The 72,089-nt window shown below is 35.0% G+C and overlaps 1 protein-coding gene across 1 annotated transcript; it reads right to left on the bottom strand.

The window, feature by feature from the left end:
* Positions 1 to 44,400: 44,400 nt before the first annotated feature.
* K441DRAFT_572839 (uncharacterized protein) lies at positions 44,401 to 44,655 on the bottom strand (the record flags this gene model as incomplete). The annotated part of the gene is made up of 2 exons (XM_067644033.1): positions 44,401 to 44,520; positions 44,557 to 44,655. Coding segments are annotated over 2 exons (219 nt in total), but the record flags the coding sequence as incomplete, so codon positions are not given.
* Between the last annotated feature and the right edge of the window lie 27,434 nt (positions 44,656 to 72,089).

Raw genomic sequence — 72,089 nt, 5'->3', positions numbered from 1 at the left:
TACGCAATCTAATTAGAAGCTTAGTTCCGTGGTTTACCTATTCTACAACTTTTAATCCAGAAACATTAGAAACGGTAAAGAAGTCCTTAGGCTTTAATAATACTAACATACACCTTAAGCAGACTTCTATTTCCCGTAGAGAGCTTATTTTTCATCTTAGCTAAATACTAAAGGATATAATTACTAAATACACCTCGCTCCGCTTCCTTCTTAATAAGGCTATTAATCCTCCAACTATTAAAACATATATTAATCCTGCCGTCTTTTAGGGAGGGAGCCGCTTAGCTACTCCGCATAAGATTCTAAAGACTATTATATTCTTTAACACCAGAGCCTAAGTTATAGAGGCGTATAGAAGTATATCTAAGTACCTACAGCAGCTATATCTAGCTTAATATACTAAGAATATCACCCGCTTAATCATGGCCATATTCTATTGAACAACCTCATTATTTAGCAAGAAGTTAATTCTAGATAAGTTTAGGAAACCGGCAGAATCTTCTAAGATTTAAATTATTTTTGCCATAAAGGCTATTAGGCTTAGTGTTAATCTTTTAGATGTCCGTAGAGCGGTTATATATATAATACCGGCGCCTAAACAACATTTCTCTCCTCTTTTATAGCGTGGTGGTCGAGCTAGTCGCAATAGTAGAAGGGCTAAAGTAATCTTTCTATTTAAACACTAGTGCTTTGGCGAACGAGACCTACTCCCACAGCTAAAGCTAAAGGCAGTATACCGTTTAAATGCTCACCAACAGCGACAGTCCTACGCACTATTATCCTACCCTTCTTCTACCTCTTAACTATTACCATCACGTGGATCCCAATCACCGTCAGTTAATTCTATAAACTCGGACGACTTATTAGCTAGTAACACCATCTAGTTAAAGCGGGGAGGTAAAAAGGAAGATAAGTAAAAGCGTATAGAGATAAGAGATGAGTTTTTCCAGCTATATAACAATTACGAGTGTATTAAGGAAACACTATATAAGTATTTCGCCGAGCCTAACGCTTTAATTACTGTAAATACTAATTAAGACTCCTACTATAGTCACTATAATAACTCCCTTTAGTTAAGAACGCCCAAACGTGAAATATATAATAAGAAGGGGGCAAATCTAAATGCTAAAAAGAATTATATCCTTAAGAGACTTTAGACATAGACTTAGACATCAGCAATACCTATAGCTATTAGTAGATCTGCTCTATTTTTAATATATTACACTATTGCCGTTCTATATACTATGCTATATTAAATAGCATATCAATTCCACCTAATTATCACGTGCGAATACCTTAACAACTATATAAACGAATAGGAGCACGCAGATCTACTATCTGAAAGTCTATAGCAAGAGCTGCGTATGGCCGGTCTTAAATATAATTATATACTATACCCTTCTTTATAGGGTATAGATGCGATATTTAGGATTTCTAGTATTAATCCGACGCCGAGCTAGAGTTAAACTTTATTAATTAACTCCCTGTTTAATGCTGCCATATCTACCGCTACTACCAGTTAAGCTATATTAGTTGCTACCGTATCCGCTGTATAACCGCGACTCTCTTTAAGCCTACCCCCGCGCTAGCCTCCTCTGCGTAATACTTAGGTACTATTGTCTGCAAGATATAGCCCATTAAGCTTGCGAAGCCTAAATATATAATATATCTAAAACACACCAGATATAAGGAAGAGAAAGAGGCTTTAGTTATTATCGCGGTTATAAAGGGAAGGTAAGCTGTTGCTATTCTAATAATATTTTTATACCCTATATATATTCCGCTAAGCCCTATTACTAATAAGCTGTTTAATATATATATAGTAGTATATAGGGAGCTTTAGCTTTATAGCCGGATTAATATTACTGCCGTTATAGGCAGTATAGAAGGGCAAAGCCCGATACTAAAAGGTAATACTTAATTAAGCATTATAAATAAAAGAATGGAATAACTTAAGTTATACTAGAGAAGTCGTTAATTAATAGAGGGTAGAGGAGAAATTATATTAAGTTAAGGCAAGGTAAGGTTAAAACCTAAGCTCCTTTTATAATATATAACCCTAAGCCTTATATATGTGATAAGAAAACGAACCAAAATAACCGAGGGGCATTTAACACCACCACATTACCTCCCCCACCTAAAAGGTTGTCCCCCAACGTTTCCTTATATCTCCCTTAGTAGGTAATAAATACCCTAAAAAAGAAGACACCCTAACGCCTAACGCTCCTCTAACTTCTCCAAAGCTACCTACACTCCCTCCTCAATTATCGCCTCCGCTTCTTCCGCATCATCCCCATCCGTAATACCTTCTGCTTTAAGTTCTGTACTTATATCCTCTTATATATTAACAGCATTAGCCTAAAGGCTTAAAGACACTCTTTCCTAAGCAGTAGCCGTTTCCGCTTGGATTGTCTTCTACGCAAAAGATTATAGAACGCTAGAATTAATTACCTACTCTCCTAAAGCAGCACCCCTTTCCGAAATTAGTAAAGGCGTTAGGCGGTATAATGTTGCTGGTTTATTGATGTCTTCTAAGGTACTAATAACCGTTAATAATTATTTAGGGGCAGCATCCCGGAGGCCATCTCCCTTAGGCTTACTTAGATCCTTTAGTTTACAGTCAATCTCTATAGGCACTACTTTATTATTGAAGATATTAGGACCAAGGTTCAGAGCGGTAGTCCCAGCGCCTTAAGGTGTAATAGCCCCATCCTCGCCTTTAGTATAGCCTTTAGAACTATACTTAGTTAATAGGGAAGCGCTAGAAGTTATACCCTCGTTTTCTAGATCTAAACTTAGGTCTTTAGGGTATTCTAAGTTATCTACGGGACGCCTATAGCCTTGTTCTTTTACTAAAAAGTAAGACCTCGCCCTAAATACCTCTCATTCAAATTCCTTAAGCTCTTTAAAACTATCACAAACAGCCTCAGCAACACGCGCCCTATATCTTTCCCAAAATGCTTCATATTCATTATTTAAGGTAGGATCTAGGATTACCCGCTGTTCTGCCCTTACTTAAGAATTATTCTATAAAAGTCTTCCAACCAAAGCATTTAAAAGGGCACTCTTTGCCTACAGTTATATATAGGCCGGGAATTTATATAGAGGAATACTAGTAATAGGTTCGCCAGTAGGAGTTAATGCCAGGGGAAGACTAGTTAGATTCATCCATATAACCTCCTACTAGCTCTTAAGCCTAGGGATTTCTAATTTCCTAGTGTTTAGCAGGATTGCAATTAAGTCTAAAGTAACAATTAAGCGGCTTAATGTTGCTTAAGATGCTCCTTATATAACAGTAACTTTTATAAACCGTACTTCTTCAGTTTTCAACGCAATGGGTATCCAGTTAAGCTCGAATTTCTTAGCATTAGCCTTAATCCAGGCCGTCTCCATATTCTTAAAACGCCCCCTACTATTAAGTTCTCCGCGCTCTTAAAGCAAATCTACCCATTCTAGTATATACTAATGCATTCCGGGTAGAAGTTCTGTATAAAACTAACTCCCCTCCTTAATCAAGGAAACACAAGAATGAAGCCAGCTGTTTCCAGAATTTGGCCCTCCTTCGCGTACCCAAAGAAGATCAATTTCCAAGTTCCGTTTTTTAGGAAGATGGCTATTAAGAAACTGGAGCGTGTAGCTTAAATATGCAATAAAACAAGTAGCATTATTAGTGCGTAAAGCCACGGTGTGTCTATAGTGCTTTAGATCTATACGAACCACCTATTATAGTAAGGAATAACACATAGTCCGGAGGATACCATCTTTTTCTTCCCTAGCAGTCTTTCGCAAATAGTGCGCGTATATATTAAACTCTTCCTTAAAAATGCCTAAAATTCCGACGTCTTCCTACCATTTAAATAAATCGGCATAGTGGATTCCGAGCAGGTCCTATTTAAGTTCCCCTTTTAAGCCCAATATAAGCTTTCTTAATCCTATGTAGTTAACTAGATAATCGCTAGGCTATATAGCAGAATATGCGTAAATTTCAAGGTTATTGTTTGCATACTTTAGGCGACTATTCTTTTTAAACTAGAAATAGGAGCTTTTAGCCGTCTGGAGAATGTCAATAGTATTATAGTTCTTAGAGACTAAGCAGATTTGTAAATATAAATTAGTAGAAGAAACGCTGGCATCTAATCCTAATAATCCTACCATTTTCTAAAGATGTATCTGGTATAACGCGCGGACTTCTGTTCCATTTCCCTGCCAGGCCGTAATAAATTAGTATAAGATAGAAAAGATACCATCTTCTAGCTCTTTCTTAGAATTAAGGGCCTTAATTAATTCAGCTAGCGTTTTAGAATAATACGAGCATTTCATTTTCCGCTTTAGCTGTGCTTTCCTAATAATTACCTCTCCTTTAGTAATTATTGCTGCTTTTCCCTTCTGCCTATTAGCTCTACTAGAAGCTAGAGGTTCCGCAGGTCCTATCTTTAGCTTCTTTCTTAGGGATTTCTTAGAAGCTTTTCCAGCCCTGCATTTCTATAGGGAGCCAGCAACGAAGTCATCCTCTAAAGACGTAGATTTATTAGATTCGGAGTCTTCTCCTTACGCTTTAGGTACCTTACCTTTAAACAGAAATGAGCTACGCAGTATTCTTATGTTTAAGCCTTTAACCTCCTTAAAAGGTAATAGTAGAGGCACCAGAGTAACTGGCTCTAGTGCAGATTCCTCTTCAGTTTTAACAGTTAAGGCTAGTACTAAAAGCTTATGGCCCTAGCTTAGATAATAAATAAGCTTCTATTTCTTAATTAACTCCTTATTAACTACCGATCTAAATTTATAGGCGGTAAGAAAGTCTAAGGGTGTTGGGTATAGGGTCCTTAAGATCCTAGCCTTTAAGAGTTCCAGGCGGCTTAGTATTGCATTATTAATTATTTCTAACGTATCTTTCCTGGAGATCTAACTTCTTTTTACCTAATTAATAAAGATACGGATGCTTTTCAGTGCGTAATACGTATAGAAGAGCTTGTAGGGACCTTCTAAAAGTTCCTCTCCCTACTCCTTCTTAATTGTATTTCGCACCGCCTTAATCTTATTAATTTTATGGGTAATCTTAGAGAGCTTTCTGATGTCCGTAAAGGCGTTTTCCTAATCTTTATTTCCCAAATTTCCCTTAAGCTTATTATCCTTCTCAATCTCAACCATTGCATTTTTTACAGCCTTAACTATATTATGCTCCTGGTTTATAATAGCCTATATTAAACTATAATAGATGTTTACGCGCTAATTAACTAGGTGGCTTTAGGCGGCCCTAAAGATGACCTCTATTGTTTGCGCCTTTCCTTAGTATGCAAGGGCCATTAACTAGATAGTAGGAGGTAGAGGCGCGGGAGGCAGAGGCATAGGAGGCAGAGGCAGCAGCTTTCCTTTTAAGCGGAGTTCTATAGTTCCAGACATTTTTATAGTAATATTTTGTGTGCGCAACAGGCGTATAGGTAGTATTTTAAGATAAGAGTTATAATAGTGTCTTCTTAACGTAAGAGAAAAGTAAACAGGCGCGTATAACTAAATAAGATAAGATAATAAGAAATTAAAATAAAGGCCTTATAATATTTTCTAGAAAAAGGTGAATTAAAAAGGACTATTACGTAAATTATTAATATATCGAGGAACTTTAACCAGCGGTCGAAGTTGTCTAATTAGTTAGATTTTCCTTACTAAGACTTTTCTATGATAATAACATTAGTTAGTACTAAAAATTAACTTTAACCTCCAATATGCTTAACTAAGGTTTCTTAAAGTAAGTAGCTCTTCTCTCAACTTAAAAGGAAATAAAAATGCTAAATTAAAAATTGTAGAGCGTAAAAATATAAAATACTTATAAGAGATAGTTACTAGTAACGAGGATAAAAGGAAGAAGACTATATATAAAGTTATTCTCTATAAGAGCAGTTATTAAGACTAAGGATTTAGAACCAGCTTTAAAGAAGTAAACTCTTTTCCTAATTGCTTATGGCAGTAAGGTAGGAGTGCGGTAGAAGACTCTTAGTCTTTAAGAGTGCTAGCCATTATAGTCCCGAGTGTTCCTTAGATAAGCCTTACTTATAGTTACTTTATGCGTTCGTTATAGAGATAAAGAAAAGACAGAGAAAGAGTTGCTGCTTATAGTAATAGGTATCCTAAATAATGGCTTACCTATAGAAGGATCTTTGTAGAAGACCGTCTCTTAGTAAAGCTATAATCCTTAAAACGTAATAAGATTATAATATAATTAGAAGGGAGAAACATATACAAAGGATAGGTAGAATTAACTATAACTATAATATAATCTTAGTTAATTACCGTTTATAAAGGCTTTCTCTCTTACTTTTTTCCTTCTACTTTCTTTCCTTAGAAGGGTTTAATTAAGCTTAGCTTATACAATCCTTATACTAATAGAGCAGTACGGCGCTATACCGGTATAGTAGGAAACTAGCTATTTGTCTTTTAGGAAGCTTAAAGGAACTCTTTTAATAAGTAGTGGCGATTAAGTTGCTTAAATAAGAGGGCAGGAGGACTTTTATAGACGAGAACTCGGCTAATTCTTCCTAGAGATTACCTTTTCTCTGCCTACGCTACGGCCTCCTCCTTAGGTGCCTTCTCTTCTGCGGGAACCTCTTCTATATTACGTTGCTTTCATTTATATGGCCTTCTGGTCTAACTTCCTTAAGATCTTATATAAGGAACCGTTTTAACCTATTCCCATATAGATTGCCTCTCATTTTAGTACCATTAAGTTTATAGAACCCTTTTTCTGATGCCATTTTAATCCGGAAGGGACCCTGCTATTTTGGCTATAGCTTTTACTACCGCGATATATCTTTTGCCTTTTTTGCATCCTATACTAGCACAAGCCCCCCAGACTCAAGCTTGCCCTTACAGGTATTCTCTATTGGCTAGACGATAGCGGCGCATCCTCTCTTAAGCTTCTTTATTATTCATCTCTTATTACTTAAACTATTTCATTCTTAGAATAATTAACTCTTCTATTATTTTTACCTTATTCTACAGAAGTGTCTACTATATAGGAAGGCAGAGCTATCCATTAAGGCCTGTTCCTAAAGGGTAGCCATTTAAGTTAGATATAAGGCTTCCTCCATAGAGGTAGTGGAAGAAGCGGCAGAAGCTATAGTAGAAGCTAAGGAAGAGGAGTAGATTTAAGAATCTCGTTAAAAATATTATCAAAGTTGAACTAAGTATCTAATATTTTAATAAGCTTATAGGCAAAGCTATAGGTTAATTAGATCTAGCTACTTTTTAAAAAGGAAGGTAATATATAGATACTAATCTAATTATAGTAGTAAATAATAGAGAGCTAGTATAAAAGGGCAAAGCCTAACACTAAAAAATAATACTTAATTAAGCATTATAAGGGGAATGGGACTAGATAAGTTACGCCAGAAAGGTAGAAGAATAACTAGAGGGTAAGTTGGATTTTTTTTAAGATAAGGTTAAAGCCTAGGTTGCTTCTGTAATATATATAACCCTAAGCCCCCTATATATAATAAGAAATAAACNAAAATAACNAAGNAGCNTTCCANACNACNANATTACTACCNCNACCTAAAANATTNTCCCCTAACGTTTCTTTACAGACCCTATTTAGTAGGTAAGAAACGCTTAAGGATAAAAAAAAACAACCTAACACCTAGTATACCTTTAACTCCTCTAAAGCTACCTATACCCCTTCCCTATTTATCGCCTCTGTTCCATATCATCTACGCCTTCCACCTTAAGCTCTACATTTACATCATTCTACGTATCAATAATACCAACCTAGAGTTTTAAAGACACCTTTTTACAGATAGCATTTATTTCCGCTTATATTATCTTCTACGCAGGAGGTTAAAAAACACTAGAATTAATCGTCTGTTCTTCTAAAGTAGTACCCTTTTTTGAAATTAATAAAGGCGTTAGGTAGTATAATACTACTAGCTTATTAATATTCTCTAAAACATTAACAAATACCGGCGAATATTCAGAAGCAGCATTTCGGAAGCCATCTTCTTTAAGCTTGCTTATATCCTTTAGCTCCCAGTTAATTTCTATAGGCGCTACCTTATTATTAAATATATCAGGACCAAGGTTTAGCACAGCAATCCTAGCGCCCTAAGGTATAACAGCCCCAGCCTCGCCTTTAAAATAGCCTTCAGAACTATAATCGGTTAGCGGGAAAGCGCGAGAAGTTATACCAGCCGGGTCATATTCATATTCTAGATCTAAAACCAAGTCTTTAGGATATTCTAGGTCATCTACAGGACGCTTACGCCCTTATTCTTTTACCAAAAAGTAAGACTTTACCCTAAATACCTCCCGCTTAAATTCCTCTAGCTCTCCAAAGCTCTTACAAACAGCCTCAGCAACACGCGTCCTATATCTTTCCCAAAATACTTTATATTTATTATTTAATAAAGGATCCAAGATTAACTGTTGCTCTCTTCTTACTCAAGGGTCGTCCCATAAAAGTCTCCCAACTAAAGCATTTAAAACAGCGCTCTTTACCTACAGCTATATATAGGCCAGAAACTTATATAGAGGAGCGTTAGAAATAGGTTCGCCAGTAGGGTTTAAAACCAAGGGAAAAGCGTCTAAATTCATCTATATAACGGCCTGCTGGCTCTCAAGCCCAGGAATCTCCAATCTCTTAGTATTTAGTAGGATTGCGATTAAGTCTAGTATAATAATTAAGCAACTTAATATTGCTTAAGAGGCTCCTTATATAATAGTAGCTTTTATAAACCGCACTTTATTAGTCCTTAACGTAATAGGCATCTAGTTAAGCTTAAACTTCTTAGCATTAGCTTTAGTCCAAGCAGTTTCCATATTCTTAATACGCCCTCTACTATTAAGTTCACCACGTTCTTAAAGCAAGCCTACCTATTCCGGTATATACTAATACATACTAGGTAGAAACTCTACGCAAGACTAACTCCCCTTATTAATTAAGGAGACACAAGAACAAAGCCAGCTTTCTCCAGAATTTAGCCCTCCTTTACGCACTCGCAGAAGGTCAATTTCCAAGTTCCGCTTTTCAGGGAGATGGCTACTAAGGAACCAAAGCGTATAGCTTAGATATGCAATAAAACGAGTAGCGCTATCAGCGCGTAAAGCCACTGTATGCCAGTAGTGCTCCAGATCTATCCGAACTGCCTACTATAGCAAAGAATAGCACATAGTCCAAAGGATACCGCTATTTTCCTCTCTAGCGGTCTTACGCAAATAATGCGCATATATATTAAACTCCTCTTTAAAAATATCTAGAATTTTAGCATCTTTCCACCATTTAAATAAATCGGCCTAGTGAATTTCAAACAAGTCCTATTCTATTTCCCCTTTTAAGCCTAATATAAGCTTCCTTAACCCTATACAATCTACTTAATAATTACTAGGTCGTATAGTAGAATAAGCGTAAATCCTAAAACCATCATTTGTATACTTAGGATAACTATCCCTTTTAAACCAAAAATAAGAGCTTTTGGCTGTCCGGAGAATATTAATAGCATTATAGTTCTTAGAGACTAAGTAAATTCGCAAATATAAATTTATAAAGGAAGCACTAGCATCTAGTCCTAGCAATCCTACCATTTTCTAAAGATATATCCGGCATAGCGCGCGGACTTCTATCTCATTTCCTTGCCAGGCTATAATAAACTATTATAAGACGGAAGAGACACCGCCTTCTAGTTCTTTCTTTAAATTAAGAGCCTTTATTAATTTAACTAGCGTTTTAAAATAGTATAAGCTTTTTATTTTTTATTTTGGCCATAGTTTCCTAATAATTACCTCTCCATCAGCTTCAGCAATTATAGCTACTTTTCCCTTTCGTCTATTAGCTTTACCAGAAGCTAAAGGTTCCATAGGTCCTATTTTTAGCTTCTTTCTAAGAGATTTCTTAGAAGCTTTTTTAGCCTTACGTTTCTGCAAGGAGCTAGCAACAAAGACATCCTCCAAAGACGTAGATTTATCAGATTTAGAGTTCTCTCCATTAGCTTTAGGAACCTTACCTCCAAATAGAAACATACTACACAGCATCTTTACGTTTAAGCCTTTAACCTCTTTAAAAGGTACCAATAGAGGTCCCAGAGTAACTGGCTCTAGTATAAATCCCTCTCCTCTAGCTTTAACGGTTAAGGCTAGCACTAAAAGCTTATAGCCCTAGCTTAAATAACAGGCGAGCCTCTATTTCCTAACTAGCTCCTTATTAACTTCTAGTCCGAATTTATAAATATTAAGGAAATCCGAGGGTGTCAGGCATAGAGTCCTTAAGATCCCAGCCTTTAAGAGTTCTAGGCGGTTTAGCATTATATTATTAACTATCTTTAACACATTCTCTCTAGCGATCTCGCTCTTTTTAACTTAATTAATAAGGATATAAATGCTTTTTAGTGCGTAATATATATAAAAGAGCTTACAGAAACCTTCTAAAAGTTCCTCTCCCTACTCCTTCTTAACTATATCCCGTACTATCTTAATCTTATTAATCTTATAAGTAATCTTAAAAAGCTTCCTAATATCTATAAAGGTATTTTCCCACTCTTTACTTTCCAAGTTTCCTTTAAGCTCTCCATCCTTTTTAATCTTAATTATAGCATTTCTTGCAGCCTTAACCATATTATGCTCCTAGTTTAAAATAACCTATATTAAACTATAATAGATATTTACGCGCTAATTAACCGGGTGGCTTTAGGCAGCTTTAAGAATAACCTCTATTATCTACGCCTTTCCTTAGTATATAAGGGCCATCAACCAGATAGTAGAAGGCGGAGGCGTAGGAGGCAGAGGCGGCGGCCTTCCTTTTAAGCGGAGTTCCATAGTTCTAGGCATTTTTACAGTGAAATTCCGCGTATACAACAGGCAATTTAAGAGAAGGGTAACAATAGTGCTTCTTAATGTAAAGAAAGGCAAACGGGCGCGTACAATTAAACGAGATAGGGTAATAGGATAATAGGATAACAGGATAATAGGAAGTCAAAATAAAGATCTTATAGTATTTACTAAAAAGGTAAATTAAAATAGTCGTCACATAAAATCTTAAGATATTAAGGAACTTCGACCGCCGGTTAAAGTTGTCTAATTAGTTAGATTTTCCTTACTAAGACATTTATATAATAATAACTTTAATATTAACAATTTTTTAAAAGAATAAACAAGACTTAGATAATGCCTAACTTTAACTTCTAGTATACTTAACTAAGACTTCTTAAAGTAAAATAGCTCTTCTCTTAACTTAAAAGGAAACAAAAATATTAATTCAAAAATTATAGAACGTAAAAATATAAAATACTTATAAGAGATAGTTATTGGTAATAAAGGTAGAAGGAAGAAGACTATATATATAGTTATTCCTTATAAGAGTAGTTATTAAGATAGAGGATTTAAAACCAGCTTTAAAGAGCTAAACTCTTTTCCTAATTCCTCGTGCTAGTGGGATAAGGTAGGAGTGCAGTAAAAGACTCTAATCCTTATAGTTGCTTTACGTATTTATTATAGAGGTAGAGAGAAAAAAGCAAATAAGTTGCTACTTATAGTGATAGGTGTCCTAAGTAATAGCCTATTTATAAAAGAATCTTTATAGAAGACTGCCTTTTTAGTAGGGTTGTGTGATCCTTAAGACGCGGTAAAATCGTAGTGTAGTTAGAAAAAAGAGACGCTACCATAGCCTCCTCTTTAGGTGCTTCTTCTTCTGCAAAGACTTCTTCTATATTATGGTTACTTTTATTCATACGGTCTTCTGGTCTAATCCCCTTGGGATCTTATATATAAAACCGTTTCAACCAATTCCCATATAGGGTGCCTTCTATTTTAGTGCTATTAAGGTTCTTAATTTTATAGAACCCTTTTTCTAATGACCTTTTAATCCGGAGGGGGCCCTGCTATTTTAGCTGCAGCTTTTGCCATCGCAACATATCCTTTACCTTCTTTACATCCCATACTAGCATAAGCTCTCTAGGCTTAAGCTTACTTTTACGGGTATTCTTTATCTTATTAAAGTATTCTTTATTAGCTAGACAATAGCCACATATAGAACACTAGAACTAGATAGGAAGTCCACAAGATTAGGTATTAAGTGCAGCTCTATTAAGTAAGGTATTAATTAGTGTTATCTTAGGCTTATCTACATCAATATTATTAAGGCCTTCTACTACAGGAATACGCCCTTACAGCTTTACATTAAAGCCATTAATAAGCAAGTCGTAGTAAGCTGGTTACTTTAGGATTCTTTACTTTCTAGCTCTAGAAGGTTCTAATTGTAATAAGGTTAATTTAGAAGGTAGCTTTGTAGGCTATCCTTCCTTTAAACCCCTAGAGAGCCTCCAGGTTCCAATATTAACAATATCCTTACAGCTAAGGTAACTCTTTCGTCCGCTAGGCCGCCTTATAATAGTAGTTAACAGCTTAAGCATAAGATAATATATATTAGTAGCTGCGTCAGCTAGCATATAATATATACTATTAAACTAGCCAAACGCGTCCTCTATAGCATACCACAGCTCTAGGCAGTAACTAGCGGTAAGTAATACTCGAGTAAATAACTTAGTTACATCTAAACTAGTTCGCCGCCGGCCTTAAAGAAGAAGCTTAAGAACAAGATTATGATGTTCGTTAAGTCGATTAATCTTAAACTAACTATCTTGCTGGCCTCTATAATTAACCAACATGCTAGTAAGTAATGATCTTTAGAGGACTTAATCCGCGGCTTTAGTTACGAGCAATCTAGTAAGGTATAAAGCCAACTATATATATTAACTCTTTGCACTACTAGTAAAGAGAATACAGCAGCAAACAATTACCCGTTTAATAAGCCCAATATTAGCGTGCTTAATAGCAAACTTTAATATAAGGTAGACCTCTATATCTTATATAAATCGAATATAGTTTTAGAACACCTTATTAACTAGTTTATCACCACAGGACCGTTAGCTAGGCGAAAAGAACTCCTCTTAAATACGCTGTAAGGTAGTAAGGAATCTTACTCTTACTGCTGCCGTTTTATTACCTCTTCTAATATCTTATCCGGTAATCCAATTATTAACCCCCTTATTACCCTAGTCCTTAATATTTTGAGGAAAAAAACTAAGGAAGTAGGCAGTAATTCGGGCGTTAAAGGACTTAATTGCGACCTCCTCTTTATAATAGAACGGCGTCCTATAACCCTAATACGCGCCAAGGTGGACCTTGCTATAATCCAATAATTCAAAGCAGTTAGATAGTCCGTGGTAAATGTCGTATATTATATCCATATAGTTAGTTCGCTAATAGAACAATCCAGCCACAGGAAGAAACCATTTTAGCTGTTCATAGTGACGCTCTTTAAGATAGCGCTCTTGCTATATAGATTAAAGGAGGCCTATGGTCTTCTAATCGCCATTAATTAAGACTAATTCACCATTATTAAAGGATCCATCCTTATACCCCAGCTGGCCCTCTTGAAACCCGCATTCGCCGTCATCACCACCAAATATATTCCTAAGAACACTATACGTGCCCTCTAAAGTACCCTTATTCTCTAAAATTGGACCTAATACAAAGTGGCATAGCTTTCGTGGAAGGAGACGATCTATAATAGGCATACTGGGCCAGAAGTCTACGGCAATATCAAGCTCTTTAACTTTTGGTATTGTATACGCAATGGCCTCAGCAATCCAATATAACTGGCACTGTTCCGTGTAGCTGTCTGCCTAGTTACTAGGATAATTAAAGATTACGCTACGAGTAAGCTGTTCTGTAGGTTTAAGTATAGAAGTGCGAAGACCGTTATATGGAAACTTGGGGTTAAGTATAAGCTTAGAAGTAGTAGCAGAGAGGTGCTTATTGGTGTTCAATATAGTCTTATATTGAACCCTTTTATTCTAGTTAAAGTTATTATATATAACTATTAGCTGGTTCCGGTTCTTTAAAGCAGTTGCCTTAATTATACGCTATAAGAAAGTTACTATTTATTATACTAGCAGTGACCGAGACGCCTTAAGTGCGCGATCTACAGCTGAGATACCTCAACTATGCCCTCCACTCGCAGTGACGGAGGCGTCTTATCTAAACCCTCAAGTGTGGAAGCATATACCCTGCCAACTTCCTCCAGTTCCTTTCGTATTTTGGCAAGACCGGTATATAATATTATAACTCCTAACTTATAAAGAAGCGCAATACACCTTTGTTTAACACCTATATTATATAAATGAACCCCTAAAGCAGCATAGAACCGGTAGCTAGCTTAAGGGGCTCGTACGTTCGCCAGGATTGCGCACACCATAAAGAGCTTATTATAGTAAGGCGTGATATCGCAAAAATTGGCATATGGCCTTTACTAAACTAAAGCTATAAGGAAGCTCCATAGCGTTAGAGCAAGGCGCTGTATATTAGCAGTAATCGTATTAAGCTCGAGCTTTTTAACTGGTTCTTTAGCGTTAAATCGTCCAAGCCTACCAGGAATAATAACTCCGTTCTCTTCTCTTGGGCGCATAAGATCCTCCAACTCTTACTCTATCTGCTTGCACAGAGGTTCTTAATAGAGCCTTCCTAGCTGGCGATCACCATACACCATAAGCCGTTCCTTAACTTCTGGCTCTTCAAATATTGCCTTCCATAGCCTATTTGCACGTCGCTCTAGCGTATCGTAATTAGAAGGGCCGGAAGCGGTTATATAATACTTAATAAAAGTTGTAATGCCCTAGCAGTACTTATGCAGCTGTTCCAATATTAAATTAACTCTTTTGTGTTCTGAATGAAAGACTTATGGTCCTTGATTGTTATTTAAAGCTGGCTCATCGGTTTGGGTACTCTGGCTGTGGTAGGAAGAGGGCGGCGGTGGTTATGGGAGAAGTGCGGCTGCTACGACTTGGGGGCGTCGGGCGTAATAACGAGATAATGAATTGGAATCGGGCAAATCGGGCAACGTAGTCTTCTTCGCCAGGTTTAATTTGGTAATTCTGGCCATCAGGAATAGCTTAGGGAGTTATGGAAATTGAGATAATTTAGCTCAAAGTAGGTGTATATAGGCCTAAATACCCCGCGCAGGACTAACAAAAATCCGAACCGTGTACCAGACCTTCTAACGAAGGTCTTGCCAAAAGCGGCTAGCGGCTTGGCAAGGTAAGCCTTGGCAAGAAGGTCTGGGAACGAGACAAATGAATGTGCCCGGAGACTGCCCGAATTCGATGATGCAGCTGCACGACGAGAACGGATACCAAGAGCCTCAATTGATTGCACGGATATAGAGCCGATTGTACGATGCAGAGCTAGATGCAGAGCCAGACACAGAAGCCTTGATCAATCGAATGACTGCACAGAAGCCACGACTGGTCGAAGAATCGAATCAAGCCAGAGCCTCGATACCAGCACGTCCCGTCACTGAATCAAGTCAGTCGAATGTCGTCAAATTAGAGCCTTCGACCGGGCCGACCTTGTTCCTTATTCGAACGACGACTGATCGCAGCACGACTGTCACTGCCATCCGAATTCAGTACTGCGCCAGCTGCACGACGAGAACGGACACCGCGGCAAGGAAGGGACCTGTACAAGGGCAGCAGCATGATACCAGAAAACAAGCACCGCGGAAACGGTAAAGCAGTATACAAAGAGGCACTGCAACAAGAGAAGACAAGGATGCTCTGCAAGAGGTCGTACACGGGGCACAACTGACCACGATAAACCCAAGCCATCCTCATGCGACTGAAGACAGAATTAAGCCGCATCTGGCCAAGCTAGTGAGGGGCTTTGTCAAGGATTACAAGGGGAGCAGGAATTGGACGTGCAGGAGCCAGCACTTCTCAGGGATCGTCTTGACGAAAGGACTGTATTATGGACACAAGGGCAAGGGATATGCGACGGAAGTAGTCACGATAGCTAAGAAGCTATTACCGGATGGCTTCAAAGATACCAAGGACGACTCAGATGAAGCGCAGAGCCAGCAGGACAATGACAAAGAGACTAAAAGCAGAAGACAACCCCAAGAAGGTTCTTAAGCTGGAAGAAGATCAAGGATACGCGAGCGTACAGCCAGCAACGAGGGCAAACAAGCAGCTACAAAGGACATCTAGAAAAGCACCAGGCCTGCGAAAATGGTCTACTGGAAGCTGCCGCTTATGCTCACAAGGAAGTCTCAAGACAGGTCTCTGGATTGGACATCTGGTAGACACTAAGAGCTTTAATCGACTACAGATGCAGAGCCCCAATTAATTGACTATATGCATACAAAGCCTTGACAAAACGACTGCACAGCCAGAGTCTTAATCGGTTGTCCGCAGGTGCAGAGCCTACGAATGCAGAACCTAGGTCGTACGTACAGCAAAGGACGCTTTGAGTCAAGCCAGAGCCTCAGTTAAGCCTTGATCAATTGGACGCCGCCTCTACAGTCAAGTCAGATCAACCTAAGCCGTCAAGCCGGGCCCACCTAATACCCTATTTGAACGTCAGTCGATCGTACGTTGTCACATTCTAGTCGAATCAGTCACCCGTCGCCGTCAGACGTCTTCGATTAGCAGTCAAAGATCCTATAATGGCAGACACGCAGGCACGCAGGCACTAGGCCTAATTAGGAAACCAGTACACGGCCGGAAGATCGTCGGAAGCACTGCCAACTGACGTTTTAGAGCCTCTGCGAGACCTCCGTATTGATCGACTGCCACCCGTCTCGACGCCCACGGACTAGTTAACCAGGACGATCATTCCTGCAGACATAGGTACGGAGCTTTACACGGAGTCTCACACGGAGCCTACGGATATGGAGCATACAGGTGCAGAGCCTTGATTGGACAACAGTACGGCAGCTTAACTGGACGCTTATAGATGCAAAGCCTTGATCGAACAGCAGATGCGAAGCCTTGACCGATCGGACGTCTACACGGAGGCTTTGATCAACTGTCTACGGATGCAAAGCCCCAGTCGTACATGCAGCAGAAGACACCTTGAGTCAAGCCAGGGCCTCGTCAAATCTTGATCAGTTGAACGTCGTCTCCGCATTCAAGTCAGGACAGTCAGAGCCTTCGACCGGGCCGACTTTCTACCTTAATCGAACGACCGAACGATCAGTTGCAGCACGTCGTCGTCGACCAATTAGACAGTCTTCGGCCAGCAGTCAAAGCACGCAGACACGCACGCAGACACGGACGCAGAATATACAATGTAGAGCTACTGATGCACAGCTAGATGTGTAGCCAGACGCACAGCCAGACACACGGCTAGATGCAGGGCCTGATGCAAAGCCACGGGCGGAGCCTTGACTAAGAAGCTGCGTACGATGCAGACCGATGCAGTGCCAGATACAGAGTCTTGATATCAAACGGCCAACCGAACGATCAAATCAAGCCAGAGCCTCTGCTACCTTGATCGACTGCCCTGCCGCCACCGCTGCTGCTGTCACTATTCCGCTCGGCTATTTCGTCCTTGCTGTCTCGACCGACTGCTCTGTCTCTACTGTTCTAGATCTGTACCGCCGCTGGATCTATTTTACTGCTAGATCTGCTGGATATTTCTACTGTTGCTCTACCGACCGCCGTACCCTACCGTTTTGATCGCCGCCGTTCTGACTAGCCGCCTCCGACCGACTGCCATTAACCGTTCTGTTACTGCTGCTACTGCTGCTGCTGCTATTCTAACTGTTCTGACTGCTATTCCGACCGTTCTATTCTACTATTCCGATTGTTCTACCGCTACCGTTCTAACCGACTGCTACTGACCAACTGCTACCGACTGACTGTCATCGACTGTCTGCCGCTACCGAGATTTCTGCTACCGAAAGTTCTGCTACTTACTAACTGTTACTGAGTTCTTCCACTGAGTATTCTACAGCCGGCTGTTCTATCTTATTTTACCGCGCTGACTGTCTGCTTTTATTACTGTTTATGCCACTGTTACTGTTACTGCCGTTACTGCTGTCCTAGCTGCTACTAATAGGAAGATCGGACCTTAGCTATGGGCAACGGAAGGACACCGTAGAGCAGTTCTATGGAGGGCTGAGGATAAAGTTACCTGCGTTCTTTTAGGGATATTCTTTCCTTTTCTTATTCTGCTTTTACTGTACTTTTGTTTAGCTATTCTTCTATAGTATAGAACGTTAGGGGATAACGTTCTTAGTGGGGGAGGTATATGGTGGTGTAGATTGGACGACGCCTAGTACCTTGGCATTTTCCTGTATTTATAAAGCCTTCTACTTCCTTCCTTCTTTCCTCTATCTTATATACATTACGAACCTACCAGTTACCGGAAATACACTCTTTTCTTTCTTTCTTACTGACTAACTAACTAACTAACTAACCGACCGACCGACAGACAGACAGACAGACAGCACTATAACTTTCCTATCTTAGAGAGGTTGTACCCTCCTACACTATAACCTATTAAAATACTAGAGAGACTATAAGAGGTTATATTATAGAACTTTATTATTAAGTTATTAAAGTTAAGAGATCCTATTACTAGATAGGAATATAATATAATCCTTATAATAGTAGATAAGTTAACTAAATAGGGCTATTTTATAGCATATATAATAATAATTCATTGCTTAACGTCCGATTCGGATCCCTATTGGGCCCACGCGGACTACTCCTTATGTACATATAGGGAGAAAACTCTATTTAAGAAAACCCCGTGATCCATCTCCCTGCCTTTAGGACTCGCCTATAAGGCGCCTGTAAGGCGCCTGCGAGTCACCTATAGTGCTCCTACTACCTTACTTTTTAACCTCCTTAGGAACCACTGCTGCCGTAACAAGCCTACGGACGCGCTAGTATTGCAAACTTTACTCTACTACTGTAGAGTTATTAGGGGGCGCCCGTTACTCGCCCCCCTACCCTCTATTACTATTTCCCTTATAACCCGGAACTAGTTTAGTATATTTTGGCTAATAAGCCACTAGGTAACCGCCTTAAGGCCTTTTTATATTAAGGGCAGTGTATTATAGTTCTCTGTGCCAGCTACTAAAAGCATTACTTCTTGGTTAGTGCGTAAGGGGCATAATAGTATTACGTGTTTTAGTGTCTGTCTTGGCCAGCTATATTTATATCTTAGGCTACCTACTAGGACACCTACCCAGTAGAGCCAGTCTTTTAGTCCTATTATTCCTATTCTTAAGAATATCGCTATTATATTTTCTGCCTTCGTTAGGCCTTCTTAGAGCCCTAGAGTGTTTACCCCCCATAGTGTTAACTATACTACGGCTTAGGTTCCTCTTACCTTAGTTAGCCTCTATACCTTTAACTCCTATATATCTCTCCAGCGTTGGTCTAACTAGTATTACATTGCGGTAGATAGTTTCCCAGCATTCTTTTATGCTCTGCCTTAGCTCCTTTTTCTCTCTTACTATTATCTTTACTGGCCTCTTACGCGTCTCCCTTCCTCCTCTATATGGGCCTGGGCCCTAAAGCAGCACTATTCTTCTTCTGCTTTCTTTACCTATTTCTCTAATATATCTTCCCTACTTTAGGGTTATTAGTTTGTTCTCCTACGGGGCGCCCTAGGGTCCCTCTATAGTTTATTTAGGCGTATCTTAATATACTTTATAATATTAGAGTTGCGTTTATTTTAGGCCTTTTATATTACAGCGGCTTTAATATATAGTTATAGGGGGGGAATATTGGCTTCCTTCTCAAGAAGTGCTGTGGCCGTTCGCTTATATCCACCTATTATACTCCAGAGGCAGGCTATTTAGACCTTTTAGAGTAGTTTAAGGAGCGACTTAGGAGGGCCTTTCTTAGATTCTCTAATGGCCTAAATACTAGACCTATATATTATGGTTAGCCGGACAACTGCTATATATAGTAGGCGTAACCTCTAAAAGCATAGGCCCTATATAAAATTAACGATCCTAAATAATGCGATATACTATGCCTAGCCCTTATAGGCTGCTTATGCCGCATATACGCTCCACCGGAGCTTACTATCTACCCATACTCCTAATACCCTTAGGCCCTAAACTGGTTAACCCCTAAAGCCTTAAATGCGGATTATATACTAAAGATCTGCAAATTAGTTACGTTTTCTTATAAAATAGATTAGCTAGTATTTCTCTAGTAAGAATTGGACTCTATATTATCTTACCCATTCTATATAGGTGTTATAAGCTTTCTCTAGCATTCTACAATTCTCTGCGGCTAATAGCCCGTATATAATTAGGTTTATATTATTAATAAAGCCTATCCCCTAGGTTACCCTTTCTTTAAAGGAGTTAAGCAGGTTACTTATAAAGAAAAGGAAGAGTATAGGCGAGAGGGGTAATCCTTATGGTATTCCTATTATAACTGCGATAGGGGGGCTCTGGTATCCGCTAAAGATTAGTAATATTTCTTTCTAACCTATGAACCCTTAGATAAATTGTACAATCTATTCTAAGAAGCCTTTTGCCCTAAGGATATATAGGAGACGCTTATAGGGTACGTTATTGTAGGCGCCACTAATATCTAGGCTAAGCATTAATACTACAAAGTCCCTTCGCATCGCCTATATAGATTTAATAGTAGTAACGAGTAGCGTAAGTGCTAATAGTGTTAAGCGGTTCTTTCTTGCCCCTATTTAGCTCTATAGTAGTAGGGCGTGTTCCTTAGCCGTATCTGCTATATAGTCCGCTATTACCTTTTCTAAGATCTTACTAAGGGTGTTTTCTAAGGTAATAGGGCGGTAGCTTCCTAGGATTAAGTAATCTGCTTTACCTTCTTTTTATAGGATAACCATCGTCATAAATCTTCCAAGTTATAGGTAATAGCCTATAGTAAAGCATGCTCTAGCTATATCTACAAGCTAGGGTACTATAAGTGGTCCACAGGTCTTTAAGGCCTTATTTAGAATCCCATCTGGACCTAGTACTATATTATTTAAAAGGCGGCTAATAGTTCTGGCCATTTCCTCTATTATTATATCGCTGTCGACCTATAGGCGAGTTACTAGTACTTTACCGTAATATTACTAAGGTCTGCTAAAGCCGGTTAGGGGAAGAACCTTTCTATAAGGATCTTTACCTTCTTATTATTATTATTAGTGGCCTGTAATTCCCCTGCTCTTTATAGGGGTGGTAGGTATAAGTCTTCTGCTAGTCACCCTGCCTTTTTCTTTACCTATTTTACTATGGCCCACAGGCCCTTATTATAGGGGAGGCTCGGGTTAAAAGTGTGCTTATTTATAAATTGTCTCCAATTATTCCTTACTTCTTTTTTTAGGGTGTTCTTTAACTAGTTTCTTGTGTCTTTATATTATCTCTTATCTTTAGGGTCGTGGCTACTTAAGTATTTCCTTCTTACTTATTGTTAGCTAGCTATAAGAACCGCGCATTATGCGGACCATATATATTACGCGTAGGGGCCTAGTCTTAAGACTGGGCAGTGCTCTTCCAGCCCGTTTTTAATCGCTGCCTAAATCCTTTCTAGTCTTCGGTCGATTTCCTTAGGGGTGGCTAATAAGCCTCGCTCATTTAGTATTAGGTAGATTTCTTCTAGGTCTTAGAGTTATTATTTAACTATATTAAGGAAACTATCTGCCTTAAGCATCCTTATTACGTATCTTTTACTATTTAATTGCGCCTTAATGTCCAAATCTAGCTATATCTGGATAGGGATATAGTCTAAGGTAAGTGCCCATTCTTCTTCGGGGTTGTACCTTTTAAGTCTCTGGTATAGGCCTTCGTCCGTAAATATAAGGTCAATTATACTTCTAGCGGGTCCTCGTTGCCATATAATTGCTCTAGGGGGGGTAGCCAGCTTAAGGCCTCAGGTATCTATAGCTTTTAGTAGGCACTCTACCTATCGTTCAGCAGCGACGTGGATACCCCCCTACCACAGGTGGTAGAGGTTTATGTCTCCTAATAAGATAGACTCTATGCCTTCGGTTTTAAGTAAGCTTATTACTAATATAATATTCTCTATTTATAGGACCCCTTCGACCCTAGGGTTATATACATTAATAATTTATACCAGTCCTCTATATGTCTAGATTATTACAACTACAATATTTAGATTAACTACCTACTATGACTATAAGGACAGGCTGATAGTCTTACTAATTATAAAGCATACGCGTATGGCTGCTTTTAGTTTATATAGGAGCTAGAATCCTTAGGGGCAGTATATTAATTATATATAGGTATTGTAGTACGGTTCTTGTATAGCAAGGATATAGTATTTCTCTAGGTCTAGACTGTCTAGTAAGGGCCTTATAAGACGGTGGTTTATATTGCTATAGTTATACTATATAATAGATAGGTGGCGGACCCCCGGTAAGGGTCCTTCGCCTTTTCATTATTCCTTACTTCTTCTATTTCCACTTTCTCTAGGATATTTAAAACTTCTGTCTCTTGTATCTACACCCTAGTTACTACTCATTTTATATAGAGCTTTCCATTCCCGTGTCTTGTATTCCTACTAGCGCTTCTATATCTAAATCTAATATTATCTCCAGTTCTTCCCCTATTCTTACTGGTTAGCTATATACCCTTTAAGAGTTAACTACAAATGTTATGTTTACCGCGTTAAGTCTAATTCTTAATTGTCCTGGTCTTAAGCTTACTATAGCTGTCTATAAGGGTCTTCCTACAGGGCGTCCTCTCCCTTATATCCCCTGTAACCCTTATATCCCTATATAGTCTAATAATATCGCGCAGCGTCACTTCTAGCCCATTAAGGCTTGGGATAGCTAGCCTAGCCCCCCAGTATTAAAGGTAGGAAACGCTAAAAAGGCACCTACGCCCCCCTAGCTTATCGCCTATTATTTCTATTTATATAACCTAGCGTGCAGTTATTCCCGTAGCTATTAAGCCCTTACCTTCCGTCTCCTGTATTTAATGCAGTCTTCTCTCTCCCACGCCTTATATATGCTTTAGTGGCAGTTTACGCATTTTATTTAGTCTTAATTTAAGTAGTATCTTATATCGTGGGGGCCTATATAGTGGCCGCAGCATACCTATACTGCGTATGTGGATTAAGTATATCCCCATTATACGTAGCGATAACATTATTTTAGGTGGAGTCTGTGGTTATAGAGCCTTGCGTTATATATAAGGCCATTTATAATAATACCTTTTTAAATAAGGAGTTTTTGCATTCCTAGTATATATATGCTGATAATAAGGGAGCTATACGTTTAACCGGCGTTTCCCTAGCAAGTCTCTGGCGACCCTTATATTCTTTTATTATTTTTATTATATACTTAGTTTACATTTTCCTATTAAAGCCATTAGATTTAGGTAATCTCAAGTCCTAGTATAAGGCGTTCCGTTTGTTTTACTATCTTATATATAATTGCTGTATTATCCGCCTAGCGTCCCTTTTTTACCCTAAGGCTTAGGGGAACCGCTAGGACTTCGACTAAGTAATCTTCGCGAAGCACTTTTATGCCAATACGTTCTCCTAGCCTATCCCCTACCCTAACGGCTCGTTCCTTTGCCTATTAGTCCCTTAGGGTAACTCTAATATCTCCGCTCCTAAGGTGCCGGACTATAATAGCGTCGTAAACCTCTTTATAAATCTCCATAAGGACTTCTGTTTCTAATTATCCCCTAAGCCCCTCTACTTTTTTTATATTTAGTCGTATTATAATTATATACCCGGATATTATCTTTAGGGGGGTAGGTTCCCTATACTATAGACACGTAGCTACGGCAGCCCAGGTGCGGTTCGCCGGTAAGAAGGGGTTTTATTTATTTTTAATTTTGCTTAGCCGTTAGAGGATTTAATCAAGGGTTTGCTGGAGGGGCGCCTAAGGTTTACTGGATTAGCGGAGCCATTCTACTAGCTGCATTAGTTCGTTATGGCTGACGGTTGCTCCCCCATAACTGCGGATACTAAACGCGTCTAATAGGCTTTATATTTTATTAGATGCCTTCTTAATAGAGGTCTTTCCGCTTTATAGTGTGGTATTCGCCCGTTCTTATTATAGAGGGCCATTGCTAGGCGTGGTTCTAGTAGACGCGCGCGAGTGCAAACCACCGTTATTTAACGTGTGCCTCCCCTGCGATACATACATCTTAGGGGGATTCTCTAGGTGTTTTTTAGGGTTCTTTTGGTTAGTTTTAGTCTTTTTGGGCCGGGTGTAGTAAGAGCTCCTCTCTAATCCCTTATATTGCGTGCCCCCAAGATTATATAAAGATTATAGCATATATAAAAGAAATCTTAGTAGAGGATATTACTAAAATCTATATTAAGGAAGTATTTATAAGATATAGAGTACTAAGTAAAATTATATTAAATAGAGATTTAAAATTTATAGCGGTATTTTAAAAGGTATTTTTAGCGGAATAAGGGTTTGTATAGTAATATTAATAGTATATTACCCGTAGATAGACGGTTAAATAAAAAGATTAAATTAGACGCTAGAATAATATTTAAGATATTATATTAACTATATGCAGAATAATTAGGTATTATTATTACTAGTTATATAGTTTATATATAATATAATACCGTAAGAAGGAATAGGTATATTACTATTTAAGGTAAATTATAGGTATAAGCTAAAAATATTATTATTATTATAGTAAGTAAAGAAGATAAGTAGTATAGCTAAAGAAAGAATAAAGATACTAATAAATATTTATATAGACTTTATAGAATTAGCGAAAATAGTATAAAAAAGAATAAAAAAGTATTAAAACGCTAAGAGATTTAAGGGGCTAGATCTTAAGGAGGGGGATAAAGTATAGCTACTATATAAAACTTTTAAGAGTTAACAACTAAGTGAGAAATTGGACTATATTAAACTAAAACCTTTTAAAATTATATAAAGGATTTTACTAGTTATATTTAAGTTAAACCTACTAGCTAAAATAATAATCTACCCTATATAATATATTATAATACTTAGGCTAGTATACGGGAATATTAAGCTACTAATTTATAAAGCAGATACGTATAAAGGGTAAGAAAAAGACAAATAGTAAGTTTTAAGGATTATTAGTTATAAGGACGTTAATAATAAAATATAGTATAAAGTTAAGTAGATAGGCTATAATAAGACTACCTAGGAGCTATTATAGAACTTAAAGAATACTATAGAAAATGTATAGGAGTATTAGAAAAAGGGAAAGAGTTAGGTAATATTAAGAAGGAGTTAAAGATAAAAGAATTAGTTAAAGGTAATAAATAAGCTAGATTATCTAAGAGATTTACTACTAGTATATTAGTTATTTCTGCTTTAACTTAATTAAAATCCTTTTTAGCCTTCTTAACCTTAAGCTTATAAAGACCTTAGTAAGACACTACTCCTTAGAGCGTACCTTTTTATAAACCTTTTTAAGATAAACTATTATAGTACTAGCAGAAAATAGCAGAACTTAGTTAGCAAAACTTAGCAGAACTTTATACCGGTAAGTTACTATAGATTGCCGCATATTATATAATAAAGCCTTATCCCTTAACCCGTCAACTTGGGCACGCAAGTTATCGATAAGAGCCCACCAATTAGATCAGTAGGATCTGGTAGCCGTGCTTAGGAATACAAAATTCAGGGAGTGGCCAAGGCTTCGGGGGGGTTTTTTCGCCGTCTTATTTGGGGGAATCTTATATTGAGTCTTCTAAACAAGATCTGCATTAATTCTAGCGTGATTAAAAGGCATAACGGTGGTGTATTTGATGGTTGAATCCTACGCGTTGTTCTGATTCTGGTGTTCGCGCACGGGCCTTCCCCTTACTCGCCCTAACGGGTCAAGGGATAGTAAGAACTCTAATAGACTTATTAATAGGCTAGGTATATAGGTAAATAAGAAGTTAATAATATAATAATAACTAGTAGAGTAGTTGCCTAATAGATTAACTCTAATTATATTTTAAGATTCACTACAAAGCAGAGAACTATCTAGGTAGGGATTGTAGTCCTTTAAATACATAACTATACTCTTAAGAAATCCCCTTTATACGTAAGGTATGTGTTATATATATTATATATACATTCCCTTTATATACTACGTATACTGCGTATAACGTTATATAACCTTAGCTACTATTCCTCGTTATATAACTCTATTAGCTCTATTATAAACCATACTTAAATTAACTAACTAGCTTCTTTTAACTCTTCTCTAAGTAGTTATAATATTGTACTTAAAGCGTCCGTAACACTATCTCCCTCCTCTTTATTTTTGTCCTTAATGATTTTAAATATCTTTAGTTATTTACTAGAGGTATAATATCCGTTTAATTAATTTAGTTAATATCGTTACTTTTATACCTAAGGCTCCTTCCTCTTTATAGGCGTAACGTCGTGCTTATACTGTTGCTGCGATATTATCTCTTAGTAAGATTATACCGTCTCCGTATTTTCGCTGTTTAAAAAAAGGATTAGTTTACGTTACGTTAGCGAGCCTATTCTTATAATAACCGTCCTCTTATTTTAAGTGCACTAAAGCGAATATTTATTCGTTCTATAATATTCGCTCTATCTTTAATATTAAATATACGCGTCCTATTACTCTTAATAGTCGTCTAGTTCCTTAACTAAGTTGCCTTAGGGTCTTATATTTAATCTACTACTACGCGGCTAGATAGTAAACTGTCTTAAGCCCTTACTAAGTTAAAATATTCCTATAACGTAAAGCAGAAGGCCTTCAAAGCCTATATTACGGCGTCTACTTAGTTACTATAACGGGATTAGCCCAGTTACAGCAGGAATGTCTTAGTGAAATACTTAACAGATAAATTCCGACGCTTTAATCAAATTCTGCCGAATTCTGCCAGCTTGATCGACTTCTACTAAGTTCTACCAGATCAATTAAATTCTACTAAATACCGTCAAAGACCGCATACGTATATACGCACGCATTGACCACTAAGACCCCTAACTATTTATTTATAAGATTCTTTTGTTATTCCTTTCTCTTCTTTACGCAACGTCTTATTCTTTATAAGAGCTATACCCTTAGATTTAGATAGAATTTATATTGTTCCTTTAAATCTACCCTAAAGTCTCTTCGTGCCCTTATATTACGTTACATTAATACTACTACCCTTAAAATAGCAAACAAACTCAAATCCGCTACGTTAACTATTATAACCCTAGTTAGGGAACAAATAACTATAATACAACAGTCCTTTATAGATACCTTAGCCCAGTAATAAGCTATACTAAAAGCCCAGTATTAGCAATTGATTAAAGCAATATATAAAGAACTCTATAACGCCAAAGTACTCGCGTTAGAGACCCCAACAGTAACACCTATAAATGAGATTAAAATAACTGTATCTAAACCTAGCCCGTTAAACACAAACCTTAAACTAGTAATGGTAACTTAACCTATATTTATAATAAATCTAATACCTATTATAAAATCCAAAAAGCTTCCTAATCCTCTAATATTTAATAGAAATTAAAATAACCTATATCCCTTTATAACCAAGCTCCATCTAAAACTTTTAATAAACTATAACTAATACCCTACCGATACTAGCAAAATTAGCTATAGAATGTCTCGTTTAAATAAAAACGCTATACAAACTATAGATCTATTCTTTTATAACGGCACCTTTATTAATTTTAAAATCTTTATCTCTCTACTAGAAAGAACGTATAATAACGCCAGCCATAAATATATAGCTGTCACTAAACTTAAAAACCTATAATAACGGAACCGAGACTTTACCAGCTTCTTTTTAAAAATTTTAGGCCTTATTAGCAAGCTAGATTAAAATAAAGCCACTAAAGTTGCTGCTCTTTAATAAGCTATTTTAAATAAGATTAGAGCCTAGTTAGTAGGTAGGAAACTGCTGAAAGACCTACCTAAATTCGCTATAATATGTTAACAAATTAATAAGAACCTTCGGTATAATAAACAGACTTATTCTCTAAAGTTAACTACACCTCGCGTTTAAAACTCTATTGTTGGAAACACAGGGTGACTTACTAATAACGACTACTCGAGTAGGGTTACAGTGATGTTGGTTGATTCTTATTAATAGGAATAAGGAAAGGGGTAAGGAACTTAAGGTTCCTCACCACACTAGGGCCACGTTAACACGTGACGGCAATATGCTTCATACGACGGCAACTTGCCTTATTCCCGACACTAGCAACTCTTCTTTTTATGGTTACTATATATATATATACAAACAGACAGTATACAATAATACCAGATAATATATAACAAAACCAGACAATATATAACAAAACCAGACGATATATAATAATACGGCAGTTGGCAGAATTTAGTAGATAATGTAAAGACGGGTGGGCCGCTAAGACGCTAGTAGTAAGTAAGCTAATAGCGATTTTCTATGCCAAGTATGGAAAATCCTAATTAGTTGGCAGAAGTCTATACCACCACCTAAATTAATTAGGCGCGGCGCTCTTAGTAAGGATCTAATTAATTAGACAACTTTAACCGGCGGTTAAAGTTTTATAAAATCTTAACTTTTCTAAATTTCCCTCTTAACCTAACCTTCAACTTATATATATAGAGTATTTATATTAACAAACGTCTCTAGTGCCTTATTTAGGTTTGCCTTTATCATCGCATCTACTAGGTTATCTTAGCTATTAATCTATTAGATTTTAAAGAGTTCTTAACACTTATAGGACTACTGAAGTGCTATAATATCAATTATAAGACGCTTCTTCTTTATAGTACTAAGCTTAACTAAACACTTATAGAGGGAATATAAGTCGGTATATACAATTATAGGGATAACAGGAAGTTCGAGCCGGTCTATAATCATCTTAAGGGTAGTTCCAATTGCAATTGCCATATCAACTCCGCTAACTATTCTATATATCTTTAATGCTAGAACGCTTTAAGTGACGTACTTACTCTTAGTTAAGCTCTAATAGATAAGGTTACCGTAGATTATAAAGTCATTCTCTCCGGTAGATTCGTTTATAATAATAATTTTATATCCTAGCTAGGAGCTAAAATCTTTATTATTTATAAACAATCTATTAACGAATACAAAGAGCTTAGCGGTAGGAAGGTTAATAGGCACGTAGAGTAGTCCCCTATTAAAATGGTTTATTTACTAAAAAAGACGCTTATTTAGGGTAAGAATGTTATTTTTAGTTGGTTCCTAGTGTTAAGCGGCAACAGAGAGATTAAAGGAAGCCTTAGGTTAATAGATAGAAGCTATATAAGCTCCACAAGTATATTATTCTACGTATCCTTGCTTTAGAGAATTAACGTTAATAACATCAATCTTCTTACCTTAACCCTTCTGGTATAGAGCAATAGAGCCCTTGTTTAGGGAGAGGATATATTTATTAAAGAGTAATAGTATTGCTAAGTTAAGTTTTTCCTTTAGCTTTGCTATAAGGTTTATCTTTACTAGCTTATCTTCTTTAAGAGCTAAGAATTAGTCGTCTCCTAAGATGATTATATCGTCCGTTTATATGCCGACAATTCTAAATAGAGTTCCTATAGTTATAATAAGGAAGTAGGGATTAAATATAGAAGTAGTTATTAAAAGCTTCTCCTTATAGTGCTTGCTGTAGGTAGCCCACTAATAAATTCCTACCTCTGCGATTCTATATAATGGCTTAAGTACAACCATAATTGTATCCTTGGGATATTAGTGGCGAATTTGCTCTAGAAGGTATGTTAGTATTAAGCGCTAAAGGCGCGTCTCTAATTAGGTGTAGGCCTAAGTAATATCTTATAGGTAAACCGCCATCCCATTCTTCATTAAGGAGGGAGCTAGCGTAATAATAACTTATTAACTAGCTTATTGAATTATAGGGGATTATATAAGGATTACTTCCTTATTATTATCATTATAACCTTAAATGACTAGCCTTAACTTCTTAAATGGGGTATTAGTAGCTTTACCTTTAATTTTATTAACTATTCTTAACTTAAATATACGGACTCTATTAAACTTAGTAGGGTTATATTTTTTGAATTTAAAGACTCCTCTTATAATAAAACCGTTAATCTCCTGCTTGTCAGATGCTTAGAAAGGAGCTCCTAGAGTTATAATATGGCCTTCCTTTTAGAGCTATTTTGCAAGTTCGAAGTTAGCCTTCTCTTTAGCTATTATAAAGGCCATTAATAGTTTATCTCTATTCTCAATAGCGGTGACAAATTGCTCTTCAAAATTAATAAGATGTTGGCAATTTTATGATCCCTTTAGGCGACCTCTACCGCGTCATAGTTGCGGTATGTCTACTATAATTGTATTAGAATCGCCTTCGCCTTTTGAAGTATATTAATCGTGGTTCTCCTCTAGGGTATCCTTTAGGGCATCCTGTAAAGGCTTAAAGCTATTATCCCTATAATAGGGCTTAATAACGGTTAAGCGGAATTAAGTGGGTCTATGGGGCATTTAAAAAGTGTAAGTTTAACTATTAATTATAATAAGTTTATATAGGCCTAACTATCCTCCCTTTTTACGCTATACGCGTACCTTCAATTAGAGTGGTAGATTAAGCGTAGTTAAGGTATTTAGGCTATTTCTTATTCCTAGTACGTTATTAACCTAGCGTGTAGCATAAAGACGTCGTATCTCCTTTATTACTTTACGAATAGCCTTAGCTTATTGCGCAATGGAGGGAGATAGTAGAGAATCGTTAGTTATTTAAGGGTAGGCGCTAAAGACTAGTAATGTAGGTACGAGCCTATTTAGGCTAGCGGTATTATTAATAGCCTTAATAGCCATCTATAGGATAAGCTCTTCGCTAGTACCCTTTAGTTTTAAAGAAATGATCTTATATGCGCGGCATAATGGTATATAATATTATTTTACTTTTCTAATACTATTATATACCTTAACGGGGACTTCCTTAACCTTAATTGTTATTGCCTTTACCTGTTATTAAAACTCTATAGATAAGAAGTTCTTTCCTACGTTATAAACAATTTAATTAGGGGGTTTTAGGTAGATATCAATCCAATATAATTAAAGAGTATCCTATGCGTTCCTAGCTAATATATCTTTTAAAAAGCGTGCGGCTTAGAAGGAGGTTAAGAAGTTAATAACTTGGAGTACTGGCTTACCGCTAAGATATATAATATCTATAATAATGTAGAAGTTAAAGTTATAGTTGTTTTTAAGAGTAAACTTAAATCGGCTAGGGGACTTCTGGTTCATTTAGTAGTAGTGGCAGTACTTTATAAGATATTTAATTACCTTAACCTTAACTTTATGACCTGCTTGCTAAAGGACCCTAAGTAATTAGTAAATAGATAGGTGGCTAAAATAACGGTATAGTTAACGTAACTCTAACTTAGTTAGGTAGCTTTAAGCAACGCTCCTTTCTAGCTGTTAAAGGAGCAACTAAGGGTGACCCTATTTACGTATAACGGGCACCTAATTATCTCCCTAGATAAGCATATTCTTAAGGTTATTAAGCTTAACACCTAATTTGTCTATATTTTAGATGTAGAATAGAAACGGGGTATTTATGAGGATAATGTGGAAAGTAATATATCCTAATAGGGTTTGGACCTTAATTATGCTAAGAGAGATTATAGTACCCTTGCTAAAGCGAATTGTATATTAGCCTGCTGTTGATTGGTTAATTTAAATAGAGCTATTAAGCTACTAAAGAGCTCGAACTTAAGGCTCTCCTACTATAGATACTCCTATAGCTTTAGTATCTAGTATAATGCCATAGAAGACGTTCGCCGAGTATCTATTATTAAAGGAGAATGCGGAACTTTCCTTTAGCTTATTAAAGATATCTAACTTTATAATAGAATAGAGTATAGATTAGTTATTAAGGATAGCAACGGTTTATATACCATTTACCTTACCATACTTAGTGAAGTATTAGTTAGGAGAGTAGTCCTTAATTTTTATATCTATAAGGAGCTGTTTGGCCTTATTAACCTTACCCTTAAGATCTTCTTTGCCTTTATATTAAACTAGAAAGTTTTAAAAGTAGGCTATAGTAACCTCTCGGTTTCTAATATTTTATACGCTCTAGCGAAACCTATTATATGCCTCCTTTTGTCTATTAAGAGGGTGTCTAGTTAACTAGTAATTTGGCTTCTCATAAACGTAGCACTTTTTTTAATAATTACTCTAAAGTAAACCTCCACAAGGACCTCTATAATTGCCTTATAGTTGACGTTAATTATACCCTTTACTATATCCCCTATTACGTCTACTATATATTTAATTAGTCTAGTTGTAATTATATTGGTCAGCTAGGTCAATTAAAGTAGGTTAAAGTTGGGCGTTAAATTGCTATACTTTTTAAGAGCGTAGAGCGGTGCTAATAGAGGATCTTAATTAAGTATATACTCCTTTATAAGTACTTATAGGGTTAAAGAAAGCAAGATTGCATTTTTTAATACCTCAGTATACGCTAATAACTTAATTATATAGGCTAAGGTCCTCTTAATATAATTCGGATAAACTATACTAAATTATTTAAAATTAATTAAAGAGCTTTTAAAGATAATTAAGCCAAGAGACACCTAGGTTCGTAGCAATAATTCTTAGAAAGGTAGTCTCTCTCCACTCTAATATATATTGCTGCTTATTCTCTTTTGTTTTAAAGTAGCATCTTATCTCATATATTATTCGGTTGAAATTATATCCTTTTTCTGCTAAATGATTATAATAGAAGGTACTAGCGCGGCCCTTAAGTATAACGGAATAGGTGTTATAATATCGGTTAGGTTCTAGTCCAACCTTTTAATAATAGTTATAGAAGATACGCAGCTTCGAATTAAGGATATTATACAGTTCCCCGCTAAACTTCTTCTCCTGGTCCGCATAGAGCTTCGTAAGCTCTATAAGCATTTTTAAGGTGCCTCTAAGTAGTGTTAGACCACATTAAAATTGCATTAGAGATTAAGGTGGGGATTGCTTTGTAGGCTGTAGTAGAGATATAGGGCTTAGTGGAATACGGCGTGGTACCTAATCTTTCTATAGTAGAGTTTGAAGGTTGTTAAATCGCGAAGCAAGGGGATCTTGCGCTTGCTCTTAAGGGGTAGTAGTTAATATTGCTGGTTAAATTGGTAGATCCTAGGGAGCTGGAGATAGAGGTAGAAGTAATAGATGTGGAATATAAGAACTTATGCCTAGAGTAATGAAATTAGAGCGCGTCTCTATTAGCGTATTATTTGGATTCTATTATAAGTTAAGCTTCCTCTTAGTACGTAGTTAGTGCTTAACCTCTTATAGAGTCTATTCGTGCTCTTCTTTTACGTTAATAATTTGCTCCTAGATATTGTCTTTAATAGCACCCCTATCCATAGGGACAAATACTCTATTTTTTTAAAGGAAGTTATAGAAGTCTTATATAACGTCCTTCTTTGCAAGAGCCTATATTTCCTTTATTTATTTAATAAAGTCCTCCTTTATATAACACCATAGCTCAGTATTATTATATTTACTATCTATATAGTATACCATGCGGTATACTAAGAATCCGTTCAGGTCCTGTTCCTTAGCATTTATAGGGTTAATATCTATATCCTATATCTCCGGGTTAATGCTTTTCTTATACTTCTTTAGGTAGGTTAATGCCATAGTAGGTATAAAATCGACGGGGTATCGTACGTTAAAGGTAGGTAGGGTTTTTGGCTTTATAGAATTTCATAGGTTTGCTGTCAAAAGGTAGGCAATTAAGATGTTGTTAACGCGTTTCGGATATTAACTTTGGGACTATAGGTTTAGTAACACTTTTAACCTAAAGTACTTGACCAAATCTTTATATATATAGTTGTTTGACGCGTTTCGGACGTTAATTTTAGGACTATAGGTTTAGTGATACTTCTAACCTAAAGTACTTAACCAAATCTTTGTAAACGTGGTTGTTCTATATAATAGATATAACTTAGTATCTCCTAGTACTTAATAACACTTCTATTACTAGTTTTCCGTAAGTCTAAGGTAGTATAGTATTGTTAGGATCTATTCTATATAAGCGCATATAGCACCCCTATATAAGACTGTCTCTTTTGTTTAAAAACCTAGCTGCTTTATGGTTGACTGTGTATTTAACTACTAATTAGTATTAGAAATATAGGGTGACTCACCAATAACGACTACTCAAGTAGGGTTATAGTAATGTTAGTTAATTCTTATTAATAGGAATGAGGAAAGGGGTGAGGAACTTAAGGTTCCTCACCACGCTAGGGCCACGTCGACACGTGACGGCAATATGCTTCATGCGACGGCAACTTGCCTCATTCCCGATATCTATAAAACCAGTATATACTCTAAAGCGCGATCCTTCTCTAAGACCTAAAAGCCCTATATATGACCCTATAGATCTCAATGCTACCTAATCCTATACACCCTTAAAAACCAATAAATAAAGAACCTAAGCTATAAATAGAGAATGCTTTAGATATAGTAAAAAAGGATATATCTAAAGGAATTACCGAACTTACCCTTTTAAAAAAGTCCGCTGTAGTTCCTCCCGGTCTTTAAATTATACTCGCTCCTTAACTCACACTTATTCTATAAATTATACTTAGACGCTATAAAGCACCTTGCTTTTAGTTAAATTAGAAAACAAATTATCCTAGGGCTAAGTCGCGCCTTAAAACAAAAAGTGGAAAAGTATAAGTATATAGGCTCTTCTAGCGCTAATATATAACACGACTCCCTTAATGTACTTAGCGAAATTTAAATACTTAGAAAATGGAAGGAAGTATAAATCCTTATAAATAGCGGAGCCACTAGTATAGGCTTTATTAATATAAACTACGCAAAAACCTAATACCTAAATTTAAAGAAACTTAATAAGCCCTAAGGCCTATAAGGCTTTAACGGCAAACCCTTAATATATAGCAAACTGACGTACTACGCTCTTATGAAATTATAAATAGGCGAACACCTTAAATACATTTCCCTATTTATAACTCCCTTAAAGTATTATAAAGTAATACTTAGATACGGATGGCTAAAACAATACAACCCTTTAATTAGCTGGGTTAAAGAAATACTAAAGTTCCGTATAACCTACTGCCAAAGTTATTACTTAAAATACCACTCGCCCTATAAATATACATATAACTATTTAAATTTAACATAATATAAATTGCCCTTACTATAAACTTTAAACTAATATAATAAAGCCATAACTACCAATTATGGTAAAGAATGCGAAGATGTTTCGTTAAAACCTCTTAAAATTCGTATAATATAAGCCACGCCCTTTATTTTATTAGCAAGAAAACAAGACTATAAAATCTTCACTATAATAATAGAAGACATTAAGAAAGCGCTAGAACCAAAGCAATATATTAACCCTTAACCTCTTATACCTAAAGAGTACTATAATCTAATTAATAAATTTAAAAAACAATTTACAGACTAACTAGCCCCGCACTAAGATAAGTACGATTTTAAGATAGAACTTAAGCCTAGCATAATACTAAAGTTCGGTCCGCTATATGGTATATTATAAGAAGAACTACTTATAATATAACAATACCTTAACGAACATCTAGAAAAAGGATTTATTTACCCTAGTTAATCTCTATTTACTTTACCCATACTATTTATTAAAAAGCTAAAAGGAGGCTTAAGATTCTATATTAATTATTAAGCTCTAAACACAATTATAATTTAAAACTAATATCCAATTCCCCTAATTTAAGAGACACTTAACTATTTAGCAAAGGCACGGTACTTTACAAAGCTTAATATAGTTACTACCTTTAACAAAATCCGTATATATAAAGGAGATAAGAAGTATATAGCTTTTTATATATAATAGGGACTCTTTAAATACCTAGTAATGCCATTTAGCGTAAAAAACGGTCCTAGTATATTTCAGCAATATGTTAACGATACGCTTCGTGAATTCCTTAATATATTTATTACCGCGTATATTAATAATATCTTAATCTACTTATCCTTACTTTCTAAACATCGGAAATACATTAAAATAGTCCTTAAACACCTACAAAATATGGGCTTATAATGCGATATTAAAAAATACAAGTTTTACGCGTCCAAAGTTACGTACTTAGGCTTAATTATATCCCATAACAGAATTAAAATGGACCCTAAAAAAGTTGCTACAATTATAAACTAGGAGAGTCCTGGTAGCGTATAAGACATTTAAGGATTTCTAGGATTTACAAATTTCTATTATTAATTTATTAATTACTTCTCGAAAATCGTTTAGCTATTAGTAAACTTAATAAAAAAAAAAGTAAAATTTAAATGGACTACTAAATACAAATAAGCTTTTAATAAACTAAAATATCGTTTTATAACTGCTCTAATTCTCACCTACTTTAACCCTAACCTTAAATATATTATTAAAACGAACTCATCTAATTATGCGCTAGGGGGAGTGTTGTTACAATATAATAAGAACGGCGAGCTACATCCAGTAGCCTTTCTCTCCTAAAAACTCGCCCCTGCTAAATTAAACTACAAGATATATAATAAGGAACTGCTTATAATCATTAGATGCTTTAAATAATAGCATCCTAAACTTAAAGGATTGTTATTCTTAATATATGTGCTAACGGACTATAAGAACCTATAGTATTTTATAACTATAAAACAATTAACATAGCGCCAAATTTGTTAGGCTAAATATCTCTTATAATTTAACTTTAAGATTACATACTAACCGGGTAAACTCAATTAGAAGCCTAACGCATTAATATAATAATTATAGGATTTACCTGTAAATACTTTAGACAAACGGATTACAAATTAATTACGGATCTTATTGCCCCCTGAACATTTCAAAAAACTACGTCCTATATTCCTAGATATAAAACTCGACAGAAATAAATCAGAAGTTAATAAATAGGAAATGGAAATTAATAAGCTAATGGAATATAAATATAAGAATAATATATAGATAATAAATATAATAAAAGCAATTTAAATAGGAAAACGACAGTATAAGGATATTATATTTGCTGAATGCGAAATTCGAAACGATCGATTATATTATTAATAGAAGATAGTAGTTCTAAATTCCGAACCCTTACGATTTAAGATACTTGAATTTATACACAACTTCCCTATAGTAGGGTATCCTGGCTATATAAAGACTTATAAGATTGTTTAACGAGCATACTACTAGCCTATAATACACAACTATATACGAAAATACGTTTAAGCATACAGGATATACGTACGTGGAAAGACCTCTTATATAAAGAAGTAAGGAGTACTTTAACCGCTACTAATTCCGATGCAAAGATAGCGCGACATCTTAATTGACTTTATAGTCGACTTACCTAGTAGTAATGGGTTTATAAATATTATAGTAGTCGTTAACTATCTTACGAAAATGCAATATATAATCCCTATAGACTTAATTAACATAATATTAGTAGCCGAATGTTTTGTTAAGTATGTCTTTAAGCTATATAGACTTCCTAACTTAATAATATCCGATTATAGAAGCTAGTTCATTTTAGACTTCTGGCAAGCTCTATATAAATAATTAAGTATTTAAATATAACTCTTAACTGCATTTTATCTAAAGATAAATAGTTAAACTAAAATTATAAACACGATTATAGAACAATACCTATAAATATACTACTCCTACCTATAAGACGACTGGGAAAAATAGCTGCCTTTAGCTAAGTTTACTGCAAATAATATAATAAACGTATTAATAGGCGTAACACCGTTCTACACAACCTACGGATAAGACCCTTAACTTAAATTTAAATTATAACCTAAAATCAACATAATAGGACCTACAATTAAACAGATTTAGTTAATTAACGTATACAACTTCGTTAATTAAATAAAGTAGTTAACGGAACTATTACGAAGTAAATTAATATATACTTAAACGGTATAGGAATGGCACGTGAATAAAAGACAAGCTCCTATATAGGACTTTAAGGAAAGTAATATAGTTTACCTAAGTATACAAAACCTAAAGACTTAACGGCCCTTAAAGAAACTTAACTAGAAGTTTACGGGCCCATACTAAATTAAGAAAAAACTAAGCCTATACGCCTATAAGCTTAAACTGCCGACTAAGATAAAAATACACCTGACGTTTTATGTAAGCTTATTATAACATTTAAAAGATAACCCTACAACTTACGAAATTCCGCCGCCACCTCCCGTAATTGTTAATAATAGTAATAGTTCTTACTTTATTAACTTAATTAACGACATACAATGGAAAATATAATCTAAATAATTTAAACTTCTTATTAAGTGGAAAGGATATAAAACATAAACCTAGGAAACCTATAACCAGATTAAGGCTAACACGCCTTCCTTAGTAAAAGAATTCTATAAGGACCATCCTTTACGGCCTACTCTAGCTAAATAAACACAATATAAAGGTAAATGACTACTACCCAACATAAAAACACAAAACTTAAAAAGAACTCAAAAGACGTTATAACGTTTATAATACGATTACGTGACACGTAAGATATTAAGGAACTTTAACCGCCGGTTAAAGTTATCTAATTAGTTAGATCCGCCTTACTAAGACCCACTATAAAGATATTAGTTCTGCTTACCGCCTTAACCAAGCTAATAGCGATTTTCTATCCCAGGGATGGAAAATCCTAATTAGTCTATTTAACGATAGAAACGGCAAAACTCTATACCACCACCTAACGTAGCTATATAAATGCGACAAGTAATAAGTCTTAATTAAATTAAATTATTTTAAACCTTTAGCCTAAGGGGGGGGTACTATAACGGGACTAGCCTAGTTACAGCAGGAATGTCTTAATAAAATACTTAACAGATAAATTCCGACGCTTTAATTAAATTCTGCCAAATTCTGCTAGCTTAATTGACTTCTGCTAAGTTCTGCTAAATTAATTAAATTCTACTAAATACCATCAAAGACCGCGTGCGCACGTGCGTATATATTAACTACTAAGACCCCTAACTATTTATTCATAAGATTCTCTTATTATTCCTTTCTCTTCTTTACACAACGTCTTATTCTCTACAAGAGCTATACCCTTAGATTTAGATAGAATTTATATTATTCCTTTAAATCTACCCTAAAGTCTCTTCGTGCCCTTACAGTTACTCCGTCTTAAAAAGGGTTATAAAAAGGTCCGTTTAAAAGAGTAAAAGCTTATAAAATAAGGGTTATAGGAACTTAGCAATAAAAGAACGGATTTTTTTCTAACTAAGAAGGAAATAAATCTAAGTAGTTTAGTAACTACTTCTCCTAAGTTCCCCTTAGGTAACTTATTCTTTAGCGATTTTTTTTATTACTGCTACCTAACCTAATTTCTTCTAATACTCCTATACCTTTCTTATAGCATTCTTTAAATTCTATAGTAGTTCCTAGGTAGTCTTAGTATAGCCTATCTACTTAACCTCGTACTATATTTTATTGTTAATATCCTTATAACTAATAATCTTTAAAACTTACTATTTGTCTTTTTCTTATCCTCTATATATATCTACTTTATAGATTAATAGCTTAATATTCCTATATACTAGCTCTAGTATTATAATATACTATATAGGGTAGATCTTTATCTTAGCTAGTAGGTTTAACTTAAATATAACCGGTGAAATCCTTTATATAATTTCAAAAGGTCCTAGTTTAACATAATTTAACTTCTTACTTAGTTATTAACTCTTAAAATTTTTATATAGTAGCTATACTTTATCTCCCTCCTTAAGATCTAATCCCTTAGATCTCTTAATATTATAATACTTTTTTATTCTTTCTTATACCTTTTTTACTAATTCTATAAGGTCTATATAAAGATTTATTAGTATCTTTATCCTTTTTTTTAGCTATACCACTCATTTTTTTTCGCTTATTATAGTAATAACAATATTCTTAGCTTATATCTATAATTTGCCTTAAATAGTAATATACCTATTTCTTCTTATAGTATTATATTATATATAAACTATATAACTAGTAATAGTAATACCTAATTATTCTGTGTATAATTAATATAATGTCTTAGATACCATTCTAGCGTCTAATTTAATCTTTCTATTTAACTATCCGTTTGCGGATAATATACAGTAAAAGCTACTGCTCTAACTCCCTATTCTACTAAGAATATCTTTTAAAATACTGCTATAAACCTTAGATCTCTATCTAATATAATTTTACTTAATGCTCTATATCTTATAAACACTTCTTTAATATAGATTCTAGTACTATCTTTTACTAAGATTTCTTCTATATATACTATAAAGTAGCCCTATTTAGTTAACTTATCTACTATTACTAAGATTGCGTTATACTCTTATCCGGTAATAGGATCTCTTAACTTTAGTAACTTAATAATAAAGTCTTATAATATAACCTTCTATAGTCTTTCTGGTATTTTAATAGGTTGTAGCCCTCTATATAGCTTATGCCTTATTAGTTTATTTCTTTAGTAATCTAAATACTCCTTTATTACTTTTCTTATAATATTTTAGGTTTTATTAATAATGTATTCTTCCTAAAGTCTTAACACTAAGCCTATTACTCTATTATATCCTTAAGTTATTTCCTTATAGAAATCTTCCATAAAATACTCTGCTATGTTTTTTAGAATATACTTTACTTTTTAATTTTTATATATATCTATCTATAGATCTTCTAGCTATACTTTTAGAATTCTCTATACCTAAAAGCTCTCTAGTATCTCGTAGACTTTTTCTAGTTTATTATCCTCTTAAGTTGCTACTAGCTTAGGGTAATTATATCTAATCTATTTATCCTTATCAGTGTGTCTAACAGTCGGCTAGCTGCGAGCTTCAGCTTTTATAGCTAACTAACTGCGTCAATTAGACCGCTCGCCATTAGCTGACTGTAAGGTAAGGTACGCTGACTGTCACGCTGTCAGCTAGCTGTCCCAATTAGGAAATTTATATAGACTTTATGGTGTTTCATTGCGGATTTTTGGCAGCACCTCTCTATATACAAATATTAACGTTGCCCGATTAAATCTAACCCTAATTTACCCAATATAGTATTTAAATATAGCTAAATTCGTCCTGCGCACCCATAGAGGGCTAAAAAGGTAGAACGTTTGGTGGTGACGTTAGTGGCAAGGTTAAAAAGAAGGCATTAGTAAGGGCTCCGGAGGCTCTATTTCTATATCAGATTTAATTAAATACGAAGCTCTATTAAATGTATCTTACCAAGCTAGCTTTTCTGCCTCTATAGTTGGCTTATAGCCAGTAAGATTAATATCCAAGCTCGTTAACCAAGGTATAGTTAAACCTCCATTAGAGTTAATACAGTCGATTAAACTGCTTGATAAAAGGCCTTTGATTAACCACCATTCTTAACATTAATCTGCTTTAATTGTGTCGGCCAACAGTTAATTACGCTTATTAGTAACAATCCTTTTAGCTTAGCTAAAGGCTCGTTTGCATATAGAGCTTATCGCCAGTATAGAGAATAGATTAAGGGCAATCTTGACAAGTATTAGATAAAGGATTTAACCGATTTTAAGCCACTAGTTAAGAGGATTAGGAACGACGTTATTCCGCTCGTTGCCGTTATTAGAGCGGATCTTAATAAGCTTAAGGCCTACGTTATAGTAGCGGTTAAGCTTACTAGTGAGCTTAATACGCTTTTAATTGCGCTTTAAGGAAGTAAGGCTCTTATCTACAACTAAGGACTGTGTATATTTATCAGCTGAATCATTATCAGATTTATAAGGAACCTTCCTGCGTCGTGGCTTAGCTAGTTCCTTATCTTCCTTATCTACTTACTTATTAATATAGTCATTAAATAAAGTCTTTATGCACCGCTCGGCATGCTTCTACTATAAGGGCCACCGTTTCTACTTATCGCGAAAGTAGGCGCGTTTAAGAGACGGATAAAAGATTACTACGGCAAAATAGTAAGGGCTCTCGGCCTTTATTTTATTAAAATACTTGTTAATCTTTTGGATAGCTATATTAACGCCTAATTTAAGGAAGGAGTCGCATTCGTTCTTAAGGCTTTGCTAAGTTCGCTAGAGGATTTAATAGAGTAGCTCTATATTAGTAATTGACTCCCATAAAGCGCCATATAAGCCTTTAATACTAGGACTATTAGCGTCGCCTTCTATGCGCTTAGTGGCTGATATAAAAGGCTTTAGGATCTTAATAAGCTGTTCTACTTGCTGCTAATCTTCATTAGTAAGCGCATCCTGCGATAGATCGTAGCTGTTATTAGCGGGCTTCCTCTAAGTTAGTAGATATTTATCAATTGCTTTACGAAGAAGGTAGGCACGGCGGAGTATAAAGTAGGTTAAATTCCACTAAACGCCTCCGTCCTTAATAAGTAGAAGCTCTGCTTAATTAAAGAGCTTATCCTTAACGTAGGCCTTAGCCTAGTTCTCAGCAAAGTCCTCGCGGCGTCTTATTAATCGCATAATATATTTAACAATATTATAAACCTTGCCTACGGAGCCTCTCTGCTGTATAAGATTAAATTTAACGTGCTCGCTCGCGCCGATTATTAAGCGTTTAAGCTTACTTACGCCTTTACCATATATCAAAGCCTTAATAATAAGGTTGATAATATAGCCAACGCACTAAAGCTGTTCCTTTTTAGCCACTAACAGGCTTTGTAAGAGGTAGTTGTAGAGCTCGTTATTATTGCTGGTGTTGTCGGCTATTAAGGAGCCAAGCTTATAATTAAATTAATACTTTTAAATTACTAACGCTAGGGCCGTTGCTACATTTTTAGTAGAGTGTAATCCTCGCAGTCGTGGAAGGCCTAAAAGTACTAATTAAAGCTTTCCACCTTTGTTAATAAAATGGGCCACTATACCAAGTAGTGACATTCCGTTTATAGATGTCCAGATATTGTAGGTAAGATTAATTTTACTAAGTGTGGTAAGGAGGGGGTCTTTAATATTAACGCGTCGCTGTTTAAATGCGGTTTTAATCCAATCGCTTAGTGATATAGGCGCCTTTATAAGACAGTCTTAAATCTAAGGACAGTTAAAGGTTAGTAGAGTGCGTGTATAAGGACTTATAGCTTAACGGAAGGTAATATCTTATAGAATTGTCCAATTAATATAGGCTTAAATATAGCCAGCTGCCTAGAACGGCTGGCGTTTGTAACTACTAGCGGAAGTAGAAGCTTCTATGCTTAGTAGTTATATTCTACTATTATAACTTTTGGGGTTAATAATAAGGTTATACTTTAACTTTAAATAGCCGTTAATATAATCGTTACCGTTAATTATAAGTAAAGCACCTGGTCTTTAAGCTAGATAGCAAAGCTTATATAGCTAGAGCCTCTTTTTACCCAAAGGACCGTCCTAAAAAAGGTCTGCTTTATACTTCTATATTAGTAATATAGGAGCTTTACTTAATAGCAACCGCTTATTAATAACCCGGTATCCATATTTGCCAGTAAGCTTGCTATATATTATTAGGTAGAGATTGTCCCAATTAATAGGAAAGATACAGCCATAGTTCCGATTTGCTAGAGGAGGCTCTTGTGATGCGGAATCTTAGTCGCCCGATTTGGTATCATCGTTAATTAGAAGGGGGGAGGAAGAAGTTAATCTACGAACCCTATACGGTACTAGAGTTAAATAACGCGTAGATTTTAAATTAAATAAGGAAGAAGTAGAGGAGGAAGTAGATAAAGAAGCTCTACTGCCTGGCTAACGCGTAAAATGTAATGTACATTGCATTTTATATAGGTAATAAAATAGTAAGCTTTAGTATAGGTTTCGGCGCGCAATAGAGATATTAGGGAAAATGCTTTATTTACTATAGCTAAGCGAGAGATTCCTATGGGTTTCCCATTGCTTGGCGTATAATTAACTAACTAGATTATCTAAATATCCTCAACTTCTACCAAAAGCTTTAACTTACTACTAAATATTACCGCTAAGACAGCGAGCTGTTAGCTAGCTGTAGTCTTATAGCTGACTAACTGTTATAAAGCAGTCAGCTAGCTGACTGCTTATATTAGTAGCCTCTTGGCAGCGAAGCTGACAGCGTCGCTAACTCTTAGACACACTAATCCTTATTTTTACGTAGTATTACTCCTAATAGCTTCTTATTGTTCTATAGTTTAGCTTTTCTACTAAGTATATCTGCCCTTGCATTCTTAGTTCCTTTTATATACTAAATCTTAAAATAGTATTCTATAAGCATTTCTGCCTATCTAACTTGTTTATAATTAAGTTCTTTTATTATTAGGAACCCTATTAGGTTCTTATAATCTATCTTAACTATAAATAGTTTCTTTACGCCTTATAAGAATGCTCTTTATTCCTTAAGTGCTGTAACTATACCTAATAACTCCTTGTTATAGACGTTATAGTTTAACTTTAGTGGTGTTATCTTTCTGCTATAATATAATACTAGGTGCTATACGTTTTTATACTTCTATAGTAAGTATACTCCTAGTATATAGTCTAATATTTATTTTTACAATTATATCTAGTCCTAGTTAATAGATTTTAAGGATTAGCTTTTAGCTAAATAACTCTTTAAGTTCTTTAAACAACTTCTTTTATTTATTTCCCTATACCTATAATTTCTCTTTCTTTATAAGCCTGGTAAACGGTTTAATATTCTTTAACTATTATGCTATAAACCTCCTATAGTAATTGCAAAACCCTAAAAATAACCTTAACTTTGTTATATTCTTCGGTTCTTACTAACTTACTATAGCTTTAATTTTCTTTAGGTCTATACTAATATGACTTAGTTTAATAATAAATCTTATAAAATTAGTCTTCCTTATAAAGAACTCGCACTTCTTAATTGCTACTAGTATCTATTTTTCCTATAGTCTTTTTAAGACCTATTTAACGTGTTCCTTATGCTCTTCCTTAGTTATTAAGTAGATAATAATATTGTTAAGGTATACTATAATAAACTTATTAAGGTATTCTCCTAATACACTATTAATTTTCTTTTAAAACGTTACTAGTGCATTTATTAACCTAAATTATATAACTAATAGTTTATGTAACCGACTACAGGTACTATGTTAGATACTACCTTATAACTCACCACCCTGTATCTTGCCATCGTATGTCTTACTACTTATTTCTATTACCTATTCATTACCTATCACCGACTGAGTGGCAATATCGACCTGGTGGCAATTAGGTAACAGTTACGAATCGTCGTCAACGTTGTCGTCAACGTCGTCGTCAGCTTTTGCTACCTACCTCGTGTATATATAGAGACCTTAGAGCTACATTCAAAATCAAGTCGTTTACTCAATTCTCCCACACTGCACTGTTACAGTTATGAGCCTGGATCGCACTACCTGCTGACCAATTAATCTATTACCTCATTTAAGAAGTCACTACTTCTACCACCTTTGCAGTGTCTTGAGCTTCTTTACCTATTAAACAAATGGACGATCGACGCTGACGGACGATTGAACCCGACTGATGAACAAGCTGACGAATTAAATTAAGAGCTCGGAACGTTAAAATAAGGTCTCGCTAAGACGCTAGCTGGACCCTGGCTTGGACCCTTCCTAACCCAATTAAACTCTAAAATAACGACTAATACGAACGAATCTTCTTCTAAAATTAACCTTATCCTCAACCAGCCTTTTAATTGGATTTAATGGTTCTTTATCGTATAAGACACTGCTAAAACTAGCTAGGTATGGGAGTATATTAACCCATCTATTATTCACACGCTTGCGGAGAAGAGGATTAATTAATCTGATTGGTGGGTACGGGCTCAAAGGCATTAATTGAGAATGGGTATATTCGCAAGGCCATTTGCAGGGGATTACCCTGCCTTGACTAAACGTGATGCCTATGGACCCGTGCGCAAGCATATCGCTGCAGTATCTATTTATAAAGCCCAAAATATGCAACCAAAGAAAAAGGTGTAGGTGGGAGGGAAAGCAAGCAAGCAAGGCTTAATTTTATAAATGTTAATAATGTTGGTGTTGCTAAGATGCAGGGGTGCTGCTGCAGTGCTTGCTTAGCTATATAGATATGTCTATCTATTATTTACACGCTTACGGAGAAGAGGATTAATTAATCTAATTAGTGGGTACGGGCTCAAAGGCATTAATTAAGAATGAGTATATTCGCAAGGCCATTTGTAGGGGATTACCCTACCTTAACTAAACGTGATGCCCATAGACCTAGAAGCGCAGCGCCCGTACCACACAAGGTAGAGTAGGGGGAAGAAAAAATAAAAAATAAAAAAGGGGGGGAAAGGAGAGATTTAAGTTAATATATTAGAGTGCCAAAATAGGCACTCCTATACGCCGTTATGCCTAAATATCTTCGCCTATTATATCTAGGGCGAGTAATAATAAGAACGGTATTGGCGTTCCACATTAGAAGTTTACACTTAGCCGGAATAGGTCTTTTAGAAATAATAAATAGTAAAGCTAGAACGCTTATAAGGACTACCAGCCCAGTTACTATATTTGGCCGTCTGTGAAACCGTTATCTTAAGCGTGTTAAGCAGCACCTTTCTAAAACAAGTGTCCGTTATAGAGCTTAGAGTAAAGGCCGAGAGCGACGACTCTACACTTTAGCTTATTTCTGACCGCGTAGCTTATAAAGGCCGATCTCTTAAAGCGAAAGAGAGGGGCGTTTCTAGGTTAGGGGTTATTTTTAAACAGGTGTTTTATAGCTTAAACTGCGCATTTAAGTTGCCCTGAAGCGGCAATTGTAATTAAGACTCCTTAGTAATTAACGTCCGTTTTACTACGCTTTAGACGTAATATTATATAGTCCTCTACCAGCGTTATGTTGTTTCTAGTATATTTTATAGTAGAGAAGGCGTGGCTATCTTTCTAAGCCTTAGTATAGGTAATCTCGCCTAGATAAAGGAATCCTATAAAGGCCGTAGTAACGGCGGCGTTAAAGTTAAGATCCTTAACGGATTAGGCATTTAGGGTAACTAATTAGGCAAAAATGTCTTTAGTAATTAGCAATCTTTTAGCTATAGTAGAGGGATTTATAAATGTTACACTATCTAGGATCCTTTTAATAATAGGATTATTAAAGACGGAGGTATTATAATTAGCGTTAATATAGTAGGATTAAATTGCGGAGATATAGGCTCTAACTATAGTAGGCTTAATACGGCTTATTCCTAAACTAGCATTACTAAAGATCTATTAGGTAATCTATTCTCCTAGGTAGTAAAGGGGCGCTAGGTACTTCACCGCTCTATAAAGGTCGCAGTAGCCCTCCTAACTCTTAATTATAGAATAGTATAAATCTCTCATTCTATTAGAGAGGCCGTACTATAATAGTTGGCCGAAATATTCTAAGGGGGCTTTTACCTTAATCCAGAAATTAGGTAGGGGGTCTTTAAGAGGGACTAGGTCTTCTATTTTAGCGTTAGATTAAATATAATAAAGAAGCGTATAGTAACGGTAAATTAGAAGTATCCTAATATAGGTATAGTAATAACACCCTATCGCGATTAAAACGAGATAGAGTATTAGCTAGCCCGTTTTCTATAGAGGAAACCTACTCTATATAAAGCGTAATATTATAGGCTACGGCCAGTTAGAGGATTTCACGGAGTAGGTAATTACCCGGTCCTTTTACTACCGTATTTTAGAATCCTAAGAGTGCTACTATATTATCTGTATAGATATAGACTAAGCTATGCTCCTACCGCGTTACCTAGAGCTAGAATAAGGTTGTAATTGCTCGGACCTCCCGCTTATTAATTAGGGCAAGGCGGTGTTCTATATTAGGGTAGTAGCTTAAAGAATTATTTTAGGGTAGAGATACCGAATAGGGCGGCTATGTTGTCCCTTAAGAATCCTTAAGAAAAAAGAAGGCCCCGTAACTAAGAATCCTGGATACGTCTAAGAAGAGATAGAATTGTTTTTAATCCGTATTATTAAAAAAGAGGATACTATTTAAAAGGGTAAGAGTATCCCTCTACTATAACAAGTCTTGGCGAAGTTTAGCTGTTAGCTATTAGCGAGGATAACTACCTACCTTTATAAAAGTGGAGATGAACTCCTAGATAGAGCGGTTATATAAATACCTAAGCCTAATTACCCGGGCGCTCTAAGCGAGTCTATTAGCCAGTTTTTGACTCTAAACTAGCGTTAGGGATCTACCACTTAACGCTTTATTAATCTCCTTAATCGTAATAGCCTGTTTTAAAGGAGAAAGACGTAGCTTAGATTTTAGAGTATCTATAATATAACCTAGGACTTTAGCCGTAGTGCCTTTAATATTCTTTAATTCGTTTTATAGGATGCCTAATTTATTACTTAATTAGTTATACACACTAAGCAATTAAGGGAGGATAGAAGCGTTAGAGAGTATAAAGATAAAGTTATCTAGATAGTGCTCTAAGGCGGCGTTTAGGATATATTAAATAAGTATCTAGTAGAATCCCTCTATAAAAAGATTAAATAAAAAGGGTGCAGTTTAAAGGCTAAATAAGAGGCAACGTTCGAAATACACTACACCCTTCTAGGAGAACCCTATAAGGCGTTAAGCTTTAATAGAAAGTAGGATATTCTAAAAGGCGTCCTTAATGTCCCTCTTAATAATTATATAACTATAGCCTGTATATATAACGTATTAGAGAACCTGATTAACTATTAAATATTATAGTATAGCGAATGCTATAGGGATTAAGTCGTTGATAGATTAGCTAAATAGTAAGGATAAGTTGTGAATACGGCGCTATCTCCTATCCGCTTTAGGTACTAAACCTAGCGGTAAGGATATAATAGGAGACGTTGCTATTGCAATCCTGCCTATATCTAGATTGGCGCTGATCTTCTCTAAGATTAGGACCGTATTTATAGCTATTAAGGCTTAGTTCTTTTAGGAGAGGAGCTTAATTTCTAGGTTTGCCCCAATCTGGCATCTAAACTTTAAGATACCAATAATATTGCGTTAGAGGTTGCCGGGGTACAGGGATAGATAATGCCCCCACGCTTAAATAATTAAGGGGGAGGGAGAGTCCTGTAGAGGAGAGGAGGGCAGGAAAACTGGAAATAATGGTATAGTATTTAGCCTACCCGTACTATAAGGGTAGAGCACAGTTTCGGCGGAGTATAGGTATAGCTTAATAAAATCCTCTTCCTTCTCTTCCTTTTCCTTATTAACACTTTCCTCTAGTAATTACTACTTATAATTCCTTATAGTATACAGGCCACTATACTTGCTGCAGGTATATAGGAACTTGCAATCCTTGCCTAGGTTACACTTCCCTCTATTAAAGCTGTAACAGGTCCTTAAGATATTAGTACTTACTCGCGCGCGTTTTAAAATAGATACGGATTTATAAGTACTAGGATTGTAATAGATATTTAGGAAGTTACTAAAGATCTTCTAGTTGGCTAGCTCTAACTAGTTCTTTTAAATAACTATAGAGTAGTGCTCTAAGGCCATAGTCATTAAGGGAGCAATTTGGTAGGTGGTAGATAGCCAGATAACTTAATTATAGAAGGTAAGCATTTGGGGAATAAGATCTACTAAAAGATTCTTATATATAACAATTAAAATTATTATATAGTTAAGAAAGCCCTTTACCCACACTTTGACGGATAGGTAGTCCTTTATTATTCCTTCTTTTGGTCTTATAAAAAGGACGCTGTTAACAATAAGGATATTATTCTAAGGCTTAGACCAGAGCTAGTGTATCTAGAGGTAAGAGAGGTTATTAGGTAAGAAAGTACCCCAAAATACCTTAAGTATCTCTTTATTTAGGACGCCAGGGAAGAGAATATTTAGGATATTAGCTATAGATGGGAGCAACTTACCCAGTTTATTAATTAGGGTTAAGGATAATACTGCCGTAGCTAATCTCGCTGTTACTATAGCGAGGCTTAATATATAGAGTTTAGTCGCTTAATCTTCCTATTCTTTTTAGACGCGTAGTATTTTAGTACAGTCCTCCTATTTCTAAAGGAGTCTTATTTTCTAGTTAGTTGCCTGGTCCTTAACCTCCTTTGCCTAAGCTCTTCTAATTCTTAGGTCCTTCTCGTATAGTTACTAGAGCTATTCTTTGGCTTTTTTAGCGGCTAAAGTCTCGCGTTAAGCCGCGGAGAGAGGCGCCATTATAGAGGATAGAGACTATAACGCCGGCGTATCGCCTAAAGGTGTAGGGGAAGGTAAGGGAGACTGGTAGGTAACCTCTAAGGAGTTTAGCTCGTCGAGTGTGTCGTCGTTGGTTAAGTTTTTAAGGTTTTTACGGATAATTCGCGAAGGTTTAGACGAGCGTATAGGTTGTTAAGTTATTAACAGTAACAATTAATTATTATAAATTAAGTAAATAAGGCATTGGCTTTTGAATGAGACTAATATGGAAAGCAAGCAAGCAAGGCTCAATTTTGTGAATGTTAATGATGTTGGTGTTGCTAAGATGCAGGGGTGCTGCTGCAGTGCTCGCTTAGCCATATAGACATGTCCATCTATGAAGAAAGACAAACTTCCTACGCTTGAACTACCGCATTGACCTGTACTAGCGGACGTACTTCCTAATGCTACGACGATAGCTTAGCTAGACCAAATTAAGCTTACTGCCTATAACTAGCTCTATGCTGAATATAAAGACGATCTATGTGTATACCAAAAGAAAGAACAGGCTATAAGGGACATCAGTAACTATATTGTTCGATTGATATCGGTAGCCTACCTTCCCCTTATCGATGGCCTTAAAACGGTACACGAACGGCTTCAAGCATTAAAGACTGCATTAGCTCCTACTATATTAGGTAGAAAGCACAACGTCCTAAATTAATATACGGCTTTAAAAACCTACAATAAGAAGCAGAGCATTGAAAAATGGCTGAACAATTGGCGGAATATCTATAAGCTGGCAGAGCAATTGAAGCTACTAGACGTGTAGGGATTTAGGCCACACTATGATTTCGTTTAAGCTATTAAACCTATCTCTTCTAGCTTCGTAGGAGCTCTAGAAGTAGATCTCATTAGGAAAGAACGGAAGGATAAGGACGCCCTATCTATTATTGATCTAATTAAGGAATTTAAGGAGTACTACTGTATGTAGTAAGCATCGTCTACCTTGACTGCCAATAACTCTGCTTTTGCAACCCTTTAAAATAATTCTAATTCTAATTTAGACTCTAACAGCAATTCTAATTTAAATTCGAGATGGAATAAGGAATGCATATGCGGCCTCATATATTGATTTAACGAATGCTACTATATTGCTGAGCACAAGCGCCCTTAAGGATGGAGACCAAGGGCAGATGTCCAAAAGAAGGTAGATGAAACTATTTTATCTACACCTTGGATTAAACGTATCGTCAACTGTATCTAAAAAAGAGAATAGGAAGTAAAGGAGAACTAGAAGAATATAGAATCTATAATCGACTTTAATTTTAGAGCCCCACCTTCTAAGACATTAACTAGCTATGCTGCCGTGTTTAGTACTGGTTAAATTCCTTTTGAGCTCCAGAACACCTGGATACTTGACCCTGGTGTAGATACCCACGTTTGCAATAATGAAGAAGACTTTACCTTCTTATACCCAGCTGCAGAAGACGACTACCTAATTGCTAGCGGAAATTTTGAGAAAATTTAAGCCTACGGAATAGTAACTATTACTGTCGATACACCTACTGGGAAGTTAAAATTGAAGCTATCCCATATAGCACTAGCACCTACCTTTTTTACAAATATCGTAGCACTCTTAAGAGCTACTAATAACGACATCCATTTCGACTTAGGACGAAATGTACTATACCGTCTAGCAACTGGCGAAATAGTATGCTATGCGAGACGACTAGGGGGCCACTGGGCACTGATGCACAGAGAGCCTATAAAGACCCTAGATCTAACCAATTAATCGACCTTCTTAATAGGAAGATATTAACTAAGCCGAATGGCCCGTAAACTAGTCGGAGCTATAGCTACAAAATGGCATAAAATACTCGGCTATGCAGGACCTAACGCTATCGAGCAGCTTCCTAAGCATGTTAATAGCGCAGAGCTTACCGAATTAACTACCAAACGAGCACCGCTTAAAATCGAATGTGAAACTTGCTTATTAGCAAAGCATATGCAGCAGATCTCTTGAAGACGAGAACACGAATATCCAGCCAATCGACTATTTAAACGGCTAGCATTTGATATCATCGACCTCGGAGAATAAGGATATAACGGCGATAGATACGTTATGCATTTCTATTACACGTATTCCAAATTTAACTTTATATTTACCTCCAAGAACAAGAACAAAGCTACCGTCCTACCTACCATTTATAAGACCTACCGACTAATTAAAATACGATTCCACCAAGACGTCGTCTTCTTTTGGAGCGATGACGAACGAGCTTTTGGACAAACGGGAGACACCCTATAGACGTGGTATGTAGACGAAGGTATTACTTTTAAATGCCGAGCCCCGTATACAGAAGAACAAAATGGTGGAGCTGAATGATCTGGACGAACCCTTATAGAACGATCAAGGGCTATGTAGCTAGAAGCCTCCTTACCCCCATCTCTAGGACTAGAGGCTTTCCTTGCCGCCGGATACGCTCTTAATCGAACCCTAAATGAGCAACTAGGATGGAGAACTCCGTACGAGATCGCCTACGGCAAGCCGCCATCACTTACCCATATGTATATATACGGTTGCAAGACCTATACGCTAAATAAGCAAGTTAGAAAGGGAGATAAGCTAGCTCCTCGTGCATTAATTAGACACCTAGTCGGCTACGATTTAACCAATATCTATTAAATTTGGATTCTAAGTCTCCGCAAAGTCATTCGAACTAGAGACGTTATATTTGACGAGACCTCGTTTTATAACCCCAAGGGCCAGAACATCGACTACCTGCTAAGGGAAGCCTTAGAGGACACTATCCAGATAATTAGTCTACTAGAACCTCTCCACGAGGATAAGTCTGAGGATGAATCTATCCTATATAGACCTACCTTAAATGTAGATCAAACGACTACCCCTGAATTAAACGATTCGGCAGAGCTTCCTATAAAGGATATTAAGCAGTTACCGACTCCTAGTAGAACGGTATCCCTAGATCTACTAGAAACAAATACCTTACCGGGAGGACTTTAAGACGATATCGTGGATATAATTAAAACAGATTCTACCTAGTTAAGCTTACCAGAACTATTTAATAGAGCAACTAATACAGCTCTATAAGCTAACGAAATCTCGGCCAAACCTTCTGCCGACCTTATCCTACCAAAAGGATCAAAACAAGCTTGACGTCAAGCGCATGCAACAGCAATAGCCAATCTATCTACCCTATTTAGTTACTACGCTAGCTTTGCCACAGGACTGGTAAAGGACATTAGCTGAGCTAAATCCTTATCCTTATCTCTATATTAGGACAATCTTCCTCCTGAACTAAAGAACCTTAAAGAGCTAAGAAAGCATCCTTTAACTACTGGCTTCTAAGAAGCTATGGAAAAAGAATATAACGACCTAAAGCGCCGAGGGACATTCGAATCTGTACTAAAAGAAGAAGTAAGCAATAAGCAGATCCTTCTACTAAAATAGGTCTTTAAATATAAGTTCGATAGTGACGGTTATCTTTAGAAGCTTAAAGCTTGACTATACGTCCGCAGAGACCTGCAGATCACTAAGGAAGAGACCTATGCAGCTACCCTAGCTGCTTGAATATTCCGTGCTCTCATAGCTATAGCAGCTGCATTCGATTTGGAAATTCGATAGTATGACGCTGTAAACGCATTTATAAATACCAAGCTAGCCAAGCTAGTCTACTGCTACTGTCTAGAAGGATTTAATCAAAATGGACATATCCTAAAGCTACTAATGGCGCTATACGGATTAAAAATCTCACCACTACTTTGGTACAAAGAGCTTACCAGTACACTATCAAAATTTGGGTTAAAGCCTATCCCAGGTACTAACTGCCTATTTACCGATAGACGACTTATTGTCTTCTTCTATATAGACGATATTGCCGTTCTATTTGCTAAAAAGGACCTTTAAAGACTTAAAGAATTTGAAGCCAAACTACTACACCGCTACAAGATCCGTGTACTAGGAGACCTACAGTAGTTCCTAGGAATTCAAATCGAGCGAGATTAACCAAGTTGAAGGATCTGGCTTTGCCAAGATTCCTATATCGAAAAGATAGCCAATTGATTTAATATTTAACCACTAGAAAGATTTCCTAAGTTACTACTTCTTGCCGAAGAACTAATTCTATCCAACCAGCAGACGAACCCTTAAAGAACACTAGCCTATTAGCAACGAGTCGGTTCCCTTGCGCACCTCGCCGTATTTAGAAGACCTAATATTACTAAGACGCATTCTAAGCTGGCCGAATTCCTTACCAATCTAAATTAAAAACACCTTGACGCGGCAAACCAAGCTATTGCCTACTGCCTTGGAACAAAATCGACAGCTATTGAATACTCTGGCGAAGTATTTGGAGCCCACGTCTACTTTAGAAACCCCGAAGGAGAAGACGTTACCTTTTACAGAGCATCCGATGCAGTATTTGCGGACTATAAAGACACTAGACGGAGCTCTTAAGGATACCTATTTATGCTATTCGGAGGACTAATTAATTGGAAGGCGACCCTATAACGATTAGTGACTCGCTCGACTACTGAAGCAGAGCTTCTCTCTCTGTCTACGGCCGCTGTTGAGATTATCTGGTGGTAGCGTTTCTTTGAGGTAATCGGCTTCAATTTAGAACGCGAATTTACCCTACTATGCGACAATATGCAGACTATATGACTGCTAAGATAGGATACACCAAAACTGGATACCAAGCTTCGACATATCGACGTTTATCAGCACTGGCTGAGATAGGAAGTCTAAGACAAAAAGATCGACGTCCGGTGGGTCCCTACGGACAAGATGCCTGCCGACGGCTTTACCAAAATCTTACCCCGTTAAAGGCACGAGGCATGGATAAAGCAATTGAATTTGGTGGATATTCGACATTAAATTACTACTGCATCATCTAACAAAGACCTTTGAACATTACCCTATCCTTTTACTACTCCTAAATTGTATCTAAAATTTCCTATTTTGGTATAGCTTCTACCTTCATTTTATGTTCTACAGCTTTGACTACACCGTCAAATCTAGGGGGTTGTGTAACCGACTATAGGTACTATGTTAGATACTACCTTATAACTCACCACCCTGTATCTTGCCATCGTATGTCTTACTACTTATTTCTATTACCTATTCATTACCTATTACTGACTGAGTGGCAATATCGACCTGGTGGCAATTAGGTAACAGTTACGAATCGTCGTTAACGTTGTCGTTAACGTCGTCGTTAGCTTTTGCTACCTACCTTGTGTATATATAGAGACCTTAGAGCTACATTCAAAATCAAGTCGTTTACTTAATTCTCTCACACTGCACTGTTACAGTTTATATAGTCCTTCTCTTAACCTAAAGGCTGCCTTTTATTTATTACCTTCTTTAATTTTAATCTAATAGTATGCCTATCTTAGATCTATCTTTATAAGATTTGCGCGTTGCCTATTTAGTTTTAGATTTCGCTAATTAAGGGTAAAGGATATCTATCCTTCCAAGTAATGCTATTTAACTATTTGTAGTTAATGCATAACCTAAGTTTCCTATTTTTCTTTAGTATAAATAATACTAGATAACCTACTAATAACTGCGATAGTCTAATATATCCCTTTTATAAGTTCTCTTACTAGATAAACTCTTTAAGTGCTCTTAACTTTTCTTTAGTAAGCTTATAGGTTAGAAAGAACCTTAGATTTATTTCTAGTTTTAACTCTATCTTATAGTCCTATACTATATAATCTACCAGCTTTTTACTTTTTAGGCTCTATAGTTTTTTGCTATACTTATAGTATTTCTTTAATACGTAACTTAAGCCTTACTTAGTCTCTTCGTATATTACTCTAACTTAGTACTATATTAACTTAGTTTGCTATCGCATCTTATAGCGTTAAGTATCTCTAATATTAACCTAACCTATAACCCAATTAATCTTTAGATTGTATTTCTATAACTAAGGCATTCTTAATACTGCCTTATCCCTTCCTAATAGTAGGATATTAAAAGACATCTTAATTCGTCTTCCTTTAATGGTTATTTAAATAGGTCCTGTTTTAAGGTTAATAATACCTCCTCCGTAGGCTATTGGATCTCCTAAAATTGTTATTAATAGGTAAGGTTATTCTTTCTATTTATAAGGTAATCCTATTCTTTTAACTGCTGCTAGTAAGATATAGTTCCGCGTTACTCTACTATCTATTAGTACTTTAAACTATTAATCTTACTACTTANCTTATAAATTTAGGTGTTGTCCTTAAATTCCTTTAAGGGTCTAAGGCTCTACTACTAGCTCCCTTTAGTCCCGTAGGCCTCTACTTTTCTTAACTATTAGCTATTTAATCCTATTATACTTAGCTCGCTCTTTAGCTAATGATTAGTTCGCTTCTTATCCTCTATATACTATAGATATATATTCTTTAGGCATTCCTACTACTATTATCCGTCTAAGTATTCTTCCATAAGGAATCTTTTTAGTTAAAGTATTAAGTTTCCTTACTCTTAAACTTCTATTAGATACTATTTATACATATACTTAGTATTCCAATACTATTACTTTTCTAGCGCCTAATATATCCTTATAGGGTATTTCCGGTTCTTTTCTTTTGGATTCTTATATATCTTATATATATCGTCTACGTATATAATCTATAATAGCGTATAGTATGCTAGGTGCTTTAGGTTAACTCTTAACTCGTTTTTATCCCTAAGTTTAAACCTTTACCGTACTAATCTAAACGTTATAACTTTATTCGCAGGTACTAAGATGCGTCTTTTACTTCTTTAGTCCCCTAATCGTTTCTCTAGATCCTTTAATATTATAATTAAGGCTCCTTTAATATAAGTTATAGCCTTCTCTATAATTAGGTGGTTTTAGATAACTTGTTTATCTAACTATATATAGAAATCTTCCTACTTATTATTATGCCTTTGTCTATACTACTTTTAGTATAGCTACTAGAGTGTATACAGCTTGTCTATAAAGAAGTATCTTCTTATTACTATATTGTAACAGCCTTTTATATATCATTCTTTAAACCTAGTAGGGATCCCTAAATCCTCTTTATTTTCTAGTTTAGTAAGCTACTTAGCTCTTAGTATACCTACCCTAGGCCTATTAGTAATTCTTTATATAGGTGCTTTATCCCTTATATAACCTAGTATACTAGATCTCTTATTTAGTTTCTATTCTTACTATACGATAATTTTTTACCTAAATTCTTCTATGGTTTCTTTTGGTTTACGTCTTATAAGTAAATCCTTAAAGTTCTCTTACTTCTTAGTCCTGGTATTAATATTTTGATCCTATTACTAAGCCTTACTCGCAATTCCTTTAATAGTCCTTATTTTATTATTAAAATCTTAATCCTAAGCTTGCTTTTATCTTAAGCTTTACTCCAGCCTTAGTCTAACTAGGCTTTTTTAGTATTCTTATCTTATCTTAAAAGTCTTAAATCTTACTTATTTTGTCCTAAGAGTCTTATACTTTTAGGAAACTTCGTCTTAAGCTTATTTATATATTACTAAACTAAGCCATTACCCTGCTCTATTGGTTATCGTCTATTATAGGTCCTTAAGCTTACCTTATTTTATCTTAAGAATCTTAGTTATCTCTTATCTCTTCCTAAGAATCTTAAGCCTTTGGCCTTTTGCCTTTATTAAGTGCTAAAGTAGTTCGCTATCCTACTTCTCTTATATCTTATAAAGTGATAGACATTATATCTAATAGGGTTTTAATCCCTACTAATGTTCCCTATTCTGTAGTAGAATTATCCCCTACCTCTTATATAATATCTCTAAAGTCTATATACTTCTAGTAAGCTACCTTTATTACCTTATCGTCACGGAATATTTTGCCTGCGTTAAACTTAGTATCTTTAATATCCGATCTGCGAACTGGTTTATTAGTTCCTCTAAACTCTAATAATTTTAGCTCCTATAGCCAATAGCTTGCGCTATACTTAGCGTCTTTATAAATTTAGTATGCGTTATTATAATTAAACGCAAAACTTTTAATTAAATATTCTTTTATTCCTTATAGCACATTATTATTCCTTTATATATATATATCGTCTACTAGTCTTATTCCTTTTACTATATAGTAACTCTAACTACTTCTATAGTCTTTAATATAATAACCTTATTTTCCGTAATTTATATAAGCTCCTTCTTTAAACTATTTTTCTTACTATAGAGTCTGCCTAAATATCTTCTACTATTAAGATTCCTGGTTTAGCCTCTACTCCTTAAATCTTTAATTACTTAATCCTTATCCTCTAGGTTTCCATAATTTCTTATTTTATCTTTTAGATTCTTTAGTACTACTTAGGTTTATTAGCTCTGCGCTATATTATAATTTTTAGCTCTAACTTTATCGTTATATGCTCTACGCCTTATATAACTATAGAACTCTATTCTAACCCTTCTTAGTCTGCTCTCTTTAGTAGATCCTATCATTAATCTTAATTACTTAGTTAATTAAATCCTTAAGAGTATCCGCATCTTCTATTAGGATAATTACGTCCTGGACTTTCGCCTTAAGTCCTTACTTATACTGTACTATAAGCACTTTATTATTCTATTTAACTTATATTACCAATATTTAAAACTATATCGTATATTTAATTGCTAAAGTCCTTTATACTAGGTTTTAAAGTTTTCTTTTTACTATAGTGGTTGCCTTTAGGTCTCTAAATATTTATATTAAACGTTTTATAAACCCACTCTAACTTAAGAATATATTCCGTACCTCCTAGTTAGTAGTCGTTATGCCGTACTCCTATACCTCCGTAAGGTAAGATTTAAACTACTTAAGTACCCTTCTTATTAAGAATAATCCTACGTAAGCGGCTTAATCTATAGGCGTTCCTAGTTTAACTCCTTCCTATATAACCTTAAAGTGTATATAAGGAATCCTTTAAGCTTTAACTTCTCCCCTAAGAATCGCTTAATTAAGAGTAACTTAACCTTAGCCACTCCGATCCCGTTAATCCTTTCTTTAAATATCCTATTATTATCTGTTAATTAATTAACTATTTCCTATAGCTATCTAACAGTAACTAGTTACGAGTTAGTATTTACTATACTAGTGTTATTACCTAATCCTAAGGTAGTCGCCGCTGTAGACGCCGTTGTGGCTGCTACTTTTAGTGGTATATTATTTAACTTTATTAATACTATAACCTTAGTAGTAAATATATAATAAAGCCTTATAGCAGGAACTACGGTAGACTTATTAATAGGCTAGGTATATAGGTAAACAAGATGTTAATAACGTAATAATAACTAGTGGAGTAGTTGCCTAGTAGATTAACTCTAATTATATTCTAAGATTTACTACAAAGAAGAGAACTCTCTAGGTAGGGACTGTGGTCCTTTAAATACACAACCGTACTCCTAAGAAATCCCCTTTATACGTGAGGTACGTGTTATACGTGTTATACATACATTCCCTTTATACACTGCGTATACTGCGTACAACGTTATATAACCTTAGCTACTATTCCTTATTATATAGCTCTATCGGCTCCATTCTAGACCGTGCCTAAATTAACTAACTAGCTTCTTCCGACTCTTCTCTAAGTAGTTATAATATCGTACTTAAAGCGTCTATAATAATAGTGATGGTAGAAAAGCAAATTTAAAGACTACCTATGAAATAGGTACCAATCTTTATAAAAATAAGGCCTTAAAACTAGTTCTAAGAGCGTTTAGAAGATCTTTTAGCTAAGCTATAGAGATTAAAGCCTTTATTCCTCCTTCTAGAATTAGACTTAAAAAGCTTTATAATAACTATATATTAAGAATCCTAAAATTTAAGGACAACTATATAATTAAAAAGGTTTATATAGAAGAGATTAATAAAGATAAAGACGAATTAGCAGCTAGTTCTAGCCCTAAAAACTCTACTATAAAGTACCTCTTATAGCTAGAGATATAGCTACTATCTCTAGCCTCTAGAGTTTAGTAGATAATTTAAAACTAGAAAATAGAGAGAATCTCTTTAGATTGGCAAAAACTATAGTCTCCTCCTATTTCTATATCCTTTTCTATTTTAAAAGGTTATAAGGAAGAAGCTGTATAGGAATATATAAGACTAGTAGAAAATTTATAAGAATCCCTAGAGTAGGACCTAGTAGATATATACTATATAGATAGCTCTAAAGATAATAAATTAAATATTGCTGCTGTATATAAAATAGGGTAGAGAAATAGGATTAAATATATAATAAACTGGAATCTAGAACCCTATATAGAAATTATAAATATAGAGATATATATAGTCTATAGGGCCCTAGAATACCTAAAATAATAAAAACTAAAAGAGAAATAAGTTTATATTATTATAGATAGCTAAGTAGCCATTAAGAGATTATAGCTTAATTCTCTTATAAGAGGGTAAGAACTAGTCTTTAAAATTATGCAAAGCTATTCCTATCTAGCTAGTAAGGGGATCTCTATTAACTTTTACTAAGTTCCTAGCCATCTAGGAATCTATAAAAACGAAATAGCGGATAAGCTAGCTAAAAAGGGCCTTTCTAGGAGAAAACTATAATCTTCTTATACCTCCCTAGCCTATATAGGGAGAGTAGTAAGAGAAAAGATATTAAAATTATAGAAAAATAACTAGTAACAGAATAAGGATAAAGGAAAACACTATACTAGGATCTATAAAGGAAGCCATTCCTTCTCTCTTAAAGCCCTTAAGGATAAATATTCTAAAAGGCTATTTTAAATCCTTCTCTAAAGTAATAGGGGGGGAGGATAAAGATAGTAGATGCTTTAGGGAATATAGAGTACTATAAACCCCGGTACCTACCACTAGACTACAACCTATATAGAGAAGAAAGAAGAGAAATGCAAAAAAAAACTAAGCTTTTCTCTCTCTCTACAAAAGCTATTATATATATAAATAAAAAAAAGGCGCTTTTTCTATTTTAAAGTAGAATAGGAATAGCTACTAGAAAGTAGCTAATAATAGCAGGATCTATAGAAGGAGATAACTCCTACTAGGTTTTTAGTAAAGAGATATTAGTAAGTAAAAGGATAGAAATAAAATTATAAAAGGATAGGGATAGGCGTTAGGATTTCTTATTTTTTATAGTTTTTTACCGCTTTCTTATTCCCTAGTAGTTATAACTTAGTATTTTACTAAGGAACTATAAACACCTAGTTTAGAGGTTTATAAACTACTAGGATATAGTTACTAGTATACATTAAGCTGCCCTAAGGGATTTATGTATATAGGACTATAGTGCTATAGCCTTAAGGCTATATGCGCAGTATTATATATAGTATAATATAATGGATATAAATAAAAAAAATTAAAAAAATAACAACTAATAGCTAACTAAAGCCCGTTAATTAGTAAATGCTAGCCTAGTATATAGCGCTATACCTTATAATATCTAGTACCATTAGCTTTGCCGCCTTAAAGAGACCTAGGTTAGATACCTCCTATACCTCCTATACCTACTGCAAGTTTAATAGTAAATGCTATAATAATATAGCTTATAAATATCCGCATAAGTGCTTAAAGTATAGTAAAGATTATACTGTATTATCTAAAGCTTACGCCTAGAAATAGTAAGGTAAACCTTATAATATAGGGTCTAGCCTAATAATAATATTAACTTTAATTATACGCCTAGGACCTAGGCCTAATATAGTACTATTATTCCCTACCTTTATAAAAGTAAAGGCTCTTTACCACTCTCTATTGCCCCTAAGGATTTTAGCGTAGTACTCCCTTTTATCTAACTACCTAGGTAATCTACTAGCTATTTTAGTAGGTATTCTAACCTATAGCTATAAGATAGGAGCCGAATCTATTTCTATCCTAAGATCTTATAGAAACTATAACTCCTCTTAAGATAACGCCGACTTTATCTCTAAGAAGATAATATTAGACCTTAAAAAAGAATATATTAGAATCGTAATAGGGCCTATTATAGTCTTACCTTTTAGCCTAGTGCTAAAATCGGATAGAGAATACGGCTAAATTTATAATCTCTCCTTTCTACTAGCATTTTTAGTTAATAACACAATTCTAGAAGAATATAGAGCACTAGTATATACTACAGCTACCGCTATTTAAGCCTATATTATATCTGCAGGTCTTAAATATCTATTATTTAAAAGAGATATTAAAGACATGTTTTATATAGTCCCCCTATCTTATAGGGTAAGAATATTAATAGGCTTTTTGTAGGAAGGTGTTACTTACTAGGAATACTACCTATCCTCTAATCTTTAAACTACGCCGCTTATATTTAACCTCTTCGCGGAAGGCCTATACTAGATACTCTATGTATAACTACCTTATAAGGTAGAATACTACCTAAATAACTTAGTGGCTATTACTTAGACTTATATCTCTATTACTAACTCCCTAGGTATTCCTTAAAATAGCTCTAAAGATATAGCAGGAACTATTATTAAGGTTTTAGGATATACTATTAATACCATATAAATATAAACGCGATTATTACCATAGAAACAATTACGCGCTATTAAAAAAGTTACTACCACACTCTAATACGGCTTAATATTTTTTTAAGCCTAGTAGCTTACGGGCTACCTTATATAGTACGCCTACGTAATTAAACTTAGTTAATCTTACTTTAGATCCCTTTAGATCTTTATTACTACTTAGCTAGAGGCTTTAGTAAATAAGTATAAACTTAGGCGATTTAGCATTAAGTTACAAAGTGACTTATATATCTAGCTTAACCTACTTACTATAAGTAATAGGGTATTATTCTTTAACGACGTTAAGCGTGCCTATATTTATCTCTTTATTAACACCTCTACCTAGTTTAGGTTTAGCGGCTTTTACTTCTTTAAGGAACTTAAACATAAGGATAACTAGAAGTAGTACATAGCCAGCTTCCCTTAATCTTAGGCGTTTAGTATACTACCTAAGCCTAGTTAATAAGTAGACTATATTAATCCAAAAAAGATGCACGCTATTACTTACGTATTTAATCTATAGTCTACTAACTAGTAGTATAACTATATACTATGGGTATATGCCTCTAGTATATAACCAGCGACTATTTATGGGGTGTCTGGGGTTATCTTAAGAGTAACCTAAGATAACTACAATATTATCCCTTATATTCCCCCCCCCTTCTTATAGTTAGCCCCTAATCGCTATTACCTTATAGTAGGGATATTATAAGGGTTCTTCCCAGAAGGGGTTTAGAGAGATATTAGAGAGATATCGCTATATATTATCTATATGTCTAACCCCTACTTTAAACTCCTAAAAAACCTTAATATAGGGAAAACGTAACTAGAGAAAAAACGCGAGGATTACTAAGAACCTATTAAAAGCCTACTAAAAGCCTACTAGTAACTATCTAGGCTAACTTAAGGATTTTTATATAACTTTACATGTAAGCCTTTATACCTATCTATAATTAATCGCGAGTATTATAGGTAATTTAGTATTCCGTAGAACTATTTGGTATATAGCTTAATGTATAGGGCCTTAGCTTACCATTGTCTTTAACTATTAAGATATAATCTATAATTTATAATCTATAATCGTTTCTTATAATCTTTTACATTACTAACATATTATTCTTATATTTGCCCTTAGGCTATTAAATACGGTTAAGGTATTAATTAGTTAATTAAGGAGACTTATCTCCTAAGATTTAGTATATATACTTTAAATCTAATAGTCCTATACTGTATATTTAGTATAGCTCTACTACCTAGTAAATAGGGACACTTTATAATAACAACTACAGCTATTATACAATTATGAAAAACGATTATAACGTTAATCTTTAATACTATAGTATCGTTTAGGTATAATTAAAACCTATATACGTTTTTATTTACTGGTTTAATTTCCTTTCCCTAGCCGCGTACTTGGTTTTAATAAGAAAGTAATAGCTAAATAGCTTATACGCGTATTTTCTTTTTGTAAAATAGCTCTATTATAACGGAGTTATATTAGTAAGGTTGCGGCTATTTACTAAAAGGGTATTGGACAGTAAAGTATAAAGATACTTTACTTATTGAGCTTAATCCTTTTCCTTAACATCTTACTTCCTATTATTAACCCTCGTCTAATTTAAACGGATCTTTAATATATTATTAAGATTTTCTTCTTTTCTATTAATAATTTAATATGCCTCTTCGTTCTCCTACTAACTATTCTTTTAAGTAAATTATATAGCGTATTCTAGCCCTGCCTTTATATATAGAACCCTAACCTTTACTAACCCGTAACTAGTGCTAGCCCTACCTAAATAATTTTGCCTATACGTCTTTAAAAGGCTAAAATTTTAATAATAGGATTCTAGAGGCTTATAATAAGACGTAAAACGTTAAATCTAATGCCGTTATTCCTTATAGTTAATGTATGCGTACTAAGAGCAGTAGTTATATTAAGGTAAGCTTTTCTATCCTTAATAGATTTCTATTACTAAGTTTAAGCTTTAATAGCCTAGGCCTAAGTAGCGACGTTCCTTTAATATCCTTAACTACTATATCGCCTAGGCTCTCTCCTATTTAAGCGCTAATACTAAATATCTAAGTTAAGTTTAAGATTATATTATATCTATCTATACTGCCTATAATTCTTAGTAAACTAGCTAGTAACGCTTAATATAAGAGTAAGGTTAGTATATTAAGGATAGGGTAAAGGATAGGGGTAATAAGAAGAAGGTTGCCGTCTACTATAAGAAGAAGTTTATTTATACGCGTTAAGTTTTAAAAGAGTATAATATAATATGCTATTAGGTAGGTTACCCTTTAGGTACCTAGCAGATAGGTAACTAATAGTTATTATAGTAAGGCCTTAGTAGTTTTAGACTATACTAGCTAGCTAAGGTCTCTATTTATTTTAGGCTTAAGTGTGTTTTTATTAACTATAAGCTTACGCTATAAGAACTTTATTAGTGTTACGGACCTTATATTAGTAGTAATAGCACTACTAAGGAGAGATATAAATGGGTTAGTTAGAATAGTATAGAAGGCGCTAGGACTAATTAAGCTATAGGATAAAAGGTAGCTAAGTTATATAGCTAGTTATATTATAAGTTAAAAACGTAGGAACGTAGGAATGTGGGAATATAGTAGACGTACTAACATACTAACGTACTAGCGTACTTAGTATATTTCTTAGGCGTAGTATTATATACTTAAAGGACTATAGTCCCTACCTAAATAGTTCTTTTCTTTATAGTAAATCTTAGAATATAATTAGAGTTAATCTATTAGGTAACTACTCTACTAGTTATATTTATATTGTTTACTATTTTATACCTATATACCCAGCCTAATAATAAGTTAATTGTAATATTTCCTATAAGGCTTCGTTATAGTAGTAGTAAAGGCAGTAATAGAAAAATATTTTACTAGTACTTATAGAGCCCTAAAGGAAAAAGCGGGTGGTTTATAGATCTATATCTATAGCAATAACAATAGTATTAAACTGCGCTGCTTAATCCGCATTTAGCTATTAGTATAGGTTAGTAAACTAACGTTCTTTCTCTATACAGTTATATTACTATAACTTAGTTATAAAAAGTAGGTTACTTCCCTCTATAATAATACCCTACTAATACTGGAACTGGGGTAGGCTATAGTCCGTAAGCGTTTTCTGCTAATCTATAAGTATCTAATAAATAAGGTATAGGCCGTAATTAAAATAGGCGTTATTATCCTCACTAATTATAGGAGGAGTATTAGGTTAACAGGCTAGAAAGTAAGATATATTATTATAGATAGACTATTTAAAGCGGTCCTATAAAGTAACTGGCTCCGCAATAGGGCTATAAAGTAAAGCGGTTATAAATAAGGAGCGTAGCTAGGCGCTAATAGCAAAAACGGCGGCCTTTATTAAGTAATTAATCTACTTATAATTATCCTTTAGTAGCCTTAAGGCTATATAGGCAGTCTAGAAGGTTAGATAGGCTATACTAGCAATAGTACGAAGGTTTTTAAAGGAGGTAGGGCCGGAAACAGACGTTAGTAGTAGCCGTAAGTAAAACCTCCTACTTATAATAGAGCTGTAGCAATATATACGGCCTATTATGGTACCTTACTAACGAGGATGCTACTTTTAGCGCTTTATATAAAAGATATACAGCTTAGGGAAGTCTTAATATAGGTAGTTATAGCTATCCTTATACTCTGCGTTATACTTAATAAAGGCCATTAAGGTAGAGTAAGAGAGCTTAAGGCGCTGCTAGATCTCCTCTATAGAGTAATCCGGCTAAAAGTATACAGGCTACTCTCCTAGAAGGTATACCGTAAGCTAAATTATAGGGGGAAACTCCTTATAAATAGGAAGCTTAAATAGCCGCTAAATAGCCTAAAAGGGGCTAATATAACGGCCCTATAAATACTAGCTTACCTTATCACTATCTATAAGTCGTAAAGTAGTATAATCGCTCCCCCTATATATATACTTATAGATATACTTAACGGACTTTATAAAGGCGTAGGCCTTAATATTTATATACGTATAATACTTTGCGGTTAGATATAAAGAGTACGGAATAATCTAGCGGTTATCTATTTTAAATATAGCTCCCTTTAGTAAGCGGATAGACTATAACCGCAGATTATTATAATGGCGGTATTTTAAATAGCCGTCCTTATATACAATGGTAGTAGGGTTAAAAGGCTTAGGGTACCGCTTTAAGTAGGTTAGTAAAAGGCCTAGCCTTAGCATAACTATATAGGGAGCCCGCGGATTCTAGGACCTAAAAGGGCCATAAACTATTATTAACTTTATAATCTTAGTAAGACAGTTAATAGGATTATCCTCTAGCTATAGAAGCTCCGCGGATATAAAACAGTTAATAATAGCTAGGTTTAGTAGTCTATCGCAGTTATATAGATATAGAAAGAGTAGTGGGTATAAATAGAGTAGGCCTTATTTTTAGTACTTAATAGTCTAAATAGAGCCGCGGTACTAGTTAAAGATCTACTTCTATTTTAGGTTATAAAAGAGGTAAATAAGTTTTATATAGAAGACGCGTATAACTAGATCGGGCCTATCTATCCCTTTGTCTGGCAGAAGTCACTTTTCGTATTAGGCGCTTTTGGCGCTTTTACTTAGGTTAGCATACTATAGGCACCCTAGCTAGCATAATTTTATTAGCAAGCCCCACCAAAACACTATATGTATACTGTGTTGCTTAAGAGGATTGTAAATAAGACTCCTATACTTAAGGTGCTTTCAAAGGCTTTAGAGCTTTAAAGCTTTTAGGGCCTTTAGAGGCTTTAGAGCTAAAAATATATAGTATTTTCTAGGCGGTATAAGGATAATATTTTACTAAGAATTTGATAATTAAATAGGCAGCAATAATATTAAGGCTTTTTAATTAACTGTATTACTATATATTCTATATTCTATATAGGTTTCCTAGCTATATTACTGTTGCTCACCATAATATTTAAATATTAGAGGCGTAGATAAGGCGCCTATACCCCTACCGCTAAGCAATTGCACTAACTAAAGCTTTAATACTAAGCTATATACAGTATAGAGCCTCTAGATTGGCTTAAGAGGCATATATATATAAAAAGTGCAAGAAATCTTGCTATATAAAGGGATAGTAGTCTAGCTAGGTAGTAGCTTATAGGTAATCTTGTCCTACTTAGGGTTAGTAATAAATATAAGAAATATACTTAGACGGCCGTATTTATAGATAATAGCTATTAAATCTTAATAGCACTGTCTAATAAAGCGATCTCCGCTAAGGAAACTTAATAAAAAATTACGCGGCGGCCTAATAATTAAGGGTCCAGATTATAACAGGTAAGAGTATCTATAACGCTATTATACAGCTTTACATAGAGGTTTAATTAGTGGAAGCGGATCTAGTTAAGCTTATTTTAATTGTATCACGTCCGCCTTTAAGATAAGCCATATTTATAGATTTAAGATAATCTATAATGGGGTTGTTACGGGCTAAGCCTAAAGCTATTCCCTTACGGTTTAATAAAGAGCAATAAAAGGGTTCCGTTCCTCAGATAGTATAGTAATAAGGCACCGTAGAATAGTTATATCTAGCTAGGTATTAGAATAGGCCTATAGCCAAACATCTATAGTATAACTAGGGTTATAAAAGTAGAGCATATATACTATAGAGCAACGTTAATAGGAGGCTCTAGCGGGCCCTATAGATAGTAAAGCTTACTATATATCTGGAAGTAATTTAGGCCGCCCTAGGCTATACTACGGTTAGTAACGGTATAGTTTACGGACGTAAAAGCCAATGCTATATTATATACGCGGAGCCACTTTCTAAACTACCTAGTAGAAGTACTACGGGACTATAAAAGGTCGCGTAAATATTTTAGCGAAGGCTAGAATAGAGAAAGGTTTATATTACTATACTTATAGCAGGCTTTAAACCGTAGATTACTAGGCGGTAATATACTAATACGTTTATTAATCTAATATAGAGCCGTGTAGAAGTTATAGGTAATGTCTATAGGATTAAGATCTAGCTACTCCGTAATATAGCAAACTATAGTAATAGAACCATAATCTAGCTACTTCGCGATAGGGCAGACAGTAGTAGGTCGCGGCTAAATTAATATAGGTAGCCGCAGCTGGATTAATATGGGTAGTTGCGGCTAAATTTATATAGGCAGTATAAGGGGAGAGGCAGCGGCGGAAGTAGTAGTGGCTGTAGTTTAGTTTATAGGCTGCGGAAGATACGCTAAAGGTCGTTAGAACTATCTATTTCTTTCTTCTATATATATAGAGTTAGAAAGATAATAAGTTAAAAAAGAGTAAATAAAGGATTAACCCTATAAGTATTACAGGTCTTATACAGAGCTCTATAATAGTTTATTGCAAAGTTAGTAGAAGAGTAATACTAGTTATAGCTAGTATAAAATATACAATTGGAAGGCATTTAGGCAGTAGATATAGTAAGTAGCAACTAGGGTAAAAGGTAGAGAGTAGTAAGAAGTAAGAAGAGGTTATAAGGTTGCGAAATTGTAGAGCTTATAGAGCTTAGTAAAGCTCTATACACGGCTTCTGCAAAGCTCTTATAAGCTCTATATTAGCATAATATTACTTAGCCTTAAGATATATAGACAAAGTAGTGTTATTCTAAAGCGCTTTATCAGCTCTATAAGCTATATAAATTTTAATTTTATTACTTACTATTAGGGTATATATTGCAAGTGTAAGTATTAGTCGCGATTTATTAAGGTAGTATATAAGATTAGGTAACTAAGACTAAATTTTAACCAATTAGAAACTTAGGTTTAACCTAAATTTAGTATATACTAGATTAAGAGCTTTTACCTACTACTACTAGTTAGTAAAATGCTAGATAAACTCTTTAGAGCGGCAACCTAATAGTATTTTTTTCTTCTATAAATATAGTATATATTATAGCGCTAGTGGAGACTAGTAGAAACTAATAAAACTAATAGATTATAGCTAATAAATAATATGCAGAATGTTAATCCCCTAACTTAAATTTTAACCTAAGTTTATAAGTAATAAGCTAATTAATTTTAGAGCTTTATTATATAGACTTTAATTAATATATATAGAGATAAGGTTTTCTAGGGGGAGACCCCCTAGGACCCCCCTATATAGAGCTTTTACTTAATTTAGAAGTAGTAGTAAGATTAAGGCGCCTTAGTTACTGCTAAGTAAGGATCTACTATAGTAACTAAAGCGCCCTACTTAAGCTAGGCTTAAGAATTATATTAGTTACAAATCTAGTATATATTTAGACTGCAGAGCTTTAATATAGAGCCCTCTACGTAGGATCTAATATAGTAGATTATAATTCCAATTTAAAGCTTTATATACTAAATATTTTTAATGCTTAATAACTAAATTGCTGTATAGCTGGAATTAAAGTAAATCTACTACCCTAATTTAATTAAATACGCGTATAGGAAGAGATATAACTATATATAGAGACGTTTAATATAATTAAGTAACTATATTATTACCTACCCAGTTCGGACGTATAATAACGCAATAGCTTAGCAATAACGCAATAGCTTAGCGCTAAGTAATAGGAGGGGGGAGAAGAGGGAGGAGATTGGGGGTGGCTTGGCTACTGCAAGAAGGTTATAATATTAGTGTAGTATTAAACTTTAAAAATTGTATCCTGGGAGCTTAATCAATAACCCCTATATAAAACGTTAATAACGTTTAATTATAGAGCTTTAAACTGGTAGATCTTTTAGGAATACTTATTATAAGCAGCTCCAAGTATAAAATCTAAAATATTTAGTAGTGGTGTAAGTATGGGACGGGGGTACATATTTGCGTTCCTAAATGTCGTTACGTAACGCAATTTTTAGGTGATAAAAACCGCCGTTAACGTTACTTAACTAATACCTACTAAAGGTTTCTCCGTCTTTTCTATTTTCTCTTTTACCTATCTCCTTATCTAATGCTATTTATATCACTATATCGACTAATAGATCCCTTAGTGGAGACTAGGGAGAGGTATTAGAGCGCCTCTAGCTCTTATAAGGAAGAAGAAAGAAGAAGAGAGGAAGGTAGGCTACTAATATAGTGCGAACAATATAGTTGTTAATATTGTTTATAACCTGTTTTTGCTTCTAGTATACGCGTAGATTATCCTTATATTTGGCGTAGAGCTAGTTATAAGCAGTAAGCTAGTTTAGGTCCAGCTTTGCTATTAATATAGCCGTAAGTAGTATGTCCCTTAGTGTAGGCCAACTTAGTAGTTCTAGCTTTAGAAGATCGTCTTTCTTCTTAAATAGGTCGATATACTGCTATACCTTATTAGTTTTGGCTACGTATTAGATAATAAAAAACTATTAAATCTAATCGGATGGCTTGTTAAGGATAAGGTTAATTTTTAATTTAGTAAAGGTTGTTATTTTTAAAATTTAATAGGTTAGGAAGGGTCTAGGTTAGGGTTTAGCTAGCGTTTTCGTAAAACCTTATTTAGATATTCCGAACTTTTAATTTAATTCGTTAGTTTAAATTACTAAAATCCAAAATTTTGTCACGGGGAGCGCGATTAATAACCCCTACTAATAGCTCTAACTACGTCTAATTTTTAATTTATAAATCGGCAGATTTATAGGTAATAGTTATTATAAGTAGCTCTAGGTGCGGTATATATAAAATCTTAACTATAGTGTAGAGAAGTCGTGGCTGCTAATATACGGTCCTAAGTATTCTTAAAGGTTACGTGACTTTTTATATAAGCGACATTTCCGCCCTTTAAAAAAAAAATTCTAAAAATCTATTAACGCTATAGATAGCAGCAATATTAATCCGGCAGTACTGCTAATTCTTCTTATATACTATTATATGTATATCTAATAGCTCTAAAAGCGGTAAAAAGGTAGAACGGATAAGGGGGTTAAAATTTAGAAAATTAGATTTCGCGGTTAAGCTATTTAAAAGTTAAGAAACTAAGATAAATGCTATATTCTCCACTTACCTTTAAGCTAATATATAATTTCCTAATTAGGAAAAGTTGTTTATAAGTAATTACTGCTACCTCTATACAAAATCTTCTTATTATACCTCTTTAGTCTTACTTATAGATAACTAAAATTGTTCTATATTAAACCTACGTTTAATTATAAGCCCTAAAAGCTTCTTAACTTGTAAGATTGCTATATAGATTAGCCTAGTTATCTTATCCTTTTCCTTAACATCTAGAATTACTTAGTTAAGTATTAGGCCCTAGCTTTTATATATAGTAAGAGTAAAAGCTAAAGTAATTAGAAATTAGCGCTATAAGTAAGAGCCTTTTATACCCTCTTACTTATAAAGCATAGAAAATATAGGGATAACCTTCTTACTATTCTGCTAAGTAAATAGGGCAGGTCCGTTATACTTATCTACTATAACTAGTAGTGACTAAGGCTAATCCCTTTTAATATCCGCGTGTCCCTTTTATATAACGTCTTTAACTATACTAGTAGTACCGTTTACTAAGCCTAGTTTAACCCAGATATTATATATTAGTATTACTTTCGCGCTAATATATATGGCTAGATTCTCTATAGTATCGCACTAATTAAGTAACTTTCCGCGCACCTATACTAATGTTAACTAACTTAATAGCCACCACTAGCTGTAAAAGATCGCAAGCTAAATAGTGTTATACTTACCTATAGTATCGCGTATGCTATATAGCCAAATTGCGTTATTAAAGCCCACAACCTTATTAATAGATAGGCCCTACTTATACCTAGTTAAAAGAAGCTTTTAGGTTAAATTACTTATAGAATTACTATATAGCTCTGCGAGGGCTATCCTAAATATAGAGCTCTTAGCGTTATTACTGCCCTACTATATAACTTAATTTAGGATAGTAGTTTGGTTAATCGCCTTATAGGCTTCCT

Source organism: Cenococcum geophilum, assembly GCF_001692895.1.
Source record: "Cenococcum geophilum 1.58 unplaced genomic scaffold K441scaffold_36, whole genome shotgun sequence".
In the NCBI taxonomy this organism is placed as follows: Eukaryota; Fungi; Ascomycota; class Dothideomycetes; order Gloniales; family Gloniaceae; genus Cenococcum; species Cenococcum geophilum.
Note: the sequence above shows the minus strand (reverse complement) of the source record. Positions and strands in the feature narration are given on the sequence as shown.